Source organism: Zingiber officinale, chromosome 2A, assembly GCF_018446385.1.
Source record: "Zingiber officinale cultivar Zhangliang chromosome 2A, Zo_v1.1, whole genome shotgun sequence".
NCBI classification, from domain to species: Eukaryota; Viridiplantae; Streptophyta; class Magnoliopsida; order Zingiberales; family Zingiberaceae; genus Zingiber; species Zingiber officinale.
This window is the reverse complement of record NC_055988.1, coordinates 126,110,952-126,183,040: the sequence shown is the minus strand read 5'-3', so window position 1 is coordinate 126,183,040 and position 72,089 is coordinate 126,110,952. Positions and strand designations below refer to the sequence as shown.

The 72,089-nt window shown below is 37.9% G+C and overlaps 4 protein-coding genes across 6 annotated transcripts in view; 3 read left to right on the top strand and 1 right to left on the bottom strand.

Annotated features, from left to right (window-relative positions):
• Positions 1-22,117: 22,117 nt before the first annotated feature.
• LOC122039993 (probable serine/threonine-protein kinase WNK7) lies at positions 22,118-22,789 on the top strand. Its single transcript, XM_042599386.1, has 2 exons — positions 22,118-22,283; positions 22,416-22,789. Exons 1-2 carry the CDS (start codon positions 22,267-22,269, stop codon positions 22,720-22,722), a joined length of 324 nt encoding a protein of 107 aa, XP_042455320.1. The 5' UTR covers positions 22,118-22,266; the 3' UTR covers positions 22,723-22,789.
• An 18,664-nt stretch (positions 22,790-41,453) lies between these two features.
• On the top strand, positions 41,454-56,105 carry LOC122042236 (phenylalanine--tRNA ligase beta subunit, cytoplasmic-like). 2 transcript variants are annotated; one of them, XM_042602249.1, is made up of 19 exons: positions 41,457-41,672; positions 41,752-41,807; positions 41,911-42,017; positions 42,421-42,550; positions 42,671-42,786; positions 42,875-42,941; positions 43,254-43,295; positions 44,253-44,294; positions 44,558-44,634; positions 44,869-44,995; positions 45,097-45,264; positions 48,042-48,170; positions 48,270-48,380; positions 50,750-50,884; positions 51,996-52,070; positions 52,899-53,006; positions 54,967-55,053; positions 55,126-55,209; positions 55,849-56,105. In XM_042602249.1, the coding sequence occupies exons 1-19, from the start codon at positions 41,615-41,617 to the stop codon at positions 55,915-55,917; spliced, it is 1,788 nt and encodes a 595-aa protein (XP_042458183.1). In that variant the 5' UTR covers positions 41,457-41,614; the 3' UTR covers positions 55,918-56,105. The 2 variants fall into 2 exon arrangements, 1 of the variants encoding a protein (XP_042458183.1); XR_006129187.1 differs by lacking the exon at positions 55,849-56,105 and having other exon boundaries at positions 41,454-41,672; positions 52,975-53,006.
• A 388-nt stretch (positions 56,106-56,493) lies between these two features.
• Positions 56,494-64,224, top strand: LOC122042235 (probable cellulose synthase A catalytic subunit 8 [UDP-forming]). Of its 2 annotated transcripts, XM_042602247.1 has the most exons (15): positions 56,494-56,789; positions 56,952-57,086; positions 57,241-57,433; positions 57,569-57,780; positions 57,870-57,957; positions 58,064-58,241; positions 59,836-60,102; positions 60,202-60,547; positions 60,627-60,764; positions 60,950-61,075; positions 61,202-61,414; positions 61,518-61,779; positions 62,036-62,238; positions 62,973-63,323; positions 63,465-64,224. In XM_042602247.1, the coding sequence occupies exons 2-15, from the start codon at positions 57,063-57,065 to the stop codon at positions 64,047-64,049; spliced, it is 3,186 nt and encodes a 1,061-aa protein (XP_042458181.1). In that variant the 5' UTR covers positions 56,494-56,789; positions 56,952-57,062; the 3' UTR covers positions 64,050-64,224. The 2 variants fall into 2 exon arrangements, with proteins under 2 accessions (XP_042458181.1, XP_042458182.1); XM_042602248.1 differs by lacking the exon at positions 56,494-56,789 and having other exon boundaries at positions 56,948-57,086; positions 57,357-57,433.
• A 6,344-nt stretch (positions 64,225-70,568) lies between these two features.
• The window catches only part of LOC122042234 (40S ribosomal protein S2-like), a 3,004-nt gene continuing 1,483 nt past the window's right edge, over positions 70,569-72,089 (bottom strand). Inside the window, exon 2 of the mRNA XM_042602246.1 lies at positions 70,569-70,908. Coding sequence (XP_042458180.1) covers positions 70,750-70,908 — 159 coding nt within the window. The 3' untranslated portion in view covers positions 70,569-70,749. The remainder of the gene's footprint in view (positions 70,909-72,089) is intronic.

Genomic DNA, 72,089 nt, shown 5'->3' with positions numbered 1-72,089 from the left:
ACCTCAAAAGGAACTAAACTCGAAGCAGAAACTGAATCCGAATCAGAATTAAATGAAGAAGAGCAACTGGTGAACATGGTAAGGAAGATGTTCACCAAACACAGGAAAACCTTCACCAAGCGCGACATGAAGAAATGTCCAAGTCAGTATCTGACAACCCAAAGGCAAACATCACGTGCTATGGCTGCAACAAAAAGGGGCACTTCAAACATGAATGTCTCAACGAAGACCAAATCAAGAAGAAGCAGAAGAAAGCACTAAAGGTGACTTGGGACGAGTCTTCCTCGGACGAAACAGGAGCAGACGAACCGAAACAGGAAAGCTACCTTGCACTGATGGCAATTGGAAGTGAAACAGATCAAGACGATGAGTCGGAACCACGAATCTTCATCCGGGTCAAACCGAACCAAGGTAAATTCCTTTTTTAACATAAATTCTTTTAAAATAATTGCTTGCCTAAATAAAAGATTAATTAAAATCGAGGAACACTCTAAATTGCTCCTAAAGAAAAATAGTATCCTTAAGGAACAACTGAACATGAACTCGGTGACTAGCCAAGTTCAAGACAAAGATTCAACTCAAGTTGCAAAACTTGAGGAAGAAAACTCTGTCCTAAAAAGTCAAGTCAACGAGCTCAAAGGATAGTTGAAAAAGTTTACCTCGGGAACCAAGTACTTAAATATGATACTTGGATCCCAAAGAGCGGTATACAATAAATCTGGATTGGGATACAAATCCAACATAAAATACAAATTATTTCTAACCCTGACTTAAACTAAGAGAATGACCCAAGCTTAGGTTCCGAAAGCGTGTATAACCACGCAAGTAGGACTCAATCAATACTATGTACCGAAAGATAAAATACACTGCCTTAAAACTCCTAAAATAAATTCAAACCAAAAGAATAAAATAAAATCAAACAAACCTAATTTGAATAAATACAATCTAAACACAAGCTACAACCAAGTGTATTACAATTATAAAACAAATCGACACAAATTCAAAAGCTAAAACCCAAGTCCAATAATTCAGGGGAGGCTCCAAATTAGTTGGCACTTCTAAATCAATAACTTACTTAGATGGGTAATTAGGACTAGTTTAAATAAGGACAAACGCTTAACTCGATAAACAGTATTGGTAAGGTTTTGGATGATAGTAGGTTAGGAAAACTCTGTTTATGCATGTCTAGGAAGATATGGTTTTGACTTAGTGCATTTGGCTTAGTGGAACTAACTAAAACTACCTCTTACTAATCCTAATTGGTTAAACCAGAGTTTTATATTAAGTTCACTAGATATGACTATTTGAAAAATTTTGAATGCATAGTTCCTCTAATAATATCCAAGTGACTCACCACAGCTTAGAAGTTTATCCAAAAAATGTCTGTTTATTGACCTTAAAGCTAAACTTAAATCTAATACAAAGTTAAACTAAACCCCGAAATTCAACTTAACTCATCTCATAAAACTATAGGATTTCCTGATTGAAAATCTAGATCAGGTGAGATGACCAAAGAGTTAAAATTAAATTGAATTAAATTCAAATTAAATCAAATTAAAATTAAAATCAAAATTAAAATGAATTAAATCAAATTAAACTTACAACTTAAAATTAATTTTACGCTTAAGATAAAATTAACTTAAAACTTAAGATTAATCTAAATCTTCTTTAAATTTAACTCTAAACTTAAACAGGAAGCAACTTTAAACTTAATCTGAGACCAACTTTAAATTAAATTAATTTCTAACTTAACCTAATTAATTATTAACTTAAATCAAATTATAACCTAAACTTCTAACTTAAATTAATTTCTTAACTTAAATAAATCTTTAACTTAAATTTAAAGCTTAATTAAATAATTAACATTAATAATCTAACCTTAATTGATAATTTAGATAACATTAACTGAAAACTTAAGTTAATTAATATCTTAATTTAATTTAACTTTAACGTTATTCTAACTAACTCTAAATCAAAGTTTACTATACCTCAAAATTTAACTAAACTTAATTTAATGAATTAAATGCCTATCTTAATCTAATCCGTCATTAAAACTTTAACAAAATTACAAATAACAACTTAGTTAATCATAACTTAACTTTAACTTAAATTAATCTAAAAAAAAGGCACTACTGAAGGCACCTCTAAGACAATCGGAGGCGCTCTCGGAAGGACAGGAAAAAATCCGGCCCTAATCGACCGAAGGTGCCTTCGGTCGGTTGAAGATGTTTTTGATCGGTTGAAGGCGCCTTCCTTAGCACATGGAAGGCACCTTCCATCAGGCTGAAGATGCCTTCGACTTTATATTTTCTAGTGAACAGAGTGTTGCTCTGTTTGCGAATTCAGTCATGGAAAGACGCCTTGCGCCATCAAATTCTTAGCATTTCTCTATCTTTTTGCCTTCAAACTTCAACAATGCCTCCTCGGTACACCCTAACTTAACTATCTAGTTAATTTTAGCCATCTATATGTTGTTATATGAATGTTTTGCTTGTATAAATTAGGAAATGATGACATGTTAACCTAACTCTAGTAATACCCCATCTACTGATACTAGATTTCTTATGAGCGACTTAGACTAGACTTTTTACAACATACATACATTCCACTGAAATCTAGATTTTTGAGTCGGTCCTTTTTCACTAAGTGTACATTTGTTATTGAAGTCATTGACTATTACCAGTTAGATAGACTAGTTTACTGTAGTCATCCAGTAAACCTAGAACTTTGTGTACAGTTTTATAATAACCTAGTTAAAATCGATGATCTGACATACTCCACTAGAGTTAGTGGGAATGACTTTAGCTTATCTCCTACTCTATTATATGATAGTTTAGGACTTAGCATATTTTCCTATCCATTTCTGTGTTACCCTAGTAGGGATTTGTCATTTAGCGAATCCTACTTTCATATTACATTGGATACTGTGCACATGTATTTTTTTGGGAGGAGAGACTACCTACTGTGACTGACTTTAGGTCACTCTCTCTTAGGGTTTAGGACTATATCCTGTATCGAATCCTGACCACCTGCATTCTACTGATCACATCTCGTAACATTACGAGGATGCGACTATCCCATTCCTTCTTTCTATATGCACTATGCCAGTGTTTAGACATCGACATTACATTGCACATGTTTTAGAATATTATACATGCATACAGTCTCATCACTAGGTGACAGGTTCATATGCCATATTGCCACATTTTGACATACATATTCTCGACCATAGGGGTAGACATGACACAGTGTACGTCCACTCCCCTTAGTGCATGTGACAAGATTGGCCAACGTCAGCTTGCACTATTACATATAAAGGTCACCGCTTAGAGGGGACTATCATGGAGAGTGGGACCATAGTCGGACATTCCAGGCGAGGCCGAGGATGATTTTCCACCCATCATTCCAGGCGAGAGAGAGGAGATGCCAGCATTTACGGTTGAGGAGCTTTACAGATACCCTCTGACTCTGACCCAACCCTCGACTTCAACTCAACCCTCGACTTCATTATCCATCGAGGATCATCTTACTCAACTTGAGGAGTCCTCTGCTTAGATCTGACAGTCAATCTCAGATGGATTTAGCACTATTTGGGGAGAGATGACCATCGAATTCTCATCTCTCTGAAAGAAGATGATTACCGTACTTCAGCAGCTTCTTCGGGCCTTGCGAGTGCCTGAGCAGTCCCCACCTCCTCCAGCTGATGATGACCATGTTAATATAGTCTGACCTGGCTGTTGTTTTGATGTTGACATTGATTTAAGTTTGTATCAGATATTAATTAAACTCAGATTGATTAATGATCAAGGTTGATCATGTGGAGAGGAAAAGTCCAAGTACGGATACTTGACACGTGAAGTCGGAGAGGGCTCGGTAGTTCGTTCTCCGGACTAGGTCAGAGAGGGCTCGGTAGCTCGTTCTCTGGACCGGACGAAGTCGGAGAGGGCTCGGCAGCTTGTTCTCCAGACTAGGTCAGAGAGGGCTCGGTAGCTCATTCTCTGATCCGGACGTGGAAGTCGGAGAGGGCTCGATAGCTCGTTCTCCGGACTAGGTCAGAGAGGGCTCGGTAGCTCGTTCTCTGGACCGGACGAAGTCGGAGAGGGCTCGGCAGCTCGTTCTCCAGACTAGGTCAGAGAGGACTCGGTAGCTCGTTCTCTGACCCAGACGTGGAAGTCGGAGAGGGCTCGGTAGCTCGTTCTCCGGACTAGGTCAGAGAGGGCTCGGTAGCTCGTTCTCTGGACCAGGAAGACGTTAGGGTTTAGGGCTGGGAAGCTCTAAAACCAACAGAGACATTGGATCGGTCTGTTGACCGATCCAGTGATACTTTGGCTGTCTGGATCGGTCTGTCGACTGATCCAGTGATACCTTAGTTATCTGATCGGTCTCGTGACCGATCAGTAACCACACAGTAGCTCTCTGTGGGTTATCTGATCGGTCTGGTGACCGATCAGTAACAAGCGCACACCAGTGAAGACCATGGATGGTATTGGTGTGAGTTCAGAGAACCAGATGAGGAGGAAGAGTGATTGGCGATGCCTGAGTTGGTCGCAGTGATTTGATACAGGTGACAGTGATTCGGCTCTGGCTGAAGACAGTGAGAAAGCAGAGGAATAAGAAGAAGGAAGAAGAGAGGTTTGAGAGAGTAATTTTCAAAAACTCTCTGTAGATCAAGCAAGAGTGCTGTGTTTTTGAGCTCTTGGCTGAGGAACTTCTTCTGTCTTTGCGCTTTGCTTTCATCGTGGCTGTAAGTTTATTGTTCATTCCTTTTAGCCACTAAACTCTGTAAGTCTTGTGCTTCATTTCAAATCTTTTCTGAGACTTTGTGGAGAGATTACTCCACCAAGAAGGAGAAATACTTAGCCGGAATCTGTCCGGGGTGTGATCTACCAAAAGATCAAGGGATCGTCCACCTTACGGACACGCCGAGGAGTAGGGGCAAGTTATCCCCGAACCTCGTACATCCTTGTTGTGTTAGTGGTGGGTTGTTTCTTTTCCTTGCATCAGTTTTCCTTTTGCTTATTTCCGCTGTGCTAACAAACTTTTGTGAGGAGATTAATTGAGTTTTTAGATGAGGCTATTCACACCCCCCCTCTCTAGCCATCCGAAGGTCCTAACAAGTGGTATCAGAGCAAGGCGCTCTTCATCCGGATTAACACCCTAAAGAGCAAGAAGATGGCTATGAAGGAAGGTTTTAGCACCAATCGTCCACCCTACTTCGACGGAGCGGACTTCCAATATTGGAAGAGCCATATAGAGTATTATCTCAAGACCGACATCTCCATGTGGTTCTCGGTCAAGGAAGGGTTCACACCTCCGAAGGACGAAGAAGGTAAGGAACTAGAGTCGTCAAGGTGGTCCGCCGAGCAAACCCGCAAAGGACAAGCCGATGCCAAGGCTGTGGTCACTCTACAATGTGGGATAGCCAAAGATCAACTTGTCAAGGTAGGTCCATTTGTGAGCGCAAAAGATTTGTGGAACAAGCTCATCGAGCTCCAAGAAGGAACCCGAGACTCTCGGATCACCAAGAGAGACTTGTTCCTAAACCAACTACAAAATCTCACCATGAAGGAGAACGAAACGGTAAGTGAACTACACGGGAGGTTCAAAGAGATCATCAATGGTCTTCATTCCGTAGATGAACGCGTAGAGAATCGCGATCTTGTAAGGTACGCTCTCAAAGCCTTTCCGAGGAATGCCTTGTGGTCATCTATGGTAGATGCCTACAAGGTCTCCAAGGACCTTTCAATTGTTAAATTAGATAAATTCTTTTGTGAAATGTAACTTCATGAACTTGCTAACAAGGGTCAAAAAGAGAAAGGTATTGCCTTAGTTGCAGGGGAAAAGAGCAAGGATGGAAGAAGGAAGAAAGAAAAGAAGAAGGAGAAAGAGATTCCTAAATCCTCATCCTCCTCCGAGTCCGATGATGAAGGTGGATCATCATCAAGTGAGATGGCCAACTTCGTAAGGAGAATCATGAGGAGGAGCCGGAGATACAAAGGGAAAGGTAAGTCTATTGATCAAAATGTTGATAAGACTAATGTTACGTGTTATGAGTGTAGCAAGAAAGGACACTATCGGAGCGAGTGTCCAAAACTCAAGAAGAAGGAGGAAAGAGCCAAGAAGAAGAAAGCTCTCAAAGCTACTTGGGATGAATCCTCCTCAAGCTCATCGGAGGAAGAGAAGAAGGAGAAAAGCACTCGTCAATTAGCGCTCATGGCAAGGGAGGAATCGGATTCCGGAAGTGATACATCAGCCGCGGCTTCATCATCTTCAGATGATGAAGAGGTAACTTCTCCTCACTTAGAAAAATGCTATAAAACTATTGCACATTTATCTACTTTGCTTAAGAAATCAAAAACTGAAATCAAATCATTAAAAGATGAAGTAGAACACTTGAAGACTCTTAGGGAAGATGAGGTTGATGACCTACATCAAGAGCTTCTTGAGGATGAAAACAAAGCCTTAAAGAGTGAAGTTGAGAAACTCAAGAAAATGCTTGAGAAATTCTCAACTAGCTCTAAGACCTTAGATATGATTCTAAATGCCCAAAGGCCGATCTACAACAAGGCTGGGTTAGGATATCAACCTAAGGAGTCTAGTTTCATTTCCCTAGTGTCTAGAACCCAATTTCATAGATCACATGCTTCTAGGGTTCATGAGACTAGGAAGGGTGTGACCAAGGCATGAGTTCCTAGGTCTTTCATTGTAGATGCATTAGGTCCCAAGATTTGGGTACCTAAAACATCTATCTTTCGTGTCTTGTAGGCATTTGTCAAGGGGGAGCATCTATCAACTTGGTTTGTTGATAGTGGATGCTCCAAGCACATGACCGGGGACAAGTCACTCTTTACTACCCTTCAAAACAAAAATAGAGGTAATGTGTCCTTTGGTAACAATGGTAGCCTTAAGGTTATAGGAGTTGGAGATATTCATATATCCGAATGTCTCCAAATCAAAAATGTCCTTCTAGTCAAGGGGATGACCTTTAATCTCCTAAGTGTCAGCCAATTGTGTGATACGGGTTACACAATTGAGTTTCATTCAAGTCAATGTCTAGTCAAACACATTGACACACTTGACACGGTACAAGTAGGCACAATGGTAGATAACATTTATCAAGTATTTTTTAAAAGTGCTACTAATGTCTCTGCTAAGTGTTTCATATCAAAAGAAGAAGAATTATGGCTGTGGCATAGGAGGTTGGCCCATGTGAACATGAAGAATATTCGAAAGCTAGCCAACAAAGGATTAGTGCGAGGCCTACCGAGCATCAAGTACCAAAAGACAAAATTATGTGGTGCATGTCAAAAGGGTAAGCAAACAAAAGCGTCTCATAAAGGTAAAAGCACTGTAAATACCTCTACTGCTTTAGATTTATTGCATATAGACCTATTTGATTGTAGTAATGTCATTTCATAATGTCATTTCATTGAATGGAAGTAGATATTGCTTAGTGATCATTGATGACTTTACTAGATATACATGGACTTTCTTTTTGAAAAATAAGGATCAAACCATAGATATTTTTGTTTCCTTTTGTAGAAGAACTGAAAATGAAAAATCAACAACAATTAAAACAATTAGAAGTGATCATGGTGAAGAATTTCAAAATCATAGATTTTTAGAATTTTGTCAAGAAAAAGGATATAGGCATGAGTTCTCTACTCCAAGGACCCCACAGCAAAATGGGGTTGTGGAGAGAAAGAATCGAGTCTTGCAAGAAGCTGCACGAAGCATGCTCAATGAGTACTCACTACCGAGTTACTTATGGGCTGAAGCTGTAAATACAGCTTGTTATGTGCAAAACCGAGTCTTTATACATAGGTTTTTAGGAAAGACCCCCCATGAACTTTGGTTTGGAGAACCCCCTACAATTAAACATCTTAGGGTGTTTGGTTGTAAGGTATTCATCTTGAACACCAAGGATCATCTTGGAAAGTTCACGGCTAAGGCTGATGAAGGGATACTGGTCGGATACTCTCTCATCAGCAAAGCCTATCGAGTCTACAACAATAGAACTAAATTGATTGAAGAATCCTCGGATGTATCATTTGAAGAAATACCTAAATCAAATGATAAATCGAGGGATGTAGGTAGGGGTGAGCATTCGGTCAAAACCGAACCGACCGAACCGAATAAACCGAAAATCGAATAAATCGAATTTCTTTTCAACCAACCAAACCGACCGAATTTCCCTATGAAACCGAACCGACCGAACCGATAAAATATCGGTTAATTCGGTTTTCGACCGAATAGACCGAATTAACCGAATTTTAAAACTCTATTTGGTTTTACCTTTAAAAATAAAGATTTTATTTAATTAATTATATTTTAAAATAAAAATTAATTAAAATAATATTCTTATTCGGTTTATTCGATTTAACCGAATTACAAAATTCAAAATCGAAACCGAACCGAATTAATCTAAAACCGAACCAAATTTTCAAAAAAAAAACGAAAACCGAATTAACCGAACCGAATTTCTAAATTCGGTTGGTTCGGTTCGGTTAATTCAGTTTTTCCGAATTTTTGCTCACCCCTAGATGTAGGAGAAATTCAATTTGAACTTAGAAGGCTAAATTTGAATGATCAAAACATAGAAAGAGTCGAAATTGACTCCGATAATGATGAGCAAAGGCAAGAGAGGGCTCAGTCTGATCCTTTGCCTGATACTGAGCCCTTGCCTGTGTCTAGTGAGACCACTCATGAGGCACCGCCAACACCAAGGCAATCTAGGATAGCCTCTAGTCATCCCCAAGACTAGATTGTGGGAGACATTCAACAAGGAGTTAGGACTAGATCATTCTTTAGAAATGAGTCTAATGAGGTCGCCTTGATCTCAGAAATTGAACCAAAATTAGTTGATGAGGCATTGCATGATCCTGATTGGATCATAGCTATGCAAGATGAGTTAGGTCAATTTGAAAGGAGCCAAGTGTGGGACTTAGTTCCTAGACCTAAGAAGACCACCATTATTGGAACCAAATGGGTCTTCAAAAATAAGTTAAATCAAAAGGGAGAAGTCGTAAGAAACAAGGCAAGACTTGTAGCCAAGGGCTATAGTCAAGTCGAAGGTCTCGATTATGATGAGACTTATGCTCCCGTGGCCCGATTAGAGTCCATTCGTTTGATGCTAGCTTTTGCTGCACATAGAGGCTTCAAGCTCTATCAAATGGACGTTAAATCGGCCTTCTTAAACGGTTTCATTAAAGAAGAGGTCTATGTTGAACAACCACCGGGGTTTGTGAATACCGAAGCTCCAAACCACATGTACAAGCTCAAGAAAGCTCTTTATGGGCTTAAACAAGCACCTCGAGCATAGTACGAAAGGTTGTCAACTTACTTACTAGAAAAGGGTTTTGTAAGAGGTCAAATAGACCCAACACTATTTCTGCGTAGAGATGATGAAAACATATTTGTAGCCCAGGTGTATGTCGATGACATAATTTGTGGCTCAAATAATAAGGACTATTTGAATGAATTTATCACTCACATGGAAAGTGAGTTTGAGATGAGTCTGGTGGGAGAATTGACATTCTTCCTTGGATTTGAAATCAAACAAACTCGAGATGACATTTATGTCCATCAAACGAAATACACTCAAGAAATGCTCAAGAAATTCAAAATGAGTGACTCTAAGGAAGTATCCACTCCAATGGCGACGAACACTCGCCTTGACAATGATGAGAATGGAAAACCAGTTGATCTAACGCAATATAGAAGCATGATCGGTAGTCTTCTATATCTCACAGCTAGTCGACCGGACATACTTTTTGCTATGGGCATGTGCGCTAGATATCAAGTATGTGCCAAGGAATCTCATTTAATTGCAGTTAAGAGAATTCTGAGATACCTTAAGGGCACAATTAGAGTAGGCCTCTGGTACCCTCGTACTGAGTCTTTTGATTTGATAGGTTATACCGACTCCGATTATGCTGGGTGCAAATTGGATCGGAAAAGCACTAGTGGGGGTTGCCAATTTTTAGGTTCATCATTGGTTAGTTGGTCAAGTCGGAAGCAACATTGCGTTGCTCTCTCCACAACCGAGGCTGAATACATTGCCATGGGAGAGAGTGTATCACAATTGTTGTGGATGATCCACACCCTAGAAGATTATGAGCTTTCGTATAAGGGAGTGCAAGTGCTGTGTGACAACATCAGCACAATAAACCTAACGAAAAATCCAGTCCATCATTCAAGGACCAAACACATTGAAGTGTGTCATCACTTTATTAGAGATCACGTAGCTAGGGGAGACATTGCGCTCACATATGTTGAGTCAAAATCAAACCTAGCTGATATTTTTACCAAACCTCTTCCGGAAATTGAATTTAGTCATTTAAGGATAGAATTGGGAATGTGTTTGGATCAATAGACCATTAGGACTTCATCATGATCGATAAGGACATTAAAACGACAAGGGGAATTGGGAAATTAACTTGGGCAACTTGGGGACATCTCACACAAACTATAAGGTTTAACAAATTATTTTTGTTTGCTAGAAATGGGGTGAGATGCTAGGATCAGCCGAATTATTCAAAATGTATCATGCATCCCTTGAATAATTAGGTTGAAGAGACATAAATTGAGTATGGGGAAGACCATTACATAATTCATGTGTATTTGGTTCCTATATCTTACTCATATATTCCAACCAAGGAAACTTGGTTGGACCTTTACTTAGAATTTATCTAACTTTGGTTAATGTGTTGATTGATATCTTTGATCGATACCTTTCATATTTTTGATTAAAACTAGGACAAGTCCTTGAAATAATGATAGCAATTTGGTTATATTTTGACAAACTTGAAACTGAACATAACAAGGTCGAAAATTTCAGTTTTCAAGCCTTGAGTTGTCTGTTTTTCTAATTGTCTGAAACTTTCGGGCTATAAACAATTTCAGACCATAATCTTTAGGAAATAGTTATGCTTGTAGATTCTTCAGGTTCTAGGTACTGAATTTGGAAGTTTTACTGGAGAAACTTCTACGAATTATCGAACACCTCTACGAATTTCAGTTACTGAAATTACTGGAGAAACTTCAGTATCAGACACTGATCGGTCTACAGCCCGATCAGGAGAAGGTGGATCGGTCTGTCGACCGATCCAAAAATCTCTCCAGCCCCTCTGCCTGTAATCTGATCGGTCAAGGGACCGATCAGGTTCGTTTTATACGCCAGGAAGCCTACTGATCGGTCTACAGACCGATCAGGAGTTCCCTGATCGGTCCGGGGACCGATCAGGTCAGTCTGGTACACAGAGAGGGCTACTGATCATTTTCTGATCGGTATACAGACCGATCAGGAGGTTCCCTGATCGGACTGGTGACCGATCAAGAAGTTTCTGATATCTCCTGATCGGACAGCCGTCCGATCATTTCAACACCTGGACCCTAGCCGATCTCTCTTAAATCTTCCCGATCCTTTCTCTTCTCCTTTCACGCTGAAGCCCTAGCCGACACTTTCCTACACCTCAACTCTTCTCTTCTCTTTGCACGCCGAAGCCCTAGCCAAAGCCCTAGCCAAAAGATACTTCAATGGCACCAAGGTAACTCCATACTTCCCTAGAACTACTCACCTTGGCATTTCAGTTTCATTTCTCACCGTATCTGTGCATTTTGTTTTGGCTTTCGGTTATTGGTGGCTCCGGTGCTCACTTATTTGCCCCATTGTATCACATTGTTAAACCTTAGGAAGAAACAAGTGGGTGAAGGAACCTCTAAGTCACCTGAGAGATCTAAGACTAAGGCTCCCTCCCGACCTCAACCATCTGTCTCAGGGAGATTCCCAAACCACCATTTTGAACAAGCCTTTAAATAAAGAACCTTTAAACTGCTTCCTTGTAGGTCTATGGATCGAAAATTCATGGACGAATTTTGTCCATCTGTGTCAGAAATCATTGCCTATTACAAACTTGATTCACTTGTCTATTTAGAACGAGATATCAATTATGACTTAGTATCTGAGTTTTATAACAATCTTCATCAAACTAATGATGTAAGTTATAAAACAAAAGTTGCTAAGCAGACTCTTGATTTCAGTTTCTCAACCTTCTTTGATTATCTAGCTTGCCGTAGGTGTTCAGGAAATGTCTTTTCCATATATCCTGACTTACCAGACCCTTTACCTTCTCCTTTTGATGTCTCATCTGACTCCATTTATGAGTATTTCTTCGGACATCCTAGACCGGGTGGGCTAGATGAATTAGATGTTGATTTTCCTACTTTTGCAGCCTTGAGATTATCTGCCCCAGATTACATTCTCTTTAAGATTGTCACAAACTGCCTTTTGCCAATCACATCTAAACCCTTGTTTGAGATCCGACCATATCATTGCCTGATGCTTTATGGATTGCGTCGGCGTCTCGACTTTGACATCATGTCTAGCATCTATTCTTCGATCATCTCCTATAGTGAGCCAAACAGCTTCACTTTTATATGCCTTATGGCATATAATTACAGATTGGCTCGAGACCCTTTAGATTGATGTCTCCAAGGGTAGAATAGTCAAGATGGTCAGGCAGGACTGCAGACTTGGGAAACGGACATTTTCCAAGTCTGGCATCATAGGACAGAATGGGGAGGTTCGGTGGAAGGATGGGAGAGCACTAGGTGAGTTACCACGGGCACCTCCACGACAGGTTGCGGCTGCTCCTGTTGCTGCTCCCCCTGCTGCTGCTGCTGACGATAGAGAGGCAGATCCTGATCTGCGCTGGCAGATCGCCGAGCTCGAGAGCCGCATTGATCAGCACGATGAGCTGCTGGTTGGTGAGCTCCACGGGCTGCGCGTTCGGATTGACCAGCGCTACGATGATCTATGCAGTCAGCAGTTGGCGACACATCAGGCGATTATGGGATGGATGGCCAGATACCCACCTCCGCAGTTTTTCCCGAGCTATCCATCCTCGAGCAGCGGCATGCCACCTCAGGGACCCACTCCTCCAGCTGATGATGCTGATGCTCCTCATGATGAGGAGGTTGATTGATACACATTGTTCTATGCTGTCATTTTGATTACCTATGTTTTGGATGTTGTTTGTTGGATACTTATGTCTGACCTAGATACTTGCTGATTTCATATATTTATGCTGCTCATTTTTTTGTTTTTCTTTATGTTTCACTTCCTATTGGCTATTAATATGCTGTTCATATGCCATGTCTTATATGTCTCTTATTTCTTTATCACTGTCTTATAATACACTTAGAGGGCATTCTAGGTGGATTAAGAAAAAGACAATATGGGTTAAGGGGGAGTCCTTTAACGTTTTCTTACCTAATTCGTACCTTTTCGGTGTTTGACAAAGGGGGAGAAGATAACTAAGTTTAGAGATAAATGAAAGTTTGGCTTTAGGGGGAGGATCTTGATTCCCCTATCCTTACATGGGGTTGTATCTGTCTTAGGGGGAGGATCTTGATTCCCCTAAAAATAGGGAAATATGAACATTTCTGATCTAAACTTAAATCGTGTTGTCAAACAACAAAAAGGGGGAGATTGTTAATACAGTCTGACCTAGCTGTTGTTTTGATGTTGACATTGATTTAAGTTTGTATCAGATATTAATTAAACTCAGATTGATTAATGATCAAGGTTGATCATGTGGAGAGGAAAAGTCCAAGTACGGATACTTGGTGATGGATCGAAAGCGCTAGAGGGGGGTGAATAGCGCTCGTGGCTATTTCGTTTTTCGAAATTGTAAATCGTACGTGAAACTAATAGAGTAATAAGCAGCGGAATAAAGACAGTCAAACACAGAGACACAGGGAATTACTTCGTTCGGAGCCTAAGGCGACTCCTACTCGAAGGCCCGCGATCCTTGATCGCTTCCGGTGGGCAACAACTATAATATCGTGAATAAGTACACGGAAATAAGTACAACTGGAATTGAAATAATACCGACAGCAAAATAATAACTGAAGCTTTAGGTCGTCGGTGACTGTAACAGCACTTTAGAGTCGTTTCTTGAGCAGCACACAGCAGAAGGAAGGCTTGTTCAATTGTTGTTTTGAAGCTGCACCTCAACCCTCTTTTTATATGACGTTCAGGGCACCTGGATCCTTTCCGGGCGCCTGGAGTGTGACGTGGCCAACCAACCAGGATGCTCCACGTGGCGAAGTCGCGCATGGGATAAAACTTGGTCCCGGGCGCCCGGATCCATCCCGGGCGCCCGGACCACCTTTTTCCAGCATGTTCCTCACCTGCAAACAAAGGTTAGTCCGAGCAAAAATACCCTGCAAGACAGTGTTAGAATATGATAAAACACAGTAAGTAATAACTGACAGTCTTCGGACTGTCCGAGTCTGACTTCGGAAACCCTAGGTCGACCCGACGCCTACTGTTCCCTCTACGGGGAACGCGTCCTTACCTACTCCCCTCAGGAGAGATTACCTGATGTCAGTCCGGTCCTCCAAACCGACTGGACTTTCCGCCTTGGGTTACCACCCCCTAGGACCTAGGGTTACCGCCCCCTAGGGTTTTTCCTCCACCTAGGGTTACTGCCCCCTAGGACCTAAGGTTTCCGCCCCTTAGGGTTTTCCTCCACCTAGGGTTACCGCCCCCTAGGACCTAAGGTTGCCGCCCCTTAGGGTTTTCCTCCACCTAGGGTTACCACCCCCTAGGACCTAAGGTTACCGCCCCTTAGGGTTTTCCTTCACCTAGGGTTACCACCCCCTAGGACCTAGGGTTACCACCCCCTAGGGTTTTTACCTGCCTAGCTGCAGCTAGGACTTTTGCCTAAGTATCACTTAGGACTTTCCTGCAAGCTCCATGAACCTTGTTAGATAACACCATAGCTTAACTTTGAGCCCTTTGCCATAATCAAAACTCAGGTTCGATCATCTGGTGCTCACTGCACCAACACTTGGCACGCGAAGTCGGAGAGAGCTCGATAGCTCGTTCTCAGGACTAGGTCAGAGAGGGCTCGGTAGCTCGTTCTCTCGACCGGACGAAGTCGGAGAGGGCTCGGCAACTCGTTCTCCAGACTATGTCAGAGAGGGCTTGGTAGCTCGTTCTCTGATCCGGACGTGGAAGTCGGAGAGGGCTCGGTAGCTCGTTCTCCGGACTAGGTCAGAGAGGGCTCGGTAGCTCGTTCTCTGGACCGGACGAAGTCGGAGAGGGCTCGGCAGCTTATTCTCCAGACTAGGTCAGAGAGGACTCGGTAGCTCGTTCTCTGACCCGGACGTGGAAGTCGGAGAGGGCTCGGTAGCTCGTTCTCCGGACTAGGTCAGAGAGGGCTCGGTAGCTCGTTCTCTGGACCAGGAAGACGTTAGGGTTTAGGGCTGGGAAGCTCTAAAACCAACAGAGGCATTGGATCGGTCTGTTGACCGATCCAGTGATACTTTGGCTGTCTGGATCGGTCTGTCGACCGATCCAGTGATACCTTAGTTATCTGATCGGTCTCATGACCGATCAGTAACCACACAGTAGCTCTCTGTGGGTTATCTGATCGGTCTGGTGACCGATCAGTAACAAGCGCGAGGTGATTCAGACCTATAGGGGGATCGGTCTGTGGACCGATCCACCTATAGGCTGATCGGTCCACAGACCGATCAGCATCATCCCAGACCGATCAGGATGTGTCCTGATCGGTCCAGAGGGCTATGGATCGGTCTGTTGACCGATCCACAACGATGTCGTTTATCTCCTGCTGTTTCTCTGTAATTTCTGATTCATCTGATCTAACCATCTGCTGTAAGCTTTTTGAGTTACAGGTTGCAGGTGTCGTGCCAATGCTTAAATTCAAATTAAGCTCCATCAGAAGAATAAGACCAAGTGCTCTTTCTGTTGTGTTTCGCTGCAAATGGTGCAATTGGAGCGTCAACGTTCACTGGCTGCGATCAGTTGGCAACAGCTTGACTCTTGCTTATCGGTTCGAGCTCAGAGACACCAGTGAAGACCATGGATGGTATTGGTGTGAGTTCAGAGAACCAGATGAGGAGGAAGAGTGATTGGCGACGCCTGAGTTGGTCGCAGTGATTCGATACAGGTGACAGTGATTCGGCTCTGGCTGAAGACAGTGAGAAAGCAGAGGAATAAGAAGAAGGAAGAAGAGAGGTTTGAGAGAGTAATTTTCAAAAACTCTCTGTCGATCAAGCAAGAGTGCTGTGTTTTTGAGCTCTTGGCTGAGGAACTTCTTCTGTCTTTGCGCTTTGCTTTCATCGTGGCTGTAAGTTTATTGTTCATTCTTTTTAGCCACTAAACTCTGTAAGTCTTGTGCTTCATTTCAAATCTTTTCTGAGACTTTGTGGAGAGGTTACTCCACCGAGAAGGAGAAATACTTAGCCGGAATCTGTCCGGGGTGTGATCTACCGAAAGATCAAGGGATCGTCCACCTTACGGACACGCCGAGGAGTAGGGGCAAGTTATCCCCGAACCTCGTACATCCTTGTTGTGTTAGTGGTGGGTTGTTTCTTTTCCTTGCATCAGTTTTCCTTTTGCTTATTTCCGCTGTGCTAACAAACTTTTGTGAGGAGATTAATTGAGTTTTTAGAGGAGGCTATTCACACCCCCCCTCTCTAGCCATCCGAAGGTCCTAACAGACCAAACCTAACTATGTTTTGTTACCCTATTATATAGTGCATATTTGGAAGACTTGGTATATACAACTTACTAATTTTTTTTCCACTGTTGTTTGATTAATCTAGAATATGTTTCATAGACTAGGACTGTTAATTTCAAAATTAATTAAAAGGTTTGCAAATTTTTGGGAAAAAGTTTTTACTTTTATTTTCTAAAATTTTCATTTTCTTAGACTTTTAAAATTGAATTTAGCTTTAGTCTAGATCAAATCCATAGAAAGTATGATCCTATAAATCTAAGACTTGAGCATCTCACAAACACATTAGGTCTATCTTGATTGTGTATTCAAAAAACTAGAACGGCGTGAGATGTTTTGGCAAATTGTCTTGACTTAAGATGCTTATATCAATCCATCAACACAAGTCTGGGCAAAAAAAATACCAAATTACAGTAATCAGATTAAATAATCCATCTTAGTCAAATACTAACTGGATATATTTACTTAACTCGACTAACCAAATAAACACTGTTATCTTCTGATAGTTAGTTAGTAACTAACTGTTAGATATTTAAAGACAATGTCTAGATGAGTTTTTTCATTAATTAATATCAAGTTCAAGAGGAGTTTTTCATTAATTAATATCAAGTTCAAGAGGAGGATGTTTAAGAAATGATTTTAAAAAGTTTTTAACTTTTATTTTAAAGATTGTGTTTGAGAATTATTTTTGACCTTTTTACTTAGAAATTTTCTTTTACTTAAAATAATTTAAAGCATTTTGAAAATATTTCTAAAAACTCTTGTTTCAAGTATCTTGAAAATAATTCTGAGTTAAAAGATCTTTTGAAAATATTTTGATTCTTAGAATTTTTCTTTTAAAAGCATATTTTGAAATGGTTGAATACTACAATAAATTTGACTTTCCACAACATGCAATTATGCTATCCACAGCTCGCATCACATGTTGCACAACTACAAGATGTTTAAAGTCATAAGATATCGACAACGCGTGTTGCGCGCTACGGTTAAGAGCATTCGCAGCGTGCAGCGCGTGCTGCGATTAAGAGTATTTGCAACGCACACTGCACACTATAGTTAAGAGCATTCGCAGTGCACACCATGCATTGCGGTTAAGAGTATTCACAACACTCAATGTGCGTTGCGGTTAACAGCATTCATAACATACACCATGCGTTGCAGTTAATAACATTTACAACCCGTAATGCCCGTTGCAATTAAAATATCATACAATTATCTTTAATAGTTATTTAAAATACATAATTCAGATTTAAAATTTAGACATTATCACAATTCATCTCATCACTAAATTAGACACTTTCGATATGCTTGAACTTTGATATGTAACAATAAGAATACAAACTTGAACTTAGAATTTCTCATAAAAAGACAATAAGATACAACCTTCAATATGCAACAATAATGAGGAAAATAAGGTGTTACTTACTAACTGATTGTGATGGTACAAAAAAGATTATAAATATCTCATTACACTAACTAGTTAAAAACCTATTGATATGTTTAGCTAGCCACAATAGAAAATGCAAATTGACATCATTTCATTGACTCCAGTTCTTGTAAGTCCAACGTTTCAATTTGATCCATAGGTGATGAGTATGAACACAATTCGACTCCCAAGTTAATACAAAAATTATCAACAATATCTGGACACCTTACACTGACTAAATTCCTTTTGACTGCCTCATCACATACAACACTACATTTGGGGCATGCATTTAATGCGTCGGCTTTGACCATCATTTATCTTCACTATAAAATGCTTGGTCCAACATAAAACCATATACGTGGAACAATGCAAACAACTTAATGAGAAAAATATTTAACTAATGAATCAAAGTAGAACAATTAAATCAAAGCCAATGAACAGGATAACAAACTAGTAGATTAGAAAGCTGCGGATGTTGAAGTAACATTAGAAGAAAGAGACATTTCAAGAAGTAATTAATCCCAACAAATCCATGACATGTACTAACATTTATAACAAGTTCCCTATTTGCATATTACAAAAACAAACATATTCGTGATTCAAAGGGCAAGCTTATGATGGTGTCAAATTCTAAATTTTTTTTTGTAGAATATCTTAGTCCTCACTAACAGTTGAATAATATTCTTAAAAAAGCTTACAAACAATTACAGAAAATCATTCGGAATTAGTCAGTGTGATGTTCATCAAAATATTTTGCAAGAAATCTGGAGGCTAGCAAACTTACAATCATTGCAAAAACTATGTCCATAGCCCATCTCAATGATTGCGTCTTGATGCAACCCGAGTGTGCAAATCCACTAGAAGAGGAAGCAAACAACAAAAATTCATTCTTCAAGAAGCATCAACTTCTACACAATAAATTTTTAAAGAATAAATACTCATGTCCAACTTAAAGCAAAAATAAATAAATAAATAAATAAATACGAGCATTAAGATGAAATGTTTTCAAGAAGAAAACAAAATAGGATGACAAAACAAAACAAATAGCATGGGTATAAGGTATATCAATTTGGTGAGAAATCTTTCATATTGTATTAAAAATGATTTTAAAAAATGGAGTATTGATTACTAAACTTTTTGCTCACTGACAAAAAAAAAAAAAGGCATACAATATATACCTTTACGACAACTACTTTTTTAGCTTAACTTATGTTAATGCAGTAGTATGCAGTTTCTCGTGCAAACCAAACTTTTATAACTCATGAAGGGACAAGATATAACCCTAAATAGTTGGGAATATATATATATATATATATATATATATATATATATATATATATATATATATATAAACATTGACAAATCTATCTTTTCTTTGTTGAATACCTCCTTAGTTTCATCCACCAAAATATAAAACTTATAATCTCTAATTTTTTCAATGATAATATTTATGACTCTATTATCAATAATATGCAAAATTTCTTTTTAAACTTTTGATGAGCTATACTTTGCATTTCTCAGAGCTATCTCTAAAATAACATCGTCAATACTAGCGTTCCATTTTTCCAAAAGTTTTAGCATCTTAATGAAATTATCATGATTTTAGGAATATGAAGATTCATCGTGACATTCCAATCCACATGTTTGCAAACTAAGCCAATGAAACTCTCAATTGTTGCTGCAAACCTTAATCGATTCTTTTGAATCTATTCAGAAAATTTTTTATTCATAACTTTATTCGAGTTACATTCATATCATCAACAACAGATTTTGTAAATTTATTACGCACCAAGTTATAACTTCCCATGTGAGACAAAAAGACACACTTTGCTCCATTATTAACGCATTTTTAACTTTTAAACCCCTTAATTGTAAATGTAAATTATTGTGCTTCACTTAATTCAGAAATATAGCATGGAAAATAAAATGTTATATCTTTGAAGAAAAGTATTCTAACCATGGAAATTTTTTAAACCGTATATCTTGAAATCAACAATGTTGTTTTCCCAATTCAGATTGTGAGTACTTTTGCAATTTAGATTTATATGACCTCATTTTTATATAAACTCTTCTAAATTTATCATGATAATTAATAGGATGTCGCCATATGGGAATACACAACCAGATCTAGCTCGTTCAAATGAAGTTTCATCAAACTCAACTCTTTGAGATTTAGAAGGAGGTTCGAACTTCTCATTAGGAACAGATGTATTAGTCTTGGTCCTCTCAGACGATAAAGAATTATCAATTATTAGTTTAAAGAATGATAAAATATTATTTTCTCCTTTTCTCTCTATGTGATATTAAAATAACCTAACACAAATAAATGTTAGCATGATTAACTTAGAATCTCATAAATTTTAAATAATATAATTAGATGAATAATAAATTGGTTAAGCATACACTTCAATTAACTATGATAAAAATAAATAAATAATCCAATCCACATTTAATATTGAGATCAAGGAAAAATCATACACATTTTAATCGAATATTAAAATTGAGATAGTAGTTGCTTACACTTACAATAGTTACCGAGCAGTAGAAATTATGGAGCAATCGTGGATGAAAAAAGAGTGATGAATAGAGCAATCATAATTTCAACCATATCATAATTTACAGAAGCAATTGCAAAATTGACGGAGCAATCGCATAAGGAGTTGACTTGAGCTACTTTAATCACTTACAACATTCGTGATTCACGAAAGAGAAATCACATTGTTTTTATTTACATTTTGTAACACACAAAATGTAATATCATACATACAATTAGAAATTATTTTGTAAGATATATGTGCAAATAGAAAAATTGAAAGGTTAGATGACAATAAAACAAGAGGATGAATTTATGTATCATCATATTAAATAAATAAATAAATAAATAAATAAATAAATAAATAAATAAATAAATAAATAAAGGAGTCGAAAAAAAAGATACCTATGTCCAGGGGCGTAGCTACATAGGGCAAAGGGGGTGCGGGCGCCCCCCCTGAAATTTAGGGAAAAAATTAATACAGTGATTATTTAAAAATAATTTAATTATAAATTCTAAAAATATCAAAACTTTTTTTACAAATTGTTCGATTAAAACAAATAAGAGAACTCAAACCTTTTTTTTCTTCTCTCAGCCAACTTTTTTCTCTCTCGATATTTTTTTCTCTCCCATTGCCTATACTTTTTCCCCTCTCCCTTCCCGTATTTTCTTCTTCCTTCTAATCCCCTTTCCTTTTTTCACTCCCGTGGTCGTCTTCCTCTTATAATCCCCTTATTATTCTTTCCCTTTTCCTAATCCTAATTTTACCTTCAAAATCCTCCGCCGCACATTGATGTCGTTGTCGTCCATGTTGTTATCGCCGAACGCCGCTATCACTAGCATTGATATCGTTTGCTGCCAGCGTTGTCATCGTCGCTTCGCCGATACTCCACAGCAAACGCTTTTTGATTAAGGTAAAGTTTTCTTGCTTTATTTCTTTCGATTACGAATTTAAGTGTTAGAAAAACATATAATGTTAATTTTCATATATTTATATTTTTGTTTGCTAGTTAAGCATTGTTTGATTTGTTATATGAAGGTGATTAATTTCATTGGCGAGCCTTCAGAAATTTGATCAATTAAATCATATCATTTATTGCAACTCATCATATAATTCACTACAAGAAAACTCACAATTAGCGATGAAATTTAATTTCCGTCGCTAATTAGAAATCGAAATAAATTATGGTCACTAATTTAGCAACAAACTAAGTTTCCGTTGCTATTTTAGTGATTGAATTAAGTTTCCATAATTAATTAATTTTCTAATTAAGATTTTTATTCTCAAATTTTCTTTCCAACGCCTTAAAATCTTCCTCTTTGATCGACCACCTCTCCAATCTCTAGCACGTTCCTCTCCTCTTCGATCTCTAGTACCAGTATGCATCGTCCCATCGGTATGCTTGATCTTCTCCCCTTCCCTCTCCTCTCTTAGCGATAGCTTGGCAGCGGCGTCACAGGGAGAGATCTCGCTTTGGTCACGACCTCGCTATGAGGTTTTGCCTGGGCTACGGCCTTACAGCGAGATGGCGAGATCAGGCATGACCTCAACAGCGTGCCATTGCTTTATAATTTTTCTAAATTTTCTTCTCACCTTTCATGACGTATCTCTGCGAGCGTTGACTGTCAGGAGATGAGGATGAAGAAGAAATCGAGAAGGGGTTAGAGAGGTGTCGATCAAGGCCCTCAAGAAGTGGTCAACCACGAGCCCTGCATCATCCACCGCGACCTCAACTGCTCCAATCTGTTCATCAATGGCAACCTCGGCCAGGTTCATTCCGCCGTCAAAAATTACTCTTTTGCAAATTTTATTTACCCAATTGATTTCCACAACAATCTATTTGCTGGGAGTTTCATATCGCCTTTATCTAATCGTGCTGGAGATGGCTACGCAAGAGATCAGCGAGTGCGACAGCGTCGCCAAAATCTACCGGAAGGCGACGTCCGGCGTGCGGCCACAATCCTTGGACAAGATCAAAGACCCCGACGTCAGGGCCTTCATCGAGTGGAGTCCCGCCAAACCCCGGGTTCGCCCTTCCGCCTCTGACCGCTCCTGGCCGACCGCTTCTTCCTCGGCCTCGATGATGACGACGACTCCGACGCCCCTGTCACGCTTCAACCACCTCCGCCTCAGCGCCACCCTCGGCCAAGCTCATCCGCGGTCGCCGCCGACATCGTTCGCCGGCAGATTGCATGACGGCGCGTACTAACTGAAGGAGAACATGGTCGCCGGCAGCTGGATATGCATCGGCGTGCTTGAATAATTTTTTTTTCCAGGTATTTCTTGATTTAATTTAGTCAGATTTGATGTTTTGAACTTGTTTGGTTTGTTGAAATGTTCTCTAATTTAACGCTGAAAAAAACAGAAACAAAAAATACATCCATCTTATCGAACGAATCCAGATGATGCCCGCCATGTGTTTGCTAGAATGCGAGAGCGGGACTACCCAGTGTGTAAGTATCGAGCAGCATAATCCTCCGCGCGCCGCGGCGGAAAGTTCGGTACCACTGGAGCGTGAAGCCGGCGCCCTCCTGGACCAGCGTCTCTGCCACCTCCACGAATGAGGTCAGGTTCCTCACCGGCGGCAGGTAGAGCGTCAGCGGCACCGCCGCGAACGCCGCGGCCAGAAACAGCTGCAGCGGCATCTTGTGTGAGCCCAAGAACAGACGGACAGGAGGAAATGATCGTCTGTGTGAGTTTGTTGATGAGTTCGCAATAAAGGAGACTTTATGGTCCGTCTTCCTCGATATGTTTGGTGCAGGTTGACTGGCAGTTGCTCCCGCACATGGATTCAATCTCAATGATTTGCTAATTATTATTTTTTTCTTCAATTTTAGCGAAAATGATTGGTTAAATGTGTGAAATTATCTAATTAATTAAGAGTCTAGAGAACGTCTTTTTTTAAAAAAAAAAAATTAAAATTGTATATGAAATTATTCTAATATTTTTATAACTTAGTTTTAGTTTTAAAATAAGTTATTTTTAGTATAAGTTATCAAAAATAGTATATAAAATACTTTTTATATATTTTTTATTAAATTATTTAAATTTAATGAAAATTATTTTTAAATAATTAAAATTATCATATAAAGGTATAACAGTTTGAAATTATTTCCAAGATAAGAATATGCAGACATTTTTTAAACTTTACCTTACTATTTTATTAAAAATCTCCTCTTTTACTAACTAATTTTGATGAAGCCTAAAATGTATTTACGTTAATGTCCGTTTTTCTATTTACACTAAAAATAATTCCAAGATTTATTAGTAATTTCACAAGCGAAACAATTAGTGATCTAGAGTTCGAGATTCAGCTATAACGTATTATTATGAATTTTTCTCATCATTAATTTTCTCTGATTGTTTTATATAAAAAAATATTGTTCTTTTTAGTCACATATCTTAAAATTGACAACACTATGATCAAAAAAGTTTTTATAAATATTTTAGGTCGACGATGTTAAAAAATATACTTTTCTTAGTTTTTTTTACTAAGACAAGTATAATATTAAATTAAAATAATTTTTTGCATAGGAAAACCTATGGGTCTGATTATATATTATTATATTATATACGTAATTTTGAAAAGTGTTAGGTTCATATTTTTATGTTGGTTTATTTTTCTAAAAAAATATATTATTTTTAATCTGTTATTTAATTCTTGCGAGCTTACTAATTTCGACGTTATAACTCTATATTTTATCTCCGTATTAAATTCAAAAAGTATCATAGCTATTGACGTGGCAATTTAGTATTACCAATAGTTTACTTGCCGGTTAGGAATTAAACTAAGGCTATATGTGATTAGGGATAATGTAATTCAGGTTATAAAATTTTATGACATATTATTAACTTTTATAATTCATATTATATTATACTATCGGTTTAAAATTGTACCAAATAAATAATGAATCGTATAATATTATCTTAATTATATTACGTTACAGGTTATCTCACCCAATATAGCCCAAATTACTTGAGAATACGCTTAGATTCGACCTCCGGTCGGGTCAGACCCGGACATGGGCCGGGCTTGTAACCCGGTCAACAAGCTGATTGTTCGTTGACTTGGTTCGACCAGTTCACGGGGCCGAACCAGAACCAGCCTGGCAACCTGTTGGGCCGGTTCCAATTCTATAAGTCAAGAATCGGTGAATCGCCAGTTAAACGTTGGTTTGATCTACCGGTTCACATAATTTTTTTTTTACTCGTTGTGTAGGATCGGAAAGACGCTAGGTGGGTAAATAGTGATCGTTGAAAATCGATAGCAAATTGAAGTATGCAGCGGAAGAAAAGAAAACAATGTTAATAAACCAAGTTTTACTTAGTTCTGAGCCTTCGATAACTCCTAGTCCAACGTCCTCACTCGTTGAGTGCTTTCGTTGAACAATCCATTATTAGTTCATAATGTATTACAGGAATTGGTTACAAGAACTGAAAAGAATAATGTTACCAATACGAAAAGGAAATCTGAAGGACTCTTCATTCTTCGAACTCCGGAACAACCTTTCGGTGTTGTCGGAGCTTTTTCGGAGCTGCACGCAAGAGAGAAAATTGTAGTAGTTGTCATTTTTAAGTTTCTGGTCGAAGGCTTTTATATAGGCCCATTCCGGGCGCTTGGAACCCCTCCAGGCGCTTGAACTACGTGGCTCAACCAATCGACGCGCTCCACATCAGCTTGTGGATGAATTTTACGGTTCAGGCACCTGGACTGACTCCGAGCGCCCGGATCGCCAGGGCGCCCAAGGAAGCTGTCTGGGCGAGCTGGTCCAGGAACATGCACCCTCTTTTTTAGCTCCTTCTTTTCTTACAAAAAAAGAGTTAGTTCTGGGCAACAAAAATAGGTTCATCCTGCAAAACAGAGTTAGTACAACTCAGCGGATAGGAGTAGTAATTAGATCCAGTCTACTCGTGTCATGCCCCGGAGGAGTCCCTGTCCAAAGAAATTTCGGCAGCATCTCCCCTGTACGGCGGACAATCTGAAACTTTACTACATCACCATATACCTCAGCCACATGCGGCTGGAATAAATAACAATAATAAACAAACCACAACATATAGACATCCACGCAGTTTAATAAGCAATGATAATAAGACTCAAAATCCACCCTACTCAACTACACCCATAAAGCTCAAAACCGATATCCTACTCCACTACACTCATAAAACACAAATCCGATGATCAAATCAACTTACCTCTTCTGCCGTCTAGGCAGGCATATAATAAAACAAATCCAATTAAAAACCCATCGACAAATACAATCCATACAAGCTCCTAGTATCAAAACAAAATCCAGTCCAAACATAGTCTAGTACATAAAAACCAAAGTATAAATAAATATCTTCGTGGCTGCAGGGGACTAGCAACTGGAACTCTCTCCTGACAGCATCAACCTGAAAATAGTAAATATCCACGGGGTGAGTCAACTCCTCAGCGGGTAACAACTGATATACATAGTAGAGAAATAACATCTAACACTAATCATGTGTACAGTCTCCTGATATAAGAAGGATAAAATGCAACTGTAGTAAATAGGAGAAAACTGTACTAACCAGGATCTGGTACAGGATAAACAGTCCAAGAGGTATAGAAATCCTGTATGCATGTCAAGCATGGGTATTCAACCAATATGCAGCAAACACAATCACAAGAAATAAATGCATCAATGCGTATGATGCCAATGATGCGTCCTTGTCACCCCTGACGCCAGTCAACCATCTCACACACAATGGTGAGACCGAGTGGGTAGGGCTGTGACAACCGTGCACTCTGTCGTCACTGCTCCTGATGAGTGACCGAGTGGACGGGATGCTGTCAGAGTACACCTATCCTCCTACCCCAAATCATAAATGGGGGAGCGCAATGCTCTCATCTCCCGGTACACGATGACGGGGAGGAATCTCTGTCGGCTACCACGCTACGTCACACTACCCATGAGCGGACCACCGAAGCCAAACAGAGTCCCTGCTGCAACACACTCTGCCTGAATCGACCACTAACCCATGAGTGGTGGTGTGTGCAGATCCATGTAACTGGCGATGTGCTCAACAATAATAGAGCGGACTATCGCACAGCATGCAATCATGCGAATGGTGCATGACACTAACCATGTAAATATCCTGAGCTAAACCATATATATATAGAAGGTGCACCTTAGGTCAATGAATCAAATCAAAGGTACACAGATAAGATAAGGTATAAAACCTAGGTCCTGAACATGGTGAAGCATGGTATATCACTACCCCCTATAAGCATGTATAAGCAGGTAAGAAATAACATGAGATGCAAAACAAATATCAACCAAGCATGTAACAAGTATCGGGTAGTGACTAACCGAAACAGATAAGAAACAAAATTATTACAATTTGTTAAATTCACTACTATGCATATCAAACGACATAAAGTCAGAAGTACTCGCCTCTAATAGGAATGTCCAAATCCGACATCGAGATACTCGTCTCGCGTCAAAGTCCTGTATCCAATAGATATACGATTATTTAGCTAAATTCCTATAAATATCTAAATAAATTCTTTAACCCTAAATTAGGACAAAACCCTAATTTTAAAAACACATAAACCTAATCAACATTCGACAACTAATTACAACTTCCAATTCAAACCTACACATAATCATGTAATTAAACCATTCCTAAATCAATCCATTATCCACTACAACACGCAGCCAAATTCTTACAACATACCTCAAACTCACAGCTATAAATAAGGTGGCTGCTGGAAATCCACCTCACTGCCCTAAAGCTTTTGTCGACAACTACGTAAAGAACAACAAAACATACATTCCTCTTAGAATCAGTCCAAACAACTGAATTACAGCAAGAAAACTTCTGATACCCGAATCTTACCTCAATTCATAGCCCCTCTTGATGCTGGAACAAGGGGAGCTGCTCATCGGAGTGCTGCCAGAACCAAACGAAGACCCCACAGTGGAATTAGGGCACGGAAAGGGACACCAAGGCTTGGGTTGCTGCTCCTAACCGAAGACCTACTCAAGCTTCCAGATTCCGGCGATCTAGGGCAAAGTGAAAGGCTGCTGCCAGCGCTAGGGCACAGGGAAAATGGCAGTCAACACTAAGGCAGGGGGAAAGAGGGCCTCGGCTCCGTGCTCCTTGCTCCTGTCCAAAACCAATCCGAGTAGAGACACGGCGGTGAGAAACTGAGAACAGAGGGGAGAAGCAAACTCACCCTCGGTAGTGGCACGCAAAGGAAAACTAGGGTTGGGCTCGGCCCTTGGTTGAAGGTTTGCACCGGCGACCGTGAGTCGGAACTAGGGCAGAGGGAAGATGGTTGTCGGTGCTAGGGTTTCCTTGGCCGAGGGCTTGTACGCAGGAAAGGGCGGCGTCGGCGCTGGGTCGGCACTGCTTCGTGCGGTGTCGACGGCTCGGGAAGGAAATAGAGGAAGAGAAAAAGGAGGAAACTGCTGGGGGGTTAGGGCTCGGAGGAGGGCGTCGGGCGCCGGGGGAGGAGGAGAAGTCGGGCACGGGTTCGGCGTCGAGGGAAGGAAACAGCGGGGAAAAAGAAAAATAAGGAAAAGAAAATAGAAAAAGGAAAATAAATCCAACTTTTCCTCGCTTAAATGGGTCGTCTAAACAGGCTTTTTCTCGGCCCCGTTTTTATCCTCGTTAACTCGTTCGTACGAGCTCCGAAAATTCTCGAAAAATTTCCAAAAATTCTGGAAAAATTCCCTTATTAATTTTACAACTCGAGACCAAGATATAGTTAAGATCTCAACTTAGGTTTCCCAAATGGATCTAAGTTGGATCTATGTCTACAGTTTTCTCAACGGGAAACGTGTCCTTACTGGATCTCTCCTACAGTTGTTTACCTTTACTTATCAATTATAGTCACTTGACTTACATTTGACCCACCAGGTCTTCCTACCAGTTGTCAGGTCTGCAAACCTAACTGGGCTTCGACCGATTGTCAGGTTCCACAAACCCAACCGGACTTCTTGCCAGATATCGGCACCTAGCTGGATTTCAGCCTGGTATCAGATCCTTCAGACTACTCGACTCCAGCACACTTGGTAGAAAGGTTAGGCAAACAACACATACAACTTTAACATATTTGTTATACATTAAAACCATATTATTAGTGCAACCTGCACCAATACATTGGACCAGCAGTTCCTAACCATTGAGGGAGGGGGTTAGAGTATTTTTTTTCAATGGTTAAAATCATTTGACCGTTTTTTATCAATGACTATGATTTAATATCCATTACTATCCAAACTCTATAAATAGAGAGCTTATTTCATTATTTTCACACCCATCTTTTCTAATCCTCATCTCAATTTTATATTTTCTTGATCTTAATTTTTTATATTCGGATAATAAATTAAGAGAATCATTAGCTAAATTTGATTCTGTAGAACATCTTTTTTTTAGTTTTGAATCTAAATGCATATTTGAATATTTTTATAAAGAATCTCTTAATTCATGTGTTAAACATGTTCTTAGGACTACACTTACTCCACTAATAGAATTTTGGGTTTTTTTACTTCGCCACTGGTTACTAGGGCTGCAAACGAATCGAGCCGGCTCGCGAGCTTTTCGAGCCGGCTCGAAAAATATTCGATTCGTATTCGAATTTATCGAATTCGAGCCGAACTCGAACATGTTCGAACTTTTTTTCGAGCCGAACTCGAGCCCAAATTATATTGTTCGAGCCGCTCGCGAGCTGTTCACGAGCCTTAATATTTATTAATATAAGTTAAATATATATTAAATAAATAAATTTCGAGCCTTTCGAGCCTATTTTCGAGTAATAATTCGAATAGTTCGCGAACATGTTCGAATATTTCGAGCCGAATTCGAACCCGAACCCTAATTCGAACCGAACTCGAACCAAACATTTTAAATTTTTCGAGCTTCGAATCGAGCTCGAACTCGAATATACTTATTTCGAGCCGAATTCGAGCCTTAAATTTTTCAGCATATTCGGCTCGATTCGATTCGTTTACACCCCTACTGGTTACTTCGGCGAGTATTAATTATGAAGTAATATATACTAATCAACTTCGGTAATAACACTAGCGAAATAAAACATTATTTTTTTACTTCAAAATTTAAAAAACAAAGGCTTCACTATTAAATTTTAATAATATTTTCCTTCGATACATTGATTTTGATGAAGTAAAAAGTAAAAAAATATATAATTTTTATGTGTGAAGTAAAAAAATGAACTGGATACGAATTAATTAAACTTTTAATTTCCCATCGTTGCTTCTAATTTTTATGAGTCTTAAACATTAACCTCGCTAAGACATAAACACTCAAAATCCCAATTGCTAGCCCTAGTAGCCGCGCGTCTCTAACCTTCCACCACCTCCGTTTTTTCATCTTCAGATTGCGTCTCTGTCCTCCAGCCTTGCGTCTCTGTCCTCCAACCTTGTGTCTCCAGCCTTGCGTCTTCATCCTCCAGCCTTGCGTCTCCAACCTTGCGTCTTCGTCCTCCGTTTTTGCATCTCCAGCTTTGTGTCTCTGTCCTCTATTTTTGCATCTATAGTCTTGTATTATAGGGTTAGTCTTCTACCGCCCTCTCTCAGATCTAGTTTGGTGTTTGTAGAAATCTGCTTTCTAAGTTCTTACTTTGACTGATTTCTAGTTCATCATCTTCGATTCTCAAGGAATCAGTGATCGCCAAACTTTTGAAGGACTATTTAGGAATTTGATGTTTTTTTTTCAAACCTGCAATCACTAATTTTATTTTTCCTGTTCTAGTCTCAAATTTATTTCTATTATTTCCTATTTTTCTCGTTACTCAAATAATGGAAGGATTGGTGGTATGTACTGAAAGTAGTTTCGCTTACACATCTATTTCAGTAAAACTAGATGATAATGCAAATCATATACCTCTATATGTTGAAGTCGCATATGCCATATTTTTCACATTAAGATCTTCTTGTTGATATATGAACAATGAAGAAAAATCATCATCTCGAAACAAATCTGTGAGCTAAGAAATATTTTGTTTGTTATTTCGTGTATGTCGTTTACAGGAAGGAGTTTGCTGCCATAGTCTATTAGTGTCCATATAGTTTTCTTTTTATCTTTTAGATAAACTAAAAATAAGTCTATATTATATTATTTATTTAATGGAATTTTAAATCCGCCCAGGAGATAGTTTATTAAAATTCTATAAATTTTTTGATTTCATCCTCTTTGAAAGAGTTAGTAATTTATATAGTAAAGTAACACAATATGTATTCTTGTGAATAATACTTTTGATTTGATTGGTAAAAACAAAATTGGACGATCTTTTACCTTTATTTCTTTGCAAAAATAAACAATATTGTTTTACCATCAAAAGGAGGCAGAGCTTTCAATTTTTTCCAGGTATCTGTTGATGTTGTCTTAGATGAAGAAGTAAAGCTTCCAATCCCAATTAAGTCTGGACCAAGAATCATCAAAGATGCAATTGGGATTAATACGGTGGTTAGGTATATAGCTAAGCATAGAGAGAATATTATTGAGTTAATAGAGGATTCATCACTATCTTGGATTAAGAGTTGACATCCTGACCGCTTGATAAAGATATTAGTGACTCAAAATCCATGGCCATGGGAGAGAATAATTTATCATTCAAAGGGAGTCTATTATATCTTGAAAACTAAGTAAAATAACTAATTTGGTAATAATGCATAATGTACCGAATTAATTGAGATGTAGGCTTAGATGAAGAGATTAAATTACACAGTAATCGGTTCATGATGGTTTATAGTTTATGACTGATATTAATTTTATCACGTTGGGTGGCTGAAAACTGTTGCTAGATGGTTACCTTAGTATGTGTATGGATTTACATTACCTTCGTGTATAAAACCTAGATGGTTGCATGCATAGCACGTAGACATGAATATTATTGATTATTTTAGTGGATACTAAAATTAATCAATTGATTATTTCAGAATAAGAATTAATTGGATTATTAATTAATTTTGAAATATCGGAAGCTAGTCTAGATCAAGATCAAATATAGATTTATTTAATACAAAGAAGAGAAAATTCAAATAGTCATAATCATGATGATTAATGGAGAATTCGAAGAGTCATTATAATGATGATTGATGAAGAATTTAAAGAGTTATCATAATGAAGGCCATAAATGAAGAATTTATGGAGGTTATAACTATTCATCTTCTTAATTAATGGAGATCATAAATGATGAATTAATTGAGACCTTAACTTTTCGTATTCCTTGGAGGCTATAAGTAGTCATTTTCGTATTCAAATGACGAATTCCTTCTCTCGATTTCTCCTTCATCAACTTCTTCTTCGCTTTCTTCCATTGGAAGAGATCGGTAGTGCTTCCAAGATTTTGTCAATCCAAGAGGCTAGCACCTAATGGATCGTATCAAGTTCATGATCTAGTGTGTGTGTGGATATCGCTAGAGGAGTCACACGTGGGGCTCTTATCTGTCTGTGATATCATTCAAGCCTATCGAGAACTTGAGATATGTTTTTATGTTATTTTTATAAAACTATATGTACCACGAAGAGATCCATGATTTAGTATATGTCTTCCGCTATGCTCCGAACCCAATAGTGGTATCAGAGCCAATTTGTGGTTGTATCATATAGTACGAAGTTGATTCTTAAAAATTTACTTGAGGAATCAATGTTTCAAGAGATTTCAAAGAAATCTTAATTTCTTTATTTCAAGTTATATGCCTTATCATTTTAAATGAATTTTGTCTAAAAACCTGTAAACTAATACATATTTAATTTAGATATAAATTCCTTATGACATAAGTATATTAACATGTTAAAATCTCCGAGGCCCTATTTGAAGGCGCTGGAATTTCGTTCTGTTTCAATTTCTCCTGTATAAAAATTATACAAGTACACAACTTTTCCTAGCAACCCGCATGTTCGATTAGACATGTGTTTAATCAATCGAGCAAGTACTTAACGGATCAAAGCACACCTTGATCGAAGTATAAGATCGCTAGCCTCTTATGTTGGTATTCAGGATCGATACAAAGAAAACTAAACTAATTATACATTAGAATCAAAGAACTAGTTGTACCTTTCTTTTGTAGCCAAAGATCTCTTGATCTTCTGTTGTATTCCTTTTCTCTTCTTGGACGTTGTGTGGGCGACGATCTACCAAGATAACAAACACCCTTCCCTTCTTTGTTTCCAAACCACTGACCACCAAGAGAAGCTCTAGGATAAGGCACCTTCTCCTCTTCTTCTTCTTTTCCAAGCCGCTGTCCATAAAGGATGCTAAGCAAGGGTCGACGGCCCTAGCAAGGAAGAGGTGTCAGCCCTAGTAAAGGAGGAGGCGCCGACCCTAGCAAGGAGGAGAAGTGTCGGCCCTAGCTAGGAGAAGAGGTGCTGACACTAGCAAGGAGAAGAGGCGCCGACCCTAACAAAGAGAAGAGGCGCCGACCCTAGGAAGGAGGAGATTAACCAAAAACAAAAACGTGGATGGATGGGTGTGAGGATTTATATAGAGGCTACAATAGGAACCTAGGGGAGGGATTGATTTAGGCCTTCTGATGGGATTAAGCTTCCTGTGTTCGGCCCGAACACTCAACTCAAGTCCATCAATAATAACTCATACCACTAAAGGGTTATTATTGAACTACCGCACCAATCCCATATTACAATATGGGCTTCTTCTTATTATGAGTGTGTTAATCTCACTGTGTTTAAGATATCGTATGTCCGTTAATTAAATGAGTTACTGACAACTTAATTAATGAATATATGATTCCAAGAGTAGTACCACTCAACTTTATTATCATGTCGGACTAAGTCCACAAGCAAGGTTTACATGATAGTCCTTATGAGCTTCTCAAGGGAACATCATCAGTCTAAATAATTAGGACACAGATTCCTTCTATAATCAACAACACACCATATAAACAGTACTATCTCCCAACTCATCGGTCCTATTGATTTAACGAATAAATCTCACCAACTGATAAGTTAAAGAAATAAATACTAAGTATACGTGCTTGTTATTATATAGGGATTAAGAGGGTGCACATCCATAATAATAAAGGTTTTGTTCTTTTATGTAGTCAGCACAAATCAAACAACCTCAAACGGTCCTGCTCAATACACACATAGTGTACTAGTGTAATTTTATAGTCAAGATAGACTAATACCAAATTACACTACAACCGTTCCAACGGTTTGTCCCAATCCATCTTGGTTGTGAGCTACTATTTATAATTTATAAGGAACTGATAACATGATCTTCTGTATGGCACCAGAGACCATGTTAACTACAATATAAATTAAATGGATAACTGCATTAACATATATATAAATATAAAATGCAACCATTTGACCAAAGTAATTCTCATTTCAAAATATTTCAAAATATATGTTTATACAAAAGCTAGGCTTATAGTATACATCCCAACAATCTCCCACTTATACTAAAAGACTATGCTGCCATAAATGTTGCCATACATCTGATTCTCATCCCCTCAACATGGCTATCAAAAGCTCTTGTCGGAAGGGCCTTAGTGAAGAGTGTTGGTTGATCATAGGAATATCGTACCGGTTCCACTATATAAAAATTTTGTACAAGTGTTGAACCTTTCCTAATAACCTATTGTGTTATTTAGAAATTAAATTTGGAATCTCAAACGGAACTTAATATTATTGATTCCAAATTTAACTTATCTGTTCTTAGTGATTTAGACTTGGATCACAAACGATGCTTAATATTATTGATCCAAATCCACCCATGTTACAAATTCAATTAAATATTAATTTCAGAAATCGGCTTCCAGGTTAAACATGGCGAGACACTAGACCTTCTTGGATATGGGAGCAACCACCACTTCCTAGACAAAGCCTTTTAATGAAATCTAATATTTAATTTCCTTATATAACCATAGGTTTAACCAAAAAGAACAATCGAATCACAAATTCGAAAAAAAAAAAAAAACACAAACTCGAATCACAAATTCAAAACCTAGAATTATATGCCTCTTGTGTTTGGAATTCATACAAAGAAAACTAATATGATGCGGAAGATAATTACTAGTTATACCTTTCTTTGTAAGCAACAACCTCTTGATCTTCTACCGTATTCCTCTTCTTATCTTGGGCGTTGTGTGGGGAACGATCTACCAAGATGAGAACCACCTAAACCCTTCTTCTTCCTCCTTGCAAGTTTCGGCCAAGCTCCTCTCCTTGAGATGATGAGTTTCGACCACCACCATCAAGCTCCAAGGGATGCTAGAAACAAAGTCTCCTTTTTCTCCTTCTCCTCCAAGCAAGATCCGCCCACCACCACAAAGCTCCAAGGGATGATGCCGCCGGCCACCAAAGAAGAAGAGAAGAGGAGAAGCAAAGGAGCAAGGGTCGGCCACCACCAAAGTAAAAGTGAGAAACTATAGAAGATAGGTTGTAAGGTGAGGCCCCTCTTTTATATTTCTTGGTTTTGGTAAATAAGAAAATTTATTTCCTTAATTTCTTTGCCATGAAAAGGAAAATTTAATTGATTAAAAACAATTTCCTTTTCTTAAATCAACATGGTCGGCCACCTCATAGCTCCAAGGAAGGAAAGTTTTAATAACATAAGAATGAAAACTTCCTAATTTGTTTCCAGAAATTTTTAAAATAAAAATTTCTCTAATAATTTTCCCTTCATGGTTGGTTATAAAAGGAAATTTTATAAATTAAAATCTCTCTTTTAAAACATGTGAATGATTTCCAAAAAGAAAAGTTTTCTTCAAAATTAAAATCTTCCTTTTAACTACAAATAAGGAAAGATATCTAATCTTTCTCTTAATCTTTTGTAGAAAACTATAAAAGGAAATATTTAATTTTTAAACTCTTCTTTTAAATCATTGCTTCCACATAAGGAGAGATTTTTAAATAAAATAAAATCCTTTTAATATGGCCAACCAATCAAGCTTGGGCTCTAATCCATGGCTGGCCACTTAACTTGGCTTAATCTCTTGGCTTGGCCGGCCCAAGCTTGGACTCCAAGCTTGCTTGGCCGACCACCTAAGGGTGGGAGGAAGGTTGGTATAGGTGGATATAATTCTCTATATACAAGAGGCTACGATAGGGACCGAGAGGAGGAATTAGTTTTGGTATCCCGATGAAATTAAGCTTCCCGTGTTCGCCCCGAACACCCAACTTAATTTCATCAATAATAATTCATACCACTAAAGAATTATTATTGAACTATCGTACCAATTCCAAATTACATTTTGGGCTCCTTCTTATTATGAGTGTGTCAGTCTCCCTGTGTTTAAGATGTCGAATTCCCACTAATTAAATGAGTTACTAACAACTCACTTAATTAATATCTCAATCCAAAAGTAGTACCACTCAACCTTATCATCATGTCGGACTAAGTCCACCTGCATGGTTTCTATGACAATCCTTATGAGCTACTCTTGGGGATATTATCAACCTAGATTACTAGGACGCAGTTTCCTTCTATAATCAACAACACACACTATAAGTAATATCATTTCCCAACTTATCGGGCTTATTGATTTATCGAGCTAAATCTCAGCCTTTGATAAGTCAAAGAAATAAATACTAAATATATGTGCTTGTTATTATATTAGGATTAAGAGCACACACTTCCATAATAACTAAGGTCTTGTTCTTTTATTAAGCCAGTATAAAAGAACTTACTTTAAATGGTCATGCTCAATACACTCAGAGTATACTAGTGTAATTTATTAGTCAAGATAAACGTATACTTAATTACACTACGACTATTCCAATGGTTTGTTCCTTTCCATCTTAGTCGCAAGTTACTGTTTATAATTTATAAAGAACCGATAACATGATCTTCTATGTGTGACACCACACACCATGTTATCTACAATATAAATTAATTGAACAACTACACTTAGCATAAATGTAGATATTTTTGACCAATGTGATTCTTTATTTCAAAATAAATATTTACAAAAGCTAGGCTTTTAGTATACACTCTAACAAAAAGATCTGTCAGGTTATCTACTGATGTAATCTTGGCGATAACAACCTCTCCTTGTTTTACGATGTCTTGTATCAGGTGGTACTTGCGCTCAATGTGTTTACTTGCCTTATGGACTCGTGGTTCCTTCGAGTTTACTACTGCACCACTATTATCACAATAAATTATGATAACTTTGGGCAAACCAGGAATCATATTTAAGTCCATCAAGAAGTTTCTGAGTCATACAACTTCTTTGGCTGCCTAAGAGGCTGCCACATACTCAGCTTCCATGGTGGAGTCTGAAATGCATTTTTATTTAACATTCCTCCATGCTATGACTCCACCTCTCAAAGTAAACCCATACCCCGAGGTTGATTTACTACTGTCCCTATCTGATTGGAAGTCCGAATCTGTGTAACCCACAGGGAGAAAATCATCTGCCTGGTAAACCAGCATATAATCTCTAGTCCTTTTCAGGTACTTTAATATATGCTTTACGGCAGTCTAATGTCCATGTCCTGGCTTACTTTGATATCTGCTAACCATGCCCACGATAAAATAGATATCCGGTTTCGTACATAGCATCGCATACATTAGGTTTCCTACACCGAAGCATAAGGAACTGCCTTTATCTCCTCTATCTCTTTTGGTGTCTTAGGACACATCCTTTTAGATAAAGGTACTCCATGCCAAAAAGGTAGAAAACCCTTCTTGGAGTTTTGCATGCTAAAACGAGCTAGGATAATATCGATGTATGAAGTTTGGGATAAGCACAACATCCTTTTCTTATGATTCTTTATTACTTTGTTCCCAAGAATATGTTCACATTCTCCCAAGTCCTTCATATCAAACTGCTTGGACATCCATACCCTCATGTCTAACAACACTTTGATATTATTGCCAATAAGCAAAATGTTATCTACGTATAGTACAAGAAATATCACCACATTTTCGTCACTTTTCTTGTATACACAAGACTCATCCGGACACTGAATGAATCCATGAGACTGGATCACTTCATCAAACCGGATGTTCCAAGATCTCGAAGCTTGCTTCAGTCCATAAATGGGCAGATTGAGCTTACATACAAGATACACTTTGCCCTTCGCAATGAATCCCTCTGGTTGCTTCATATAGGTGTTTTCTTCAAGACTTCCGTTAAGGAAAATTGTCTTGATATCCATTTGCCAAACCTCATAATCCATATGAACAGCAATAGATAAAAGAATTTGGATAGACTTAAGCATGACTACCGGCGAAAAAGTTTCCTCATAATCGATTCCCTCTTTCTGAGTATACCCCTTCGCAACAAGCCTCGCTTTAAAGGTTTCCATCTTCCTGTCTATTCCTCTTTTCCTTTTGTAGACTCATTTACATCCAATGACTTTTACACCATTTGGTGGTTCTACAAGCTCCCAGACCTGATTAGAATGCATAGATTTTATTTCAGAGTTCATTGCACTTTGCCAAGATGCTGCATCTTTATCTCGGAGTACTTCATCATATATCCAGGGATCAACTTCATGTTCACCAGGGATCAAGTCCGAAGACTCTCCTAAAAACATGAATCTATCAGGTTGTTTAACAACCCTCCCACTACGACGAGGCACTACTTGTAATTGTGCATCAGTTGTGACACGTGTTGCAGTTACTTGTGGTATCTCATCTTGTACTGTTGGTACTAAAGTAGAAATGCCCTCTCTTATTTCCTCAAGAATAATTTTACTCATGGGATTATGGTTCATTACATAGTCTTCTTCTAAAAATCGGGCATTGGTGTTAACAATGACCTTTTGATCTTTATGACTATAAAACAAACCACATTTTGTTCCTTTAGGATATCCCACGAACAAGCAAACTTCTGTACGTGATTCCAACTTATTAGCGTCTCCCTTTAGCACATGTGTTAGACTACCCTAAATCTGGATGTATTTCAAACTAGACTTACGTCCATTCCACAATTCTGTGGGAGTAGAGGGTACTAACTTAGAAGGTACCAAGTTCAGAACATACATTACCGTTTCCAGAGCATATCCCCAAAATAAATTTGGTAATTTTGAATAACTCATCATTAATCTAACTATCTCCATAAGAGTCCTATTTCTTCGTTCCACGACACCATTCTGTTGGGGTGTACCAAGTGCAGACAATTGGGATTGAATCCCAACCTCTGATAAATAACTCCTAAACTCTCCTAAGAGGTACTCTCCATCATGATCAGACCGTAGTGTCTTGATACTTTTACCATGACGTTTCTCCACATCAGCCTTGTACTCTTTGAACTTATCAAAGTACTCAGACTTGCGGCGCATCAAGTAAATGTACCCATATATCGAATAGTCGTCTATAAAAGAGACAAAATATTCGAAACCACCTCTTGCCTGGATAGTCATAGGTCCACACAAATCAGAATGAACCAATTCCAACACTTCTTTGACTCTATACCCCTTTGCCTTAAAAGACCTCTTTGGTCATGTTTCCTTCCAAGCACGACTCACAGGTCGAAAAATTTTCCACTATCAATGAACCCAAAGGTCCATCGGCTATCAACCTTTGAATCCTACTCAAGTTAATATGACCCAACTTTAGATGCCAAAGATATGTTTGGTTCATTTCTGAAGGTTGCTTTTTCTTATTAGAATTAAAAGATGTGTTATTAATTTCCATTTGTTGCATCGTGGGAGTTATTGGATTAAGAGTATACAAATTGCCAACCAACGTACCAAAACAGATAATCACCCTATTTTTCTTAACAACCACTTCGTCATCAAAAGAAACAGAATATCCATCCATAAATAATTTAGAAACTGAAATCAAGTTCTTTAAAAAACATGGTGCGTAAAGATAATTATTCAAAAATAAAGTTTTATTTCTATCAAAAGATAAATAAACATCTCCCACTACAACAGCCGCCACTCTCGTAGCATTGCCCATGTAGACGGTGATCTCCCCTTCATGTAGTCGTCTGGATTCCTGGAACCCCTACAATGAATTACAGACATGATCAGTGGCTCCCGTATCTACATACCAGGTACCGGTATATAACACCGCTAAACATGTTTCAACAATTAATAAATAAGATATACCTTTATTGTTCTCCTTTCTACGAGGATAGTCCACCTTCCAATATCCAGACTGCTTGCATGTGAAGCACTTGCCCTTAGGCTTCTTCACACCTGCCCGCGACCCAGTCCCTTGAGGTTGAATCACTTTCTTTGTCAAACTAGCTTGTTTCTTCTTCTTCTTTCCACCTTTCGGCTTAGAAGCAGAAATACTTTCAGCAATGTGAACTTGAGAACTTTGATGAAATAACCCTTCTGCTACTTTGAGTTTTGTCAGAAGTTCCGCCAACGAATAAACCCTTTTGTTCATGTTGTAGTTCAGGCGGAACTGCTCAAAACTCTTGGGCAGCGTTTGTAGAATGATATCAACCTGTGTTTCTCCATCAATTTCAGCTCTAAGGACTTCCATCTCATTCAAATGAGACATCATCTTGAGGATATGATCCCTTACAGGTATCCCCTCAGTCATGGTGGTCGTTATTAAGTTTCTCGTGGCCTCTTGTCTGGCAGCCCGATTCTGGTGTCCGAAGAGTTCCTTGAGATTGAGCATCATGTCATAGGCAGTGGGTATGACCTGATGCTGATGTTGCAGCATATTTGACATATAAGCCAAAATGTAACATCGCACAATCTCATCTGCCTTGACCTATTTCCTATGTCTCTCTATCTCTTCTTCACTAGAATCATTATCAGGCACGCTAGGACAAACCTCAAAAAGTACGAACTTGTATTCTTCAGCAGTTAAGACAATGTCCAAGTTCCGTTTCCAATCAATATAATTTGGATCAGTAAATTTGTTTTCTTTTAAAATAACAGCAAGAGGATTGAAAGCCATTTTGAAATCCTAAGAATCACAAAATAAAATATTTGGTCAAAACTTTAGAATTTAAAATAATATTGATTCCTCAAATAATATAATTTAAATTCACCAACACCTCAAAACACCGTGAATTTCGTATGTCACGATAGTGTGGACGTATACTAATTCAAACATTTGTAAGAGGAGGTTTTACCTATTAATTTTATTATCTTGTCAACCTAACCTTATGACAAATAAAATTAATAGTTGGTTTATCTTCGATCACACAAATAATAGCAGTGACTCCGATGGGGAGGATACTATTAAATGTGCCTAAGTGTATACCATTACTTGATACTTAGTCCATTAATTAGGATTGTGCCCCTTCAGATGGAGAAGATCACACATACCTAAATAATTTCCTATAATCATCCAAAGAGGAAGTTTGATCTAGTGATCCGCAAACAAACTTATCCGATATGGAGGAAGGCGCTTAAAGCCAACGCGCAAGTTTTAATGCATCACTTACAAACCAGTAATGGAAACCATGGAATTTATTTAAATAATCTTTCTCCTACTTAGTTATTTAAATTGAGGAATTTTAACATGCACACACATCACAGCACATAAAAACAGCATATAAAGATAATAAATATGAAAATAAAATTTTCAACTATTATGGCCTCATCCATCGCTGCCCTCCAATATGTCATCAATGGATCAAGCCGTCGCGTCTATCTTGCTTCCTTCTTCACATCACTTCCGGTCCTCAAAATAGCACCACACATAACAAGGATACAAGCCGCAACAAAAGGAAATAAAAATTTATATTTATCGATCCTATATTCCATAGAGGAATTTACATGTAATCTAGATCAAATATAATGTAAAAAAAAAATACAGTAATAGGTTGTATTTAATTATTATAATCATGCACAACACAAAACAACCCCAACGTACTCGAGGGTTCAAATCAATGATAATTAATAGTTATCAGATTGAATCATTCCTAAAGTTATCAGGATAATTTTAAATTAAACAGATCCTAATAATTAATAGTTAATATCTAATAGCTGATAGCTGGTGAAAACTTTCGTCCGGATGGATCAATCGGTTCGGATACATGGACATCGGGATTAAAAGGCATCTTGTTCATAAAAGAATTAAAACAAGTAACGGATGAAGCCAAACAAAACCAGCTTGACAGTATTTCTAAACCCTAACGCATCAGTATTTCCCCCGCTAGTTTGCTGGTAGTTTAGGGGATCTCCCGCCGACACACGTTGCCGTTGCTCCGTCGCCGATGCCGACAGTCAACGTCGGGAGGGACCGCCTTTTTGCTGCCCTCGGCGAAACTTATAGTAATTGCCGCTCTACGCTTTCTATCTCCTCCTTGTTCCTTATCCACGTTGCTTATTTTTCGTTTTTTGACGATCGCAGCGCAGGAGGAGTTCGAAGAATTATGTTTCAAGTTCGGCATCGAGCTCGATGATGTTGTGAGTTATCCATGATTTGATTTTTATCTTAATTTTTCCTAGTGCTTGTTGACTTAATCTTACTCTACTTTTTGTTTGTTCAATCCGTTTCATTTCTTTGAAGACTACTGAGAAAGCCATCATTCGGAAGGAGAGGCATCTTGAAGAAGAACAAGAAGTTGGTGATGAGGACGAGGAGGTCATATATAAGATTGACGTTGCCGCCAATAGGTAAAATTCGATTATTTTTTAGTCTGTTTTAGTCAACCTGTCTCATGGAGACGCAAAAGGAAATTATTTCATTTTCAGTAGCTATTTATTTTATTCAGAGTGTAATTGACATGCAAAGATGATCAAAATTGTTGTTATCTCTCTACTGTTGCTGTGTTATAAGAAACGTTGTATAGATACACTTCATCAAGTTTTGGCTTCTGGTTTCTAATTGGATCATGTTAGCCTAGTATTTAGGCTTGAGTTTTTCTTTTTTCATCTTTTATTTTGATCTATTAGGCTGATGCAATGCATTGAAAGAAAGAAAAACTATTCAGTATAGTTCTGCAGTTCAAATATGATACCCATGATGGATGCCATATTGGTTTTAACCTCCTTTTTCTGTCTGGTTATTCAACCGCAGATACGATTTGCTCTGTCTTGAAGGAATTGCTCGAGCTCTTAGAATTTTCAACGAAAAGGAAGCTAGCCCTTTGTATACAGTCACTAATGTCTCACCTGAATCAATACTCAAAATGCATGTCAAACCTGAGGTGATTAAAATGATTGAGACAAGCTTCCTGGGTTTTCTTGTTTTATTTTTGTTCTTATATCTTTTTCTTTATTTTTTGAGACAAGAACAAGGTTTGTAACATGATTCTCTTATTTAATAGACCTCATTGATCCGGCCTTTTGTTGTTTGTGCTGTTTTGAGAGGAGTAGCCTTTGATGAAGCAAGATACAACAGCTTCATTGACCTGCAAGATAAATTGCACCAAAATATATGTAGGTATGCTACATGTTTCAATTATTGCTCGTTTTCTCCATTGTTTTTGTTGGTGAATCAGTGTCAAAATTTATTCTTCTTGGAATACCAGGCGAAGAACCTTAGTTGCTATTGGGACACATGATTTGGATACAATACAGGGTCCTTTTTCCTATGAGGTAACCTATGCATAGCCAGCACAAATTATTCAGAAGATATGGAATTCATTATTAATATAGTACATTATCAAAGTCTTCTTCTTATATCATACTGCAGATGACACGATTCTGAATGCTATTATATTGAGATTCTAGGTAGTAGGTGGAAAATCCTTGCATTGCTCAACATGCCACAGTTAGCAAAATGTCTATGCCTTTTTTTCTCTTCACATGAAATAGCTAATGAAGCTTTTAGTGCCCCACCATTGTTCTTCTCTCATATGAGGATTTCCAATGTTCTTACAATTTTTTCCTTTCCTTTTCATTTTTCAGGCTTTACCACCTCAAGAGATTAATTTTGTGCCTTTAAAGCAGGTGCTTCAATATTTACTTACTGTCGTCTTTGTACAGTATGATGCTATAAATATCACTTAATTCTAGCTGCTTTTGCATGATCCACATGTCATTCTTCATTTTTTTCTATATGAAAATTTCTCCAATATGCTACATTTGAAAATTTGTTAGAAATTAATGAAGCTAAAGTACTGCAATTTCACATCCAACCTTTTCCAGTGTCAAATGGTTTAGGCACACATTAATCCAACCCTCATATTTGCTCGTGTGACAAGTCCCAATTTCATAAGGGTTTCATCATATGAACATTGGCATGCACCAAAATGCTACATTCATCATCCTATCTAGGTTTGCTATGCAAGAGATAATTTGTTGCTTTTTTAATTTGCATTCTGCATCAACATTTTGGGTAACATAGTATACAGTCCTGACTCTTTGGTTAGCTTTATGTTCTTTCTCCTTTTATTCTGAGCTGCCTGTTAGGCTTCATTTCTTTGGTCAAATTATTCTCATAGTTGGCCATGTTCTGTTTGTCTCTTTGGTTTCGATACTGAGGTTATAAGTAACTCAAATAGTTTCCCACTTTCCTTATCCTTTTCATTACCGTACCAATTCTAACCTACCTAAAACCAATCATTTCTAATTTAATTTTACGTAATGAAGATCAAGTCAGAAACTCTGAATAGATTTTCATTACATAAGCTGATTTGTGACTAACAGTAAGAATCAGATAATTTCAACTGATTAAGAAATTCATGAAGATCAAGTCAGAAACCCAGAATAGATTTTGATTACTGAGAATAAACTGATTTGCGACTAATAGTATGAATCAAATAACTTTATTGATTGGAGAAGTTTGCAATCAATAATTTATGTCTTTTTTAGTAGTCTGTAGTCTTATTTCTAGTAAATTTTTTGTGTTAAATAATTGATCCATATAATTTTGGTTTAATTCTATTTTTCTTTGCTGCTTCCAAGGTGAAAATTTTCAGGGCTGACGAGCTGTTGGAATATTACAAAGTAAGTTTTTCTAGATTGTTTCTTCAATAAATTGATTGATTAATCACTGATGCAGAACTTCTTTCTTCTATTTAAAAGCTCTTATTCTACGCCAATATTGGCTTAATGTAAATGCTTCCTATCTGTTTTGAAACACAGTGGCTTGCCTCTGTTGTTGACTTGTGTATTAATAGTTTATTTCTTTTGTATGCTCTGTTTTGTGAATATGCAAATTTCTAAAACCATGAAGACTATTGACTTATTACCATTTCTGTATATTGCAGTCAGATATGAAGCTTAAGAAGTTCTTGCACATAATTGAGAACTCTCCTGTGTACCCAGTGATCTATGACAGAAATAGGTAAAAACAATCATTTGGTACCCACATTATTTGGCTACAATCTGACAATCTCTTGGTTAATTTGTTAGATAACTGATTTTGATTATTCTCTAATGTTATACTTATATGTTGCCCTTTAATGTACTTCTGGTGGCGCAGGGTTCTAGAATGACCAAAATATTAAATTTTGTATTCTCTTTGTTATAACATAAGCACTGACTTACATTTTTAGTGACGCATCTTTGTTTTCTGCAGAACTGTTCTCTCACTTCCACCAATTATTAATGGTACACATTCAGCAATCAGCCTAAAGACAAGAAATGTATTCATTGAATGTACTGCCACTGATTTGACGAAAGCTAAGATTGTTTTGAATACAATGGTAAGCAGAAAAATGCTTTTGGATGCTAACAATTGCTAGATTATGCCTTATAGTAGATGACACATTATGTTCTAATGGGTCTAACTTCCTTTACTTAATAGGTGACTATGTTCTCTGAATATTGCACAAATAAATTTGAGGTAGAACCAGTTGAGGTGGTTTATTCTGATGGTAAATCTATGATCTGTCCTGATCTTTCAGTTACAAGGATGGAGGTCCCTTTATCTGAGATAATTGATCCAATTGGCATCTCTCTTGATGCTTCCGAGGTATTGATATTAATTCTGCTAAGCTAAATGTTTTCTTGTGTTGGTTAGTCATTTTGTTAAAGACATAAAGCAATTTAATTTTGTATATGCGAATGCTCGCTGGTGCACACTGGCTAGCTCTTGTAGGCTAGAAGTAGTTAAGTACAACTGTCTTTAGCTTTAAAATCAGTTTCATTTCCTGTATTTTAACATGCTAGTGCATGCTCTTTAACCATTGGCAGCCAATTTAATGTTTTCTAATTCAAGCAAGTAAATATATTTTTATTGTTTTCCTTTTTTTTTTAATCTATTTGACTTGCCATAACTCCACCCGTGATGAACCAGTTATGGCCGGTCCCAAGCCCGGATAAAGGAGGAGAGTTGCATTAGGTTGCCAGCCAGCGTTAAAACTATGACAAATATTCAATGAATGAATTCATTAAATTATTGTACTAATGTTAGGTTGTTCCTCAGAAGGAACACATTGTAAGGTCCGACTGTAACGTCTCAGCAATGGTCGCTAGATCTCCAAAACTCGGGTGTAGTACTAAATATACAAGAGTTCGCGTTGCAAGGTCCAATTGTAGCGTATTGATAAGGACCGCTACATCTCCATGAGAACTTGAGTGTAGTGTTAAATAGACAAGAGTTCTCACACGATAGGTTGGATAAGAACAAATATGATAGGAAAACTAATAATCTAAGATTTGAAATATAGAAACTCTTACTGGTAAATTAATGGAGGTAGTAGATATGATGATTATGAGAAGAATTAGTATTTTGTGTGTACGAGAGATAAAATGGGTAGGCGAGGAGACAAAACTGATAGAGAATTCGGGTTTTAAGTTATGGTACACAGGAAATAGTAAAACAAGAACTGGAGTGGGTATTGTTGTAGATAGTTCGTTAAAGAATGAAGTTACAGGAGTAGTTAGAAAAGGGGATAGAATTATAGCCCTTAAAATAATAGTGGCGAAAGAAATTATGAATATAATTGGCGTATATGCAGCGCAAGTAGGATTAGATGAAGCTGTCAAACAAGATTTTGGGACGACTTAGATGAAATATTACAAAACATTTTGTCAAATGAAATGATTTTAATAGGAGATGATCTAAATGAGCATGTCGGAGTGAAAAAATAAGAAATATGAGAGGGTACATGGGGTTATGAGTTTGGAACGAGAAATGAGGAAGGGAAAACTATATTAGATTTTGCGATACCATATGACCTTATATTAGCTAATACATTTTTTAAGAAAAGAGAAGAACACTTAGTCACGTTCAAAAGTGACAATAATAAATCACAAATTGACTTTCTTATAGTTAGGAAGAAGGATAAGATTTGTAAAGATTGCAAGGTCATCCCTGGAGAAAGCTTAACTACCCAACATAGGTTAGTAATGTTGGATATACGCTTTCAGCATAATATCAATAGAAATAAAATATATACGACTCCTAGAATTAAGTGGTGGAAGTTAAAGGATGGGAAATAAAATGTATTTAAGGAGAAGATAGAAGTACAAACATTAGATGAAATATACAGTGATTCTAATACGACATGGGATCAGATGGTATACTCGGTGAGTCAAAGGGACATGTGCCACTAAGGAATCTTAGTAGTGGAATGAGAAAACACAAGAGAAAGTGAAGGAAAAATGAATAGTTTATGGAATTATATATTTGTAAGAATGAGGAAAACCTAAAAAAATACACAATAGCTCAGAAAGAAGCTAACAGAGTGAATGAAGCAAAGAATGAAATTATGAACGATTATATTAAAAATTGGATACAAAAGAAGGGGAAAGAGATATTTATAGCATAGCTAAAGTGAGAGCAAGGAAGACAAGAGATCTTATCCAAATAAAATGTAGTAAAGATGAATATAATAGGATATTAGTAAATGATGGAGAAATAAAAGAGCGGTGGAATATCAACTTTTTAATGAAGGTTTAAGCGACCAACTTAATTTAGGTAATTTAAGTAGGTCAAATGAGTATAGTAATTTAAATTTTTATCGTAGAATTCAAACTTCAGAAGTTGAACAAACTTTAAATGGGATGCACAATGGAAAAGCCGTTGGACCAGATGATATTCCGATAGAGGTATGGAAGTGTCTAGGGAAATAAGGTATTGAATGACTTACAAAATTATTTAACATGATATACCTGGAGATAGAGCTTAATGACATAAAAGAATCCATATAACCGACCCCACCTAGTGGGATAAGGCTTGGTTGTTGTTATATTTGACTTGCCATGAGTTTGAGTCATTGGTTCAAATTTGTAAATGGTACTGTGATATTCCTTTTAACCCAGTAGTTCAACTTCCAGTGTCAGAGGAAAGGATGCATGCAACATATATCCTCATATTTATGTTGTCAACTTTCATTTTTTGGACTTCCAATGTTTATTTGAAATTGTTTATACTTCAAATAACTTTGATTTTGTAGTATACTGAATATTAGTAGCCAATAGTAATTTGAGATATTTGAAGTTGTAACCTACACATAAATTCTACAATTGTGATACTTTAGTCAGGTATTTTGTATTATTTTTTCAGGACTCATGCTTAGTAAAATTGTTCTTTCTGTTTCTTTTTTACTTAAACACCTAAATTAGTTGCTGTAATCCTTTTTCCCACTATTATCTGCTGTAAACTAACACTTGCTATGTGAGTATTCTTAAAAGTAGGCACTGAGGAATTCCTAGTAATTATGGCAGGTTATTCTTCTCATTGCATGGTCTCGTACTCAAAATCTCTTCTGAAGATGCAGAATTCTAAATGTTTAAATATGGCAGGTGGTAACCTTATTAAACAAAATGCAACTGCAAGCAGCGCATTCATCATTGGCCAATGGAGATTGTAATATTGTTGTATCTGTACCTCCCACTCGCAGTGACATTCTACATGCTCGTGATGTGATGGAAGTGGGGTTTATAACCTATCTGTTAATTCTTTAGATTCACTTAATGCCACATCTGATTATTCTTTTTCTTTGAATTCATTAATTATTTTTGTTCTTAAAGGATGTAGCTATTGCATATGGATACAACAACATCCCAAAATCAAAACCTAAATGCATGACTACTGGAGGGAGACAACCTTTGAATCGCTTTTCTGATAAAGTCAGAGCTGAGGTAGGGCATCATGGTTATTTTGTCTATTCCCTTGAATGTTAGGATAACTAATTTACTTCTTAAGTTGCTTGAGTCCCTTATTGTCATTAGAATCTAGCTCTTACTGGATTATAATTGAACTAATGGTTTTCTCTGCTTTATTTGCATTCAATTATGGTCAGATGTTTCTTTGCTGCTGAACTCAACATGCTATGCTAAAAAGCGATGTTTTCCACTAAAATATCATTGTATGAAAACCTCTATGGTTTTCATATTGTGTGTTTCGCAGGTTCACATGAAAGTCATGCGAGTCACATTAATTGGTATTACAGATGCCTTTTTGCTATATGGTATACAACTTAATATTGAAGGTGCGTATTTGGATGGAAGGAGAGGGAAGAGGCTTTGAAATACATCCTTTCCCTCGTTTATGCAAAACAAAAAGTTGAGGAAGTCATGGTTGAGTGTGATTCTGTAGATAGGTTTTGGCTAATTTTGCCACACCCAATTTTGGACGGATGAGGGAATTCAAATTATGAGAAGACCGATATATCCTTGATTTTTGAATCACTTACACCCTATACCTACTTGTATTTTGGTTGGTTTTCCCCTTATCTTCTCCATGGAACTCTAATTGGTCAAATGAACACATTCACTCGCGTCCTTGGTTGTGTGATGCCCATCGATTCTTTCCTTATACATGTGCTCCTTGCCAAGGTCAGGTTGGCTGGTGGTATTCTGGCGGCTGTCATGGTCGATGTAGTTTGGTTTGTCCTTGCGATGTGCTTCTCCTTCATCAGACCTGCTGATGATGTTGTGATGCCGCTGTGGATGTGTTGCTGGGAACGAAGAGAGGAGGTTGCGAGAGAAAAAAATGGGATAGTATTGTCATTTTCCATTTTCCATTTTCCCACCTCTTTTCCTTCTTCCTGTTCCCTCACCCAAATATGCAACTTCATGAATCCCTTCCCCTTCCCCTTCTCCTTCCCCTTCTCTGCAGTACATAGCCTTAGCTTACTGTTCTAATAATTTTGGCAGGCTAGATTCTGCGTCACATTACTTATTATCACTCATGCCACCATTGTTCATGCTTGATTTTTTACTGCTAAATTTGAGAGGACATATAGCACACATATATTTTGCTGCTGGTTTCAGAATTGCATTCTGGACATTGTTTGTTACTGAATAGAAATAAGAAAACTTGATTTATTTGAAGTGAACATCTATTCAGTAACATTTCAAAAGAATATTCTATTTATTTTCTTGTTGATTCTCTTTTTAGAGTATTTATGTGGAATGCTTGTACTTTGTTTGTCATTTCATGTGCTTTGTTAAAAAATTCTTCACAACTCTGATTCTGTGAGCGTTTAGGTTGGCCCATGCTATGCAAATAAATATAAATACATTCAAAATAAATAAAATGAAAATAGTAATTTTATCTTGTAAAGTTATTAAGTATCTATAGAAATTATGTATTCTTTATTTTTTTTTTTAATTTATAATGTCATTGGGAATTAATTTAGAAAGTTATATTTATAATTGATAAGGAATAAAAACAATAATTTAATATATATATATATATATTTAGATCAAAACTTCAACTTATTTTCTTAAAAGATTTTCAATAATCAACTAAAAATCTTAAATATAAAATTTACTAATTTGATCGGAAAATGTTATTACGGATTAACTTATTTTTGTTTAATAAATTTAAAAAAATTAGTTAAAAGTATTAGGATATATAGTTTAAATACAGAAGATTAAACACTTATAATTATTCATTTTAATAAATTATGAATAAATACTATGCTAATAAAACAATAGTCCAAAGATTATATTGTTTGTTAGTTTCAAATTGCAATTAGATTTTACAAATTGTTAATTTGATTTCTGATAAAAATATTGTTAAATTAAAGATCTTTGGTAAAAAAATTCAAAACAAATTACTGAAAAAGGAAAAACCTGTAATGATCTGTGTGAACAAATTATCTGATCTTTATTTGGACATGGTTTCTGTGATGGAGCTTATCTTCTATAATACAACTTAAGAAATTAAATTCCAATCTTAAGAATTATGACATTTTGAGAATTGGTTGTTTCTGTATGCTTCGTGACTCACTAAATACATGTGCCTGATCAGTCTATCTCATTGAACTTAAGAGTCTTGGACCCTTAATGGGGCACAAGTGGTCTTTCATAGGATTTACTTGTTGTACTTCATTTATTTTTTTTTCCTAGTTCTAGTAGCTATTCCCTTTATTCCTTTATTAAATATTCTTGTTTGACATTATATTGAAGAAATTGCTAAGTTCATTGTTCTATGCCTCTTGCCTAAGGAAGCTTCATTTTCCATAACATCTAAGGTTTCATAAAGTTTCCATTGTATGTAGGTTGCAAGGGCAGGTTATATGGAAGTCTTAACGTGGGTTTTGTGCTCACTTGAAGAAAATTTTTCGATGCTAAGGAGAAAGGACGATGGAGATAAAGCTGTTATCATAGCAAATCCTCGTTCTGCTGACTTCGAGGTTTCATGTTTTACTTTTGACTAACTTGTGTTTTAATTGTTAACATTATATTCTCTTTAAGTTTGTTCATTGGATACCAACTCTTTGATCATCATCAAGCCATGCTAAACCCAATTATTTGAGGTTGACTTCATAGATCTTACTTCTCTATTGAACTCTAACTGGGGCTATATCGTTACTAATGTTCGCGTCAACTATATCATTTTTTATTTAACTTGAGTTTTTTTATTAATCTCTTGCTGCATGCATTTTCCGTTCTAATTGATTAAGTTTGTCTAACTATACACTTAGTTCTTCCAAGTAGCAGTTTCTTTATATGTTATCTTTTGAAGCACTGCTCATCTATATTAGCACTTTGCTACATTAATATTTCATATTTTGTATCTTAATAGCCCGATGTTTTGCCACATGAAGTGTAGCAGGATGCACCCCAAAATCCTATACAATTTTCCTTTTAGCCTTAGGGAAAACTTCTCTTTGTTTCAACCACTCAGTTTTTATATTCTTGTTGAATAATAGATTTGAGTTATCTAAAGCTTTTATGCAAACTTCATTTTCATCCGTCTTAACTAATTGCATATGAAATGGTTTGATTGTTAATGTGAATATAAGAAAGCTATATATAGTTTCTTGATGTAGCTAGACTTAAGAACCGAGCTCTTCAATGTTTTCTATTTGCAAGGATTTCTATCAGTTGTTAACTTTCCCTAAATTCTAGGCCTTGGATTTCAACAGATGGAAAAACATTACCCATTTTATTCATATGATTGATGTCTTACATAATGTAATTGTGTATACTTATCAATTACTATGGTCATGTTCATCATTTTTGTATATAAAAATTAACTAAGCAAGCTCATTAGTAATCAAGTTCGTTTATTATTATAATTATTATTTAATACCAAACAAATGCAATTGGGCTTTTATTCAACTGATTATTGACTGTTTATTGATGAACATAATGTTCACTTGACACTCCCTCCCTATCGAGTCTCTCTCTCCATCTCCATGACAAAAATCTGTTGCCCTGTGGCATAACCTTCTTAAGCTTCAAGCCATTATGTTCTGTTTTGAGATCTAACGTTAATGTATGTTTGGAACCATGTTACAGGTTGTCAGAACGAGTCTGATGTCATGCTTGTTGAAAACCCTAAAGCACAATGTTGACCACCCCAGACCGATAAAGGTATATAATATTCTGGTTACTAAACAGGTTTCCTTCTTGTATTATCTTGTGGATTCTCTATCAACTATTAAAATCCAGAACTTTTTGCGTTGTTCAAACAGTAGATTGGTGATGTTGGTAATTATTCACTAATTTAATAAAAACACTGAAATCCTCTGGATATATTTTGGTGTTCATTTTACTCTTGATAACACATTAATTCCTAATTATTTAGATTTCTCATCTGAAAAAAAGTGTATTAGATGCCAGAATCATGAGGGATGTAATTGATTCCATTGGTTAATTTATGATGTAGAGTGAGATATGATTACTTTAGCTGGTATTTCAATGTGACCCAGTTCTCTCTATTAAAGTTTACTAGTTTCTTCAGTTTCATAATTTGAATTTTTTTCAACTGACCACATCCTAAATCTAGTGATTTTTTTTTCAATTTTTTCTTATTAATATTCATGAATAAACGTAGCTTTTACATATGGAAATATACCAATTATTGATTATATTAAAAAGATGCAGATGCCAATCACGGGATTAATTTCTGTTGCCCTACCTTGGTTAGCATGGATTCTTATTGATATTTGTTTTAATAGGCCACCAAATTCATGTTTTCTCCTTTGAATATGTTCCATTGTGCAAACAACCTCTTTGCTCAAAATCTTTCGGTTGTCACTTCTTAAAGAAGAAAAGCTATGTTATGCTTGGTAAATGTTAGTTTGCTTGTTCGTGCACATTTAGGTGGACAAAGTTCAGTATTTCTGTTTGAATGGACTCTGCATCATTTGGTCTGAAATATACTTTCTTTCTTTTTATATAAATCCTGTATTTACTTAGATATTTGAAGTTGGTGATGTTGTTGTGTTGGATGGTGATCGGGATGTTGGTGCATCAAACAATCGTCGACTTGCAGCATTATATTGTAATGTTTCCTCAGGATTTGAGGTAAATTTTTTTTTTGAAAGAACAATTCCTTCCCTCCCCTTTATGTTGATTGCTCTTTCATTTTTGGCTAGATGTTTTAGGCTTTGCTCATTAGTTTCCTGGGCGACCTAATATCTAAGGATTCTAAGCTAGACTTCATAGCACTATGCTGTACTATTTCTATGCAGATACGGTTTAAAAAAATAATCTTTCATAACACCAAATGTGGTTTGGTTCATGATTGCTTTTAAGAATTGAATTATGTTACAATCAATCTAGATTTGGGCTAACTTTCTGATATTTATTAAGTGGGAGATCTTGTATATGGGTGATATTGATTCTAAATCCAGTAAATGATATATTTGGTATATGAACAATCTTGACTCTTAAAACGCCTTCTAGGGCATGATGTGGTGGTAGGAGGCAGGGCGCTTTCCCAAGCAACGAGGGTTTGAAACCCACGCACCACATGCAATGCCGCATTCGAACAACTGGTGATGCTGGGGCACCATGTTAGGAGCCACCTCGCTTCTTGGATTCACTCGGTGTGCATCCCAAGATTAGTTGGCTTGTAAGATCCAGATACCTAGTATAAAATAAATAAATAAATATATTGACTCATAAAACATGTTGCAATTGACTTGCTTATTGTGAACATGGACGGTAACTATGCATGTTTAAGAGCCAATTGCGTATACCATACACATTTAGCAAGGGTCTCAAAGGCTTCCAATGTTATGATGATTAGATGAATGAGCAGCATCTGCAAAAACAAAGGATGTTTTTTTTATGGCCCCCATCCTAAACTTTTTGGCTAATGAAGTGTTGTTTTACCTGTTTCAATATTATTTTTTAAACTATCAGATAAAAGAAAAGTATATTTCACCCACTTTGTTACTATCAATCTACTCCATATTTTGGTTACTTTAAACTGAATTCTTTTTGAATGTCATGACCCATATTCTCATATAAAAACGTGGTACCACTACATTAGCGGTTCCCTTACGATTGCCACATGCCATTGAGAGGGAGTTCAGGAACCCAAATTGGCAATTATCCCATGCACTTACCAACTGCGCCAACCGTGGAGGCCAAACCCATATTCTCATATGATTCTATCAGCCGTTGTCACGTCTATTATTTTGCTAAAGCCATTTATCTTTCATGAATATCCGCCATTGAATCTAGATGAAAATTGTTTTTTTTGAGTAAGGGCTATGTTTCTATTAACATTGTCTTTTGATTATGGACATCGGACATTCTCAAAAGACATATTTGGCTGATATTAGATTTAATTGTTTTACATTTATGTTCTTTATTATTGTTCTTCTAGTCACTAAGAAAAGACTGGCTTTGATGCTATTTTTTATGGCTTTATTATTTGGACTGATTATAGTGTGAACCAAAATCAGTTGATAGACAGTTTGGTTTTATAGACACCTAAAGGACACTTATGCATGAAACTCCAAGTTACAAGTTAAAACACTAAAATGGATGTCTCTCGTATGCATGCTTACTATGGACTCAGGAAACTGATAGCTTTGATAATTGTTTTTTTGAATTGTACTGAGCTGAAATTTTGCAGAGAACGTCTTCAAATTTTCTTTTATAATGTCTGAACACAGTCCTTGTTTGTGTCTAACATAGTAAGCACCATGACTATTACTTTACAACAATCCTTGCCTCATCTGATCAAAAACGTAAACAATCTATGTCCCAATCACTTGGATCTTATCTGAACTCCACGGAAGGCTATACAACCAATAATATTAGATTATCTATTACATTTTTAAATTAATTATGTTCAGTGATCTTAATGTTAAATGATTGAAAATGTTTTTGTAGGGAGTATGAGATATAGTAGTGTGTTTTTTTTCTCTCTTCTCTCTTTTTCATAGTATAGAGTACAAATTTATTTGCGAACATGAATTCTAATTAGGCTTGATAAGGAGACATCCAATCATTTAAATTCATTATGCAGGAAATCTTGGGATTGGTGGAAAGAATAATGAAAGTTGTAAGAGCACCTCATATTAAAGTCCCAGATAATTATCTTAAGCCCTCAGAAGTAAGAGTCCTGTATTTTTCACTTCTATGCACCACTGAGATTTTTATTCATACGGTTTGCTTGTAAATGCAGGAGCCGGAATATTTTCCTAATAGACAATGCAGCATTATATTTAACGGGAAGCAAATTGGGAATTTCGGAATTGTTCATCCTGAGGTACTGTATAAACTACTGAATTCTGCAAAATTTAATGCTGGCTTAGGGTTTTTATTTAGAAATAGTTGAATCAGCAATTTGGCTACTAGGTTTCTTTTACCAAATTTTACATGCTTAGATTACTTCAGGATGCTAAATAATAGTAGAATGTTTGTAGTATATAAGACGATTAAATATCCTGGATTATGCTTTGTTAAACTAATGTCGAAGACAACGATTTCTACTCTTCTTCAAAAACCTCTCATTGATTTTCAAAGAGAACTAAAAGATAATACACTCTTGTTGATCTCTAGTTAATTTCTTGACACTGCATCTTTAATTTGCAATGGTATTATGTAGCCATTTGTCTCATAGTCAAGCCCAAGCTCGGTCTTTTAATCTTTTCTTCACTATGGTGGCCATTTCGTATTCCTAATAATCAGTAGGAATCATATCGGTATTAATTTCTTTTTTTCGAGTCTTTGTAAAGTAGTAATAACATGTGTGCTTGAACCGTTTGCTTCTTTTACTCTCATCTGAAGTTTTGGATTAGCTTCGGGTACCATGTTTGATGTAGCGACACTCATGGTTCCTTGTTATCGGATTGTGTTATGCAGTTATACAGCCATTGTGGTTAAGATTTTTCGCCGATATTTGCAGGTTCTGAAGAAATTTGGTATTCCAGACCCTTGTTCTTTCATGGAGATCGATATCGGGTCATTGCTTTAGGGTTACAATCTATATCAAAGGCATACAGTGGCTTGGTCATCATTGTTATTCTCCTCATTCGTTTTTCAGTTAGAGTTTATTTTGATTTTATTCTAAATTATGATTAATTTCATTCTGTTAAATTTTAGGATCATCAATGTCTTTTGCCACTTCTCTTGAATCCAGTTATTGATACCACATTGCATCCAGTTGTTGTACTAAAAAAAATTAATAATAATATATGAAAAGGTAAGTCATTAAATGAATATGTGATATAAGAGTATTTTGTATGTGTTAAAGAAATATAAAATACCAATAAATTCAAAAACTTTTTTAAAAAATTACAATATAAAAAATGATAAAACTGCTCTTGTTCGAAGAAAATCAAAAATATTAATTTACGGAAATGCCATATGATATTTAATAATTATAAATATATTTTTTTTATCTACTTAATTTCCTCGATTCTTGCAACGTGTGATTCGAGCATCGGAGCCGTCCACGTGGTTACAGACCATAGGCTGGATACACTAGGTTTGATATTTGGGTCCTTGGAGCGGATCTTGGTGCCATCGATTCTCCTTCGTACTCCACGCTCTTTGTTTTCTTTTGCCATCTCCATTGACGCGTTGAGGGGACAGTCCATGGGCAGCTCGTAGAGTAGACGCGCCTTCACCGGCTCGCGTAGTTAAAGCGGCGCTTTCTTTCCTCTTTCTTTCTTTCTTTCTTTAATCGCTTCTCTATTGGCATGAATACTAGTTTGTGGTGGTTGAACTCTTGTTGCGAGATTCTCCCGTCATTCCTCTTCTCAATCGTGTTGGCACTGGAAGGAACTGGAGGATCAGGGCTGGAGTGCTCACTCGGATGCCAGTTGGACCGATTCTTTACTACAGGTGCGATTTTTCTTTCTGTTCTTCTAGAAATTTTATCTTTTGATGCGATTGGATTGATCTTTAGATAGGTCTGTTCATTTGAGGAAATGTTGTGGTTTCCATTGTCGGATATGGATGTTGTGGATGTTTGTCTGGGTGATTAATGTCATGTGGGTTTGACAGGAGCGAAATGCCGGTCAGATTTTAGGCGACTTGTTAATCTAAGATCTGCTGATAATTGAGCTATTTGTTCTGCGGATCTGATTAAAGGTTGGATTGGGTTTGGAAACTGCAATGGAGGCTGACGGAGAAAAAGGGGTATGCTTTGTTATTCCAACGAAATAATTCGTTTGTTTGTTCCTTATGCTGAAATATGTCTTGTTTAAAGGTTAAAAGTCTCTATATTTAGATTCAGAGTGTCATTTTCCTTGCAAGTGATGTTGATGTTCCGTTTACCGTTGACTGGATGCAGAAACCTGCAAAGCACTCTAGCGGCCATGTGTGCCAAATTTGTGGTGATGGTGTGGGCACAACAGTGGATGGTGATCTATTCGTTGCCTGTGACATTTGTGGGTTTCCTGTCTGCAGGCCTTGCTATGAGTATGAGAGGAAGGATGGGAAACAGTCGTGTCCCCAGTGCAAGACCAAGTACAAGAGACACAAAGGTTTTGCCTTGGCTCTGAAATGATCCCAGTCATATGTCTTAAAGTTTGCTCTGATTCTTATTTGAAGTGCTTCAATGTTACTCAAATCTTCATAAAGTAAGACTCTTAGTTAGATTCGTTTGTTGTTACGTGTAGGAAGCCCTCCTATTTATGGAGAGGAGGATGACGATGCTGATGTTGATGATGTGAGAGATTTCAATTATCCAACTGGAAATCAGGATCAGAAGCCAAAGATTGCTGAACGCATGTTGGGTTGGCAGCATGAGCAAGGGGAAGATATTGGTCCAAAATATGATAGTGGAGAACTCCCTCAGAATCACATGCCCTTGCTGGCTCATAAGCAGGGGGTATGCCTTTATTATTATTTAGTTATTTCTTTTATCAATTCCCCTTGTGAGAAAATGCCTAACAATTTTTTTACATTATCTTCTTGTAGCTATCAGGGGAACTTCCAATGCAATCACCTGATCATATGATGTCCTCTGGAGGTGGAAAACATGTTCATCCTCTACCTTTCCGGTCACGTAGGTGGCTTAACTTTGCTTTTATGGTTATTACTTTAAGTTGGTATTTTCTTATACACAGCTAATGTGGATTTATATGTTCTAATTATTATCCTACCGTGATCAGCTAACACATCCAGAGAATTTGGCAATGTTGCCTGGAAAGAGAGAGTTGACGGATGGAAGATGAAGCATGACAAAAATGGTGTGGCAATGACCAATGGTACTAGTCACCCACCTTCTGAAGGCAGGGGAGTTGGGGATATTGATGCATCTACTGATTATAATATGGATGATGCTTTATTGTGAGTTTTTTTGCCCTTTCAATCTCTTTAGTTTTTCATGCATAACATTTTATCTTTTTCTTTCAATTAAATTTGCTAAGCTACCAACTTGGTACCTCAAGTGGTTAGGCATTTGTATGGAATTCCCACATGTCTAGGAATTGATCCCCCATGTGGACCTAAAAAAAATTACTAGTGCGTTGATGTTTTTCCATTTATATGTTTCTTAGTAATAATCAGCAGTAATCCTCTTAAAGGCCATAATTCATAATAGTTAATTGAATGAACATTTGTCTAGTGATGTTTGCTCTTTAAGTGCATTTTCCCTGCTATAAAATACCTGTTTATTTAAAATTCTCACTTTTCCTTATGATCAATGCACACTAATATCAGGATGAAAGGCAAAGATATTTCCTCTGGTTGAATGCAATATCTAGTCACTGCAAAGTTCAATTTTCCTGTCTCTTGAGTTGGCGAACTTGGATAACTATCTCATACAATTAGGGTTAAATGCTGAGATCTAGCTCAAACATTTTTTTTTTTTTTTTTTTTTTGGGATTTAGCTTAAACTTTTAAAATACTGATCTTGTCCAAACTTTCACATTTTAAACAAATATAGCCTTCTATTGTAGGCTTAATCATCTTTTAATCAACATATCTTCTAAATTTATTGAATTTAACCTACTAAACCTAAGTCTACCTACTCAAACCCTGCAGTCATCAAATGTAACAGTAAAGATCCATTCAATGAATTTGAACTGGATTGTTGATTACCATGCTAACCAACTAATTTGGATATACTACATGGCCAACTAAGCAACTGATTGCTAAGGCTAACGTGGGCTAAATTGTTGGTAGATTTTTCACTAGATCAATAGTTTGCTTTCGATTAGTTGTTTTTTGAAATTGCATTAAATTCATTGGTGACTCTGTTCAAACTAAAAATAACACGTAGCCCTAAATTCTTTTGAGGAATATACATGCATCTTATATCCACTTATTTCAAGGAAAAACATATGGTTTCTTTACTGATTTAGGTATATCAACTTTTGATCAAAATCTACTACTATCCTCATGCAAAATCTCTTTTTCAGCATAGAGCAACAATTACACCTTGGCTTTCTAGACTCCTGCAAAAAATGTTTGATTTATTGGAGTTGTGAGGCCGTTTTGCCTTTCTAAAGTCTGTATTTAAGCCTTTGATCAATGGTGAAATGGTTAGCTTCTATATTCTCTGATATTCTAATTCGTATAACTACAGTCAATTTAAAAGGCATTTTTCTTTTGACATCTTGGTGGTAGGCTCTAGTCCTATAGATGAACTCTTCTTTATCTCATCCTTCCATCTTCTTTATTTGTAGAAATTAGTATGTAGCTCTTTGGAAATGAAGCAACCGGGTATCTTTATCTTTGAAGTTGGATAATTTAACTCATTTTATTTTATTGTTTACAAGCTGAAAGGATACTTTCATCACTTCATTCATAGCTGACAGCTCTGTAGAATTTCAAGTTGCTCAATTGAATGTTTTAATCATTCTAAGATGTTCTCTCTCTCTTTAGACTTTTACTGTATAGTTCTCATTTTAATGTAAGTTCTCATTATTTTGTAATGCAGAAATGATGAAGCCCGTCAGCCTCTTTCTAGGAAAGTGCCAATTTCATCTTCCAAGATAAATCCATACAGGATGGTGATTGTGTTACGTCTTGTTATACTCTGTGTTTTCCTCCATTATCGAATCACAAATCCTGTCCGCAATGCATATGCTTTATGGCTATTATCTGTAATATGTGAGATATGGTTTGCTATTTCTTGGATATTGGATCAGTTCCCCAAGTGGTTCCCTGTGAATCGTGAAACTTATCTTGACAGACTGTCCATAAGGTAACCAGTGCTGTTCTCTAAATTCTTCTCTTGCGCTAAATACTGTAACATAATTGTTTGGGCTGGTTATTGACTTTCACTTAAAAAAAAATAAAAAAGATATGACAGAGAAGGTGAACCATCAGAGCTGGCTGCTGTTGACATTTTTGTCAGTACAGTTGATCCTCTAAAAGAGCCTCCTCTTGTCACAGCCAACACTGTATTATCAATCCTGGCTGTAGACTACCCTGTTGATAAGGTCTCTTGCTATGTTTCTGATGATGGTGCCGCTATGCTCACATTTGAAGCACTCTCTGAAACTTCAGAGTTTGGAAGGAAATGGGTTCCTTTCTGTAAGAAATACAGCATTGAGCCTCGGGCTCCTGAATGGTATTTCTCGCAGAAAATTGATTACCTCAAGGATAAAGTTCAACCTTCATTTGTGAAAGATCGCAGAGCAATGAAGGTCTGTCTTTCATACCTTTAACTGATGTATGCTTTCATGCCTTTTTATGCCTTCTAATCAAACAATTTATTCAATACAGAGGGAATATGAAGAATTTAAAATCCGTATCAATGGCCTTGTTGCAAAAGCACAAAAAGTTCCTGACGAAGGGTGGATCATGCAGGATGGCACACCATGGCCTGGGAATAACACAAGAGATCACCCTGGAATGATCCAGGTTGCTAGATTTGTGTTATCAGTATAAAATAACATTTTGATATTCATTATGCTTAATAATCTAAAAATTAGCAACATATATCCATTTGGTCTCTTAAACTTTTAAAATGATTACTGTTATTGCATGGGCATTATCTCAAGGTTCAAGATAAATGCTGTTCATAATCAATTTTGAATGATTTTTAGGTGTTCTTGGGCCATAGTGGAGGGCTTGACACTGAAGGCAATGAACTTCCCCGTTTAGTCTATGTATCACGTGAGAAACGCCCAGGTTTCCAACATCACAAAAAGGCTGGTGCTATGAATGCTCTTGTAAGAACTTAATGCATGATTTAGTATATCTCCGCTAACTGAGTATTTACTTAACACTATGAAAGTAATATTTTACTTAGCTGAGGAACATCTCCTGTTTGTTAATGTCTTTAACCTCATTCACAGGTACGTGTGTCAGCAGTCCTTACTAATGGACCTTTCATGTTGAATCTTGATTGTGATCATTACATAAACAACAGCAAGGCTTTGAGAGAAGCAATGTGCTTCCTTATGGATCCAAATCTTGGTAGGCAAGTTTGTTATGTACAATTCCCTCAGAGGTTTGATGGTATCGACAAGAATGATCGATATGCCAATTGTAATACTGTGTTTTTCGATGTAAGTACATATATGTTACCAAGCTTCCAATTTTGTTTCTTAAGTATGGCTATAGTATATGATTTATTGTCCTTTGACTGACAGTTTCTACTGCTCATTATAGATTAATTTGAGAGGTCTCGATGGTATCCAAGGTCCAGTTTATGTTGGTACTGGTTGTGTCTTCAACCGAACAGCTTTGTATGGTTATGAACCTCCTATCAAGAATAAGAACAAATTGAAGACCTTCTCTTTTTGCTGTGGAGGCTCTCATAAAAAGAAATCTAAATCAAGCAAAAAAAATTCAGATAAGAAAAGGTCAAACAAGCATATGGATAATACTGTGCCAATATTTAATCTTGAAGATATAGAAGAGGGAGTTGAAGGTATGTTTGTTTAGCGTTTGGAAAATATACTGTGCCTTGTCAGTTTGCAGACTACATCTGCTTACAAGTACTTTATGTATCATGTAGCAGCCTATGGATATGGAAGTCATACTGCATCACTTCCAATTAGAGAATATCTTAACTCAGTTAATTGAATTCAGTAGATCTCACTATTATAATGAAATAGAATCATAATCGGGATACTTTTCATCTTCTGACGAAAACCTTTTTATCATTCCTTTTTGGGGATAAATAGGTGTTGGCTTTGATGATGAAAAGTCATTGCTGATGTCACAAATGAGTCTGGAGAAAAGGTTTGGTCAATCAGCAGTCTTTGTTGCCTCAACATTGATGGAACATGGCGGTGTTCCTCAGTCTGCAACTCACGAGTGTCTTTTGAAAGAAGCCATCCATGTCATCAGCTGTGGTTATGAGGATAGGACAGAATGGGGAACTGAGGTATGCAAATAGCCACATTTTTATTCTTCTTATTTTATACTCAGCTCAGGTGCCTGTCTGCTAAAGTTTATATTTACTGGTCTATGTAATGCAACATTCATAATGGGATTTCGAATCAGCTTCTTACCTCTATTTACTGTTGTAAAGTATCTCATTTTCATAGTGGGAACAACTAACGTTATCAGTGCACATTTGTTGATTGTTAGGATGTATTGATTCTGCTTCTTTTGATAAGTGAGTTGCCAGCAGTTGGAGGATAACCTAGTGTTCTAAGTAGAACTTGTCATGAACAAACTGTGATTCTATCTTCCAGAAAATTCTACATTAAACAAACTGATAGATATATTGCAACATTGCCCTATCAGCAGAGGCTCCAGCCAATATCGATTTTACTTAGCTTAGCGCACTGATAATGCAATCTTATAATAGCTAAAGTTGAGTATTTTGTTACAATCACAATACTTTCTGATATATCCAATCCAGGACTCCAACAGACCCTTAATAGTGTTTACTATTGACGCTCGAGTCTCTACTGTATCAGTAGTCTCTCAAACATCAAACTCTGCTCATTCTGGTGTCCTGGTTGTTCATATTCTTGTCTTTTATTCAGTTTTGCTCCACAAGAGGATTGGTATATTACCTGCAGCTACATGTCCTAACATGCATTAATTTTTATATGGCATTGTTTGTTCCCGAATTGTTGAATTCTTAGTAGAACTCGTCTGTTGCTGCAGATTGGATGGATTTATGGTTCTGTGACAGAGGATATTCTCACTGGATTCAAGATGCATGCTCGCGGTTGGAAGTCCATATACTGCATGCCCGAGCGCCCAGCATTCAAAGGTTCTGCTCCTATCAATCTTTCAGATCGTCTGAACCAAGTGCTTCGATGGGCCTTGGGGTCTGTTGAGATTCTCTTCAGCCGTCATTGCCCAATATGGTACGGGTACGGAGGACGATTGAAGTTCTTGGAAAGATTTGCATACATCAACACCACCATTTACCCATTGACTTCAGTTCCCCTACTATTGTATTGTACACTTCCTGCCATTTGTCTACTCACCGGAAAATTCATTATCCCCCAGGTATGAAACTTTTTAGTCGTAAGTACATCACTGCTTGCCGTATTACGACATTTGTAGATTTTGTGGAGGGTTTCAACAGCTCGATAAAAACTCCTATGTTATCTAATTCTTTAATCTCGAACTAGTTCCATTGAATTGCAGATTAGTAATGTTGCAAGTATCTGGTTCATTTCTCTCTTCATTTCCATTTTCGCCACCGGCATTCTGGAAATGCGATGGAGTGGTGTTGGAATCGATGAATGGTGGAGGAACGAACAGTTTTGGGTCATCGGTGGTGTCTCAGCTCATCTCTTTGCTGTCTTCCAAGGTCTTCTCAAAGTTCTTGCTGGTATCGACACCAACTTCACTGTTACATCCAAAGCTTCTGATGAAGATGGGGACTTTACGGAGCTCTACATGTTCAAATGGACCACTCTTTTGATACCGCCGACATCCCTTCTCATTGTCAATTTCGTCGGTGTGGTGGCGGGCATCTCCTATGCGATAAACAGTGGATACCAATCTTGGGGTCCTCTCTTTGGGAAGCTCTTCTTCGCCTTCTGGGTGATTGTTCACTTGTATCCCTTCCTCAAGGGCCTTATGGGGAGGCAAAACCGCACACCGACGATCGTCGTGGTTTGGTCCATTCTCCTTGCGTCCATCTTTTCCTTATTGTGGGTCCGTATTGATCCATTCACGACTCGGGTAACTGGACCCGATGTGCAGAAATGCGGCATCAACTGCTAGAGAATGCATCACAAAAACTAACTAGACTAGACTGAATTCTGTACAAGTTTTATGCATATCAAGTATGTGAAGACACTTTAAATTAAATTGTTAATATTTTTATTATTGGTTTACTAACTCTGTTTGTCTTTTGAATGTGGACAATCTTATTAAATTCAGTTTCATTTTGGCATAATTGCCCTAGTTCAACTTACTGCATTTTTTCAAACCCTAGAAAATCTATATTGGAAAAAAAAACATTTGAAGTCTGAATAATTTCTACAATAATAAATGATCATGTCCGAGTGCTGAGTCAATGAACGCTGGGTACGTGGTACTCCTAGTGATGACGTATAGTCCTCTGACTGCTGTGAACCTCCGGCAAGAATCTGCAAGCACAAAACCGAGCCGGGAAGGGGTTTCCGGCAACGGCCCTCCGACGCTCAAGTCAACTCCGGCGGAAAGAGAGAAAGACGAGAATGAATACTGTAGCTATAGTAACGTAGAATGCATACCTCCGTCGAAGCCTAGGGGTCTTTATATAGGGCTCCCGGGGGGATGTGTGCACGCATCACAAAGCGTGCACGCTCCTCAAAGCATACATGGAATGACAGTGTCAGAAAAGCGTGTCTGGCACCATGCTGCAATCGTCTGGGCATATCTCTGACGTGACAGTGAAAACTTCCACCGTACGATTCTTTGTCCGGTCCAGTCGCCAACCATGTTGTCTGTCGGCGACACACGTCTCAAGAAATATATCCTCCGTTGCTCCCTTTGTCCCCTTCTGCGCCTTGTCCGTTTCGGGTTGAGCGGAAGAGCCACTCGGCCCCGTAGGGCTCGACCCTGAAGGCGTGGCGGACCGAGCGAGAATGCTTCCTTGGCTGAGCTGCAGTTCAGCCGAGCGGCATGTCCGCTCAGCTCGGCAATTTCTCTGTACTTGGCAGCTTGTGAGCGTCGAAACCCGACTCGTGATCGAGCTGTCTTCACACCACCCTTGGCGCGATCCTGGCCGAGCGGCCATAAGACTTCTCCAGGCCGGCGGCCATAAGGCCTCTCTGATCGGCTGAACCCGTAGGTTGACCCCTCTGACCTTAACCTCCACGTGTCGTTGATCCTTGCCCATGCGGGTCCCCCTGTGCTTACCGCCAGATCACGTGCCTCCCCCTCAAGTCTAGTCGAAGGAGGCCTTAAGTTCGACTGACTGGACCATTAGCCTGGTGATCTGACAGCCGCTCTGCCGAAAATGCTTAACCGTTTGGGGACCCTGGAAGGGAATCCTGCCGCTCGGCAGCACATTCTCTCGAACTTAGGCGAGTTTTGGTTTGCCACCATTTGCCTCGCCGATCAAACAGCGGTCAATGCTGACGTCTTTAAGATTTTCTCGGGATTCGCATAAATCCTCACCATTGAGAGTGAGCATGCGGCCATGCCTCAGTAATAGAGCCCATTAAATGTGCCCCTATGAGCGAGCGACGCGTGGCGCTGCCGCCTACACCACACGATCGGGTTGTCAAGGCTGATGCAACCCTTGCCCTTTTGAATTCCACGGCTGGATCCGATCCTCGGGCCCTGTGCCCTGAATCCAACGGCTCGGAGCACTCGAGCTCAACCTTTATAATGCTCTTATCGCCTTCCCTCACCGCTGCTTGCGTTCGTGCTTTCGGGCTCCTGCTCATGTTTGGTGCTCCGGCGACTTCGTTCTTCAGCATTCCGACGACCCCTCGTTTCCTTCTTCGATCACCTTCTTCTATGTAAGGCTTCTTTGTCCCTCGCCTTTCCGTTCTTTTGCGTTTTTCTTCGCACTCTCATAGTTTTTGCCACTTTTGGCAATGTTCCAATCATCTTTCCCGTCGACCCTGCTATTTCTCCGTTGCTTCGCCCCTTGTCTCGGTAATGGCCAGTTCCTCTCGCTAATCTGACCTCACCCCCGACCTCTGGTATGCTATCATAGAGAGTCGGTTTGATGAAAGGGACGCGCTGAGCCTTGTCCGAACCTTCGAACTCCCTTTTGACCACGGACTAATATTAGCTACCCCCTCCGATCGGCCACATGATCCGTCGACCGGCACCATTTGTTTCTTCCGTGACCAGTTTGTAGCCGGTTTGCGCTTTCCCCTACATCCGTTCGTCCATGAAGTGTGCAATTACTTCCGCCTCCCGCTCGGTCAGCTCGTCCCAAATTCCTTCAGGCTGTTGTGCGGAGTGGTTATCCTATTTAGGCTGCACGGCATCCCCTTAGTCCCCAAGATCTTCCATTATTTCTACTACCCCAAACAGTCCGAGTGGGGCACCTTCCTCTTCCAGTCGCAGATCGGCCTTGTTTTCTTTGACAAAATGTCGACCTCGAACAAACACTGGAAAGAGTACTTTTACTTGCATCTTCCCGAGCTGCCATCTTTCCGAACCAAATGACAGACCATCGTACCACTTCCACCAGATCTCGGAAAATATAGGAGCCAGCCGGACTACCTTCATGCAGCCAACATTCTGGCCGGCCAAAAGTTCAACATCAACAAGCTACTTTGCGAAGGCGGGTTGTACGTGTTCGGGTTGAGTCCGATCCGCTCAGAGCTTCCGGGCAGCGTGGGTAAGAGCATTCTTGATCATCCTTCCCTTTTAATCTAACTGATTTGTTTTCATTTTCTGCAGCTGACATCATGATGCGTGCTCGCGCTATCGAGCGGATGAGGTTGAGGGCGGTTGAGATCAAAGCGGCGGATGCTAAGGAGATGACCAACTTGGGCATTGAGCCGGTCGGCTCACGCGAGGGTGAGAGCGAAGAAGCTACACCCGTCGTAAGAGAGTCGGCCGATCGGGTCCCTGCAACTGAAGCGGTCGGCGATGCTACCTCATCTGCTGGACATCCTACGCTGGAGGGTGTGGGGGTACTCGGCCGATGACGCTCCGCTGGTGACACGCAAGCGGCACAGAACGGATCCTCCTGCCCATTCGGCTATATCTGTGGAACCAGTGTCAGAGTAGGTCAGCGCTCCTTCTGTAGCAGTCGACCCAACCCCCGTTTCGGTCGAGGCAATTTCCTCGGATCGGACTCCCTCACAACTCAATCTGCCAGCGACTTCCCTCGAGGCGTAACCTGTCATTTCTCCGCCACGAGTCCATCGTCGGTTTAGGCGCTCAGGCATAATCTCCGCTCCACTCGGCGAGTCATCCGGTCGCTCACCTTTAGCCCAGTCTGATCCGAGCGGTCGTCAAGTGATTAAGGTTGTCCTACATCTCCCAACTGAAGAATTCCTTCTGGCGGCTGATTGGCCAACTGCCCCTGAACATCAAATCACCATCCGCGGACCACTTGCCAAAATATGGGAGGATGCCAGGGCCCGTGTTGCCCTAATGACTCCCGGTCAGCTCGGTGACAGCCACTTGCAGCAGGCTACCGGGGTATGCCTCTCAGACTCCTATATGATTATTTTGCTTGGTTCTTGATATTATTTTATCTGAGCGCAGAACTGGGTGGAGAACATCGCGGTCAGCAACCGCCTGGCGGCGCTGGAGGAAGAGTTGAAGAAACTTCAGATTTCTGGAGGGGCGCCCGCTCAGGGGCCTTCGTACGCCATGCTTCGGGCCGAGCTGAACAAAATTGAAAAACTGCTGGCGGCCGAGCGGAATAAATCTTCTGGCCTGGAAACCAAGATAGTTGGGCTCGAAGCCCAGGTTAAGTCTCACGACCAGGAGATCAAGCTGGCGACTAACAGGAAGAATAGGGTTGTTTCTGATCTAGTGGCAAAGAATGTGCAGGCCCGAGCGCTGGAGCAACGTGTCCAAGAATTGACTGGCTTGTTATCCATCGAGTGGGAAAACCGATCGGCAGACCAAGCTAAATTTCAAGGAGATAAGAAGGATCTCCAGGACGCCCTCGAAGCCGCCCGAGCCGCTCTCAAGGAGTACCAAGATGACGAATCAGGTCGCTTCGCGGTGATGAGGCAAACTATGTCTGTTCGGAAGAATTTGGCAATAAGCTCAGTGATCTGCTCGTCCTGGCCTTTGAGGAAATCATCCATGCTACGACTGCCTATCTGAAAGCCAAGGGTCATTTCCCACAGACGGCGTCAATTTGATCCTGTCCGAGTGCTGAGTCAATGAATGCTGGATACTTGACGCTCCCAGTGATGACGTATAGCCCTCCGACTGCTGTGAACCTCCAGCAAGAACCTGCAAGCACAAAACTGAGCCGGGAAGGGGTTCCCGACAACGACCCTTCGACGTTCAAGTCAACTCCGGCAGAAAGAGAGAAAGACGAGAATGAATACTGTAGTTACAATAACGTAAAATGCATACCTCCGTCGAAGCCTGGGGGTCGTTATATAGGCCTCCCGGGGGATGTGTGCACGCATCCCAAAGCGTGCACGCTCCTCAAAGCATACCTGGAATGACAGTGTCAGAAAAACATGTTTGGCGCCATGCTGCAATCGTCCGGGCATATCTTTGACGTGACAGTGGAAACTTCCACCGTACAATTCTCTGTCCGGTCCAGCCGCCAACCATGCTGTCTGTCGGCGACACACGTCTCAAGAAGGATATCTTCCGTTGCTCCCTTTGTCCCCTTCTGCGCCTTGTCCGTTTCGGGCTGAGCGGAAGAGCCACTCGGCCCCGTAGGGCTCGACCTTGAAGGCGTGGCGGACCGAGCGAGAATGCTTCCTTGGTTGAGCTGCAGTTCAGCCGAGCGGACATGTCGCTCGGCTCGGCAATTTCTTTGTTCTTGGCAGCTTGTGAGTGTCGAAAACCCGACTCGTGGTCGAGCTATCTTCGCGCCACCCTTGGCGCGATCCTAGCCAAGTCGCCATAAGACTTCTCCAGGTCGAGCTGCCATAGGCCTCTCTGATCGGTCGAACCCATAGGTTGACCCCTCTGACCTTAACCTCCACGTGTCATTGATCCTTGCCCATGCGGATCCCCCTGTGCTTACCGCCAGATCAATAAAGATCTATAAAATTCAATTCTTATACGAATAATGAAGAAAAATTAATTATGAAAGTAATTTTGAAAAATAATATTATCCATGTACATATTTTTTATTTTTAATAAATAATATTTATATTTCCTATAAAAAAAAATATCTTATTTTCTTACTTTAATACAAAGTCAAACTCATACTTTTCTTTGTTTAAACTGAAATAATAGAATTAAAAAGTTCAATCAGTTAGTTTAAAATTTTAATTATTTTTTAAAAAAAATGTTGATTATTTTAATTTATTTAATTCGGTTTTACTTATAAAATTTCAAATTCAATCAAACCGATTAAAATTTCTTTTATTAATTTAATAACCAATTAATTTTATATTAATTCATTTATTCGATTTATTTATTTTTAATACTAAAATTCGATTGATTAGATTTATTTAAAAATAATTTAATTAATTCAATTCAATCCGTTTAAATTTTGATTGAATGCTCACTCCCATTATTGCAAAGTTGAAGAATCAACAAATTACTGAATACAGGTAATTTTGAAAATATTCAAATTGTGTATCCGATACCAAATGCCATTCCACTCATTCACTTTTGCTTGCCTAATCGATTGCTCGACTAGAATTGACTCATTGATTTAGAGAGTTCAATATGACATGAAATAAAATCATATATACTCGTCTAGTTATATTTATACTTTTAAACATCAATTTGATATTTGAAAGTATGAATATATTCAGAAAAACTAAATGAGCACATCAAACTTTGTTCCATGTCATCTCGATCTCTCTAGGTTCATAAGTCGATTTTGGAAGACTGACTAATGAACTTAGAGAGTTAGTTCTCTTAATTATATTTATACCTTAAAATCATTTTCATAAATCATATTGTACATCAATTTTTTAAACAGAAACACATAAGATATTATTCCATGTCAGGTTCTCTAGTCCATCGATGACTTTCGAGTTATTTTTATCAAAAGTAGCTGATTTTTATCAAAAGTAGTTGATGAACATATGTGCTCGTCTTTCATCAAACATTCGATATTTGTATTAAAATCGGTGAATTTTTAATAAAAAATTTATTATTATTATTATTTAAAAAATTAAAATACCGTGTACATGTTTTTAACAAATAAAGTAAACTCGGGGAGAGAATCGATAACGAATACGTGATTTAAATATCCTCAATATTACCCACGCGAGTTGGATAATATGAAATTTGCGAATGGAAAAATATGAAATTTAAACTACGTGATTCAGTACAAATTCATACCATTATGAGTTTTATTTATAAAATGAGAAATGCCCTTTTAAAAAGATAAATTTATATTTAAATATAATATAAATTCGAAATGCTAATTTCTATAATGATGTCATTTGCACTATGTTCGTGGTGCCTGAGCACAAGAAATGAAGGTAGACTCATTAGCATCACAAAAATACCTCTTTTTTCTATCGACGGCGCCGACCGGTTTTGCCAATAAGTAACCGGATGATCGATCGCTCTCTGATCGGAACACCCAAAACAAGGTGGTTGGTCATGGTAATGGCAAAAGGTGGATGCAAATGTCTTACCGATCGAAGGAGTCCTTAGTAGTCGATGCACAAGTACTGAAGAATTGTTAAGTAGCAGCACATAACAAAATGGCGATATTACAGAGAGAAGAAAGAGTAAAGTCATACATAAATTTCAGCAGATAATAGATACAAAATCAAAAGTACTCAACTCAGGTCCCATTTAGGCACAACTGTGAGAGACGGGTGATGGGCGAGGGGGCGGAGTTCCAGGAGTCCTAAGCTTCGATCGTCTCTGAATTTTCTATGAGAATTGCCTTGGTAGGCTTTGCGAGCAAGTCTGTGTATTCTTGGAAGGGAGATTTGCTGAAGCGGGTTTCCAACCATAAGTCGGGTGTCAGGAATCCATAGGTCTTCATGAGACAATCAAAAGTGGCCTGCAAGAAATAAAGGCATCATGCAAACAATTGTAGCTCTATCATTGTGAAGTCTGAAGGATAGTCCTTGTCTTCACAAAGTTATCGCCGTTCATAATCAGAATAGGGGAAGAACATCCAATCAGACAAGACAATAAAATCATGAGTATCAAATTAAGATTCAATATGTGGTCATGCGATGATAGTATGTTAGTCATCATTAATCAAAGAAAACAATGTTTTGGGGCATCCTAGTAGTGTAGGTCATTCAGTCAACAAGAACAAGAACTAAATCAACATGAACTGTTCGTACAAAATTCTAGATAACCAATCATCTTAGACAAGAACAAAAAGTCAACACATGTTGAGACTTTAACTCTCAACTAAATTATCTGAATTTAAGTATGTTAAATAAAAAAAATTTCATGTCATAGGATTTATAAATCTTAGTGAATGATAAGAAATCTTTGATTGAAACTTGGTTTCCTTCAGCCCTAAGAGATTGTATAATGAGAATTAAATAAAAGGCAAACCATTATTTAGAAATACAAACAATGAAGATAAAAGGCAAACCATTATTTCATTTTTCATAAAACATTGGGCAGGAAGAGATGAAAATTATAAGTTATGATGAAAGGAAAATAATAATGATAGACATAGAAGGTCTAGTAGAAGTTTCTTTTAGGTTTGTTTAATTTGTGGTAGGAACTAAGAAATCCTATGCAAAACCAAAATAAGGAATAAAACAATCTACCAAATCAAAATTAGCCAATTCATTTTATCTATTAATTAATTTTTTAACCAAAGATAAAACCTTGAAACCTTAACTCTCATTAAGATCTAATGGAGCCACATGGAACAAATAAGCTTTCTCTCGCACTTCAAGGTCTCCAGTTTGTTCTTTTAGGTTTGTTTCATTTATGGTAGGAACTAAAAGTCTATGCAAAACCAAAAAATGGATATAACAAGAGAGCCGCTAGATGGTAATTTAAGGATTGAAGGATTGAAGGGTGTCATGTATCAAGGATTGAAGGGTGGGTAATTTAAAGGAAAGAGAGATTTTGACTTGTGTCAAGAGTTAGATGAGATAATTTAAAAGGAGAGGTTAGAGGGTAATTTAACGAGAGACGAAAGTTATGATATATGTCAGGAGTTGTCAAGGGTTTGAGGAGGGGTAATTTAAAAGGAATGGGCGGTTTTGA

Bases quoted from the DNA above. Each gene is read 5' to 3' on its own strand.
- LOC122042236 (XM_042602249.1), top strand. From the start codon at position 41,615: ATGCCGACAGTCAACGTCGGGAGGGACCGCCTTTTTGCTGCCCTCGGC. The intron at 42,942-43,253 runs GTAACCTATGCA...TTCATTTTTCAG, and splicing joins AGGGTCCTTTTTCCTATGAG to GCTTTACCACCTCAAGAGAT. The intron at 50,885-51,995 runs GTTTCATGTTTT...ACCATGTTACAG, and splicing joins CTCGTTCTGCTGACTTCGAG to GTTGTCAGAACGAGTCTGAT.
- LOC122042235 (XM_042602247.1), top strand. From the start codon at position 57,063: ATGGAGGCTGACGGAGAAAAAGGG. The intron at 61,076-61,201 runs GTAAGAACTTAA...CCTCATTCACAG, and splicing joins CTGGTGCTATGAATGCTCTT to GTACGTGTGTCAGCAGTCCT. The intron at 61,415-61,517 runs GTAAGTACATAT...TGCTCATTATAG, and splicing joins GTAATACTGTGTTTTTCGAT to ATTAATTTGAGAGGTCTCGA.